At 38.1% G+C, this 72,089-nt stretch overlaps 1 protein-coding gene across 10 annotated transcripts; it reads left to right on the top strand.

The window, feature by feature from the left end:
- Positions 1-14,006: 14,006 nt before the first annotated feature.
- On the top strand, positions 14,007-33,170 carry LOC114267992 (uncharacterized). 10 transcript variants are annotated; one of them, XM_028209091.2, is made up of 7 exons: positions 14,033-14,227; positions 25,686-25,934; positions 28,508-28,586; positions 32,153-32,199; positions 32,316-32,353; positions 32,604-32,679; positions 32,824-33,170. In XM_028209091.2, exons 1-6 carry the CDS (start codon positions 14,204-14,206, stop codon positions 32,629-32,631), a joined length of 465 nt encoding a protein of 154 aa, XP_028064892.2. In that variant the 5' UTR covers positions 14,033-14,203; the 3' UTR covers positions 32,632-32,679; positions 32,824-33,170. The 10 variants fall into 10 exon arrangements, 7 of the variants coding, with proteins under 7 accessions (XP_028064897.1, XP_028064892.2, XP_082766329.1 ...); XR_014357314.1 differs by having other exon boundaries at positions 14,061-14,227; positions 32,300-32,353; XM_082910203.1 differs by having other exon boundaries at positions 14,061-14,227; positions 25,464-25,934.
- Positions 33,171-72,089: the final 38,919 nt, after the last annotated feature.

The raw sequence follows: 72,089 nt of genomic DNA on the forward strand, positions 1-72,089 counted from the left end.
ATTTGAAACCCGGTCTTGGTTTAGTTTCCCTTTCTTCGATGATCTTCTTCAAAAAGTCATCCGATTGTTGTTTCTCTTTAATTTCTTCAATCAGTGCTGGCTGAGCAGAAATAGTAGCTATTGTTCCACCTTGTTCTCGCAAAACAATTTCAATTTCAGATTTTTCAAGGTCACAAAGCAATTCTTTCTGTCCGGTGAGCAAACAGGCTAAATTTTCAATCGATTTCCGGCTCAGTGCATCGGCAACGGTGTTAGCTTTTCCCGGATGGTACAAAATCTGTAGGTCATAGTCTTTAATCAGTTCTAGCCATCTCTGCTGTCTCATGTTCAGTTCTTTCTGTATGAAGAAGTATTTCAAACTCTTGTGATTTGTATACACATCACATGTCGCCCCATACAGGTAGTGACGCCAGATTTTCAATGCAAATACCACTGTGGCAAGTTCCAAGTCATGGGTTGGGTAATTCTTTTCGTGCGGTCTCAGTTGTTGGGAAGCATAAGCAATAACTCTCCCATTCTGCATTAAAACACATCCCAAACCCTTATGAGAAGCATCACTAAATACAATAAAACCATCCATACCTAAAGGTAAGGTAAGAATCTGTACAGTTACAAGTCGAGTTTTCAACTCTTGGAATACTGATTCCCTTTGGTCAGTCCAGTCAAATGATATCCCCTTCTGAGTTAACTGAGTCAACGGTAAGGCAATTTTGGAGAAATCTTTGACAAATCTTCTGTAATATCCAGCCAAACCCAAAAAGCTTCGGACTTCTGTCACATTTGTTGGTCTAGGCCAGTTTACTACCGCTTCAACTTTCTGTGGATCAACTGAAATTCCATCTTTGCTAACAACATGCCCCAAAAACATAACATGATCAAGTCAAAATTCACATTTAGACAGTTTAGCATAAAGTTTCTGTTCTCTTAGGGTCTGTAGGGCAAGTCTCAAATGATGTTCATGTTCTTCTATACTTTTGGAGTAAATCAGTATGTCATCAATGAATACAACAATAAAGTCATCAAGGTATGGTTTAAAGATTCTGTTCATGAGGTCCATAAATGCAGCAGGTGCATTAGTAACTTCGAAAGGCATAACTAAAAATTCGTAATGCCCATACCTCGTTTGAAAAGCAGTTTTGTCAATGTCTTCTGGTTTAACTTTCAATTGATGGTATCCTGATCTGAGGTCGATCTTAGAGAACACTTGAGCACCCTGTAACTGATCAAATAAGTCATCAATATGTGGCAGTGGGTATTTATTTTTCACAGTTACCTTGTTCAGTTCACGATAGTCAATACACAGTCTCAGTGAGTCGTCTTTCTTTTTCACAAACAAAACAGGTGCGCCCCACGGTGAAGTACTGGGCCTGATGAACTTCTTATCTAACAGTTCCCGCAGTTGCACTTTCAATTCTTTCAATTCAGTCGGAGCCATTCGGTAAGGAGCTTTAGATACTGGCTGGGTACCCGGAATCACATCAACGGTGAATTCAATCTCCCTGTCAATCAAATCCCCTGGCAGATTATTTGGAAAAACATCTGGGAATTCTCTGACTATGGGAATACTGTTCACATTAGCATTATCATCAGTAGATGCATCAGTAGATATAGTCAATACAGAACATAGATACCCTTTACATCCCTTCTTAACCAATTTACAAGCTTTCATGGGTGAAATCAGATACGGGGGAGGTACTACTCCAACCCCATTAAACACAAATTCGGGTAAACCAGGTGGACGGAAAATCACTTGTTTAGTTACACAGTCAATAGTAGCATGATATTTTTGTAACCAGTCCATCCCCAATATTACATCAAAATGGTCAATGTTCAGTGGCAGTAAATCAATATACAGATGTGCATCTCCAACAATAATTTCACAAGCAGGGTACATATATGCACAAGTCATGGATCCCCCAACGGGTGATGATATAGCTAACAGATAATTCATGGGTTCTAATGGTCTATTCAGTTTTCGCGAAAAAGCATACGACACATATGAATGCGTAGACCCTGAATCAATCAGTACATGAGCATTTTGAGTACAAATAGAGAGAATACCTGACACAACGGTCTCGGTATTCTGCACATCTCCCGGTACTAGGGCGAACACTCGGCCCTGCCTCATGGGCACTTTCTCGGCAGCTTTGGGGTTCGGTTTTGGTGCAACAGTTGATGCTGCCACGCTTGGTGCAACTTTACTATTGGCTTGTGGAGCAGCGGGGCAGTCTTTAACCATGTGGCCCACCTTACCACACCTGTAACAGGCTCCAGATATTTTGTAATAGACCCCTTTGTGCTTCCTGCCACACTTAGAACAGGGTGGTATGAAACCACTCCCTTGGCTGGGGCTAGTTGTTGTCCTCGTATTCTGTTTCTTGTTCAATGGGTTATGCTTGCCTTTCTTGAATTTAAAACCCTGCCTTTTACCACGCCATTCAGACGCTGGTGTTTCAGTTTTCAGTGCCTCGATGTTCGATTCAGCCATCAAGGCTCAGTCAAGAACATTTACATAATTCGATAGCTTCAAAACATTAATTCTGTCCAGTATTGCAACATTAAGGCCGCCTTCAAACTTTCTGGCCTTCTTATAATCAATGTCCACCATGTGTGGTGCATATCTAGCAAGCTCGGTGAACTTTGTTTCACATTCAGCAACGGACATTGTGCCCTGTCTCAACTGTTCAAATTCAGTTACTTTTCTATCCCTAACACACTGAGGGAAGTACTTTTCAAAGAAGGCTCCTTTGAATTGAGCCCAAGTCATTACAGTGTTGTCATCGCGGATGAGCATCCACCACCTTCTGGCCTCTTCTTGCAAGGTAAAGGTAGCTAACAGTACTTTATGTGCTTCAAAGCACGGAAACACTTCAAATAACTTTTCTATCTCAAGGACCCATGCTTCAGCTTGTAACGGTTCCAGGCCTCCTTGAAAGGATGGCAGTTTCATCTTGCTGAACTTATGTGTCAGTGCAATTATGTCATCATTAACAGGTGGCTCTGGTTGTACTGGAGGAGGTGGGGGGCTGTGGGTTCTGTTGCTGCCCTAATATCTCAGTTATGAGTTCCATCATTCTCTCCAATCTTGCCATTCTTGCCTCAGAGGATGAGGATTCAGATTCATTTACAGTTCTTGTATTATCCATTTCACTATAAGCAGTTATAGCAATTATAAACATAAGCAGTTGCATACTTAAACAGTTTATCACATTAGCATATATGCAGTCATGTCATAGTCACACATACTTTAACAAGTTCATCCAATGCCATAATCACTTTTCTAGGACATCCTATAGCTCATTTGGACATGTATGTGTGGTACAACTCGTGGTAAGTATCGCTCTGATACCACTCTGTTACGACCCAAACCCGTCCCTATGGGTTTAGCACCGTAACCGGCCAGTAATCCGAGATTATCGAAGGCCTGCTTAACAGTAATACAGTAAAACAGAGTACAGGGGCCTGGCGGAAGCCAATACAGTAAATAAACAATGTCCAATGAGCTCTGACAGTCTGTATGCCAAAAAGACTTTTCATGCATACATATATATATACACACTGTGCAGAACAGTATGTACAACATTTATAATCATTCAGATTAGGGACCTAATCCCTATTAAACAGTACAGTAACAGTCTATACAGTTAATAAAACAGTTACAGAGACGGACGAGGGAAATTAAAACACCCCTAAGCCATAGCTTGACAGGCTCGGAACCTCGCAGTGAGGCACAGTGGTTGGCATGACAAAACTGGAGCTTACCCTGACGCTTCTAGCCGCGGTCTGGTGCCTGTACACCTACATATATATATGAGCAGTGAACTAAAGCCCAGTGAATAACATAATGCGTAAAGAGGTTTAGAATGAATGTCTTTACAGTAATGAAAACAGTTTATTAAATTAGTATTTCAGTCGTTCAGTCAATGCAGTCATATGTGGTATATCCATTAGCATAACAATACAGTAAACAGTAGGTCTTGAAAGACCGAACAGTCAATGATGGCCATCAATCAGTAAACAGTAGTGGTTCCAACAAGGGAACCGACAGAGATCTCTGTAACAGTAACAGTCAGTTACAGTAGTTGTTAAGGATGCCACAATACAGTTCAGAATAGAGGACATACATTCATTCTATTAACAGTATCAATTCAGAAACAGTACAGTTCAATTGTTCAGAAGATAATCATTTTTGAACATATCTTTACATAGTTGTTACTCACAGAGTTCTGGGCTACAGTTAAGCTAGAGCTCGTCCCCTGTCGCCAACCCTACATAGTTTACAGATTGAACACACACTAAGCTACACTGTTGGGAAAGATAATAATTTAATCCCTATCTTGACTCGGTGTGGTTCTACATCTATATCCTCATTAAGATGCCTTAAACTAGGCCTAAGAATGCCTAGGATGAAATGAGGATGCAAAGATGCACTTTAAAAGCATTTTCAGAATTTTCAGAAAACAGGGTTCCAGCTCGAGTGTCGATTACTCTGCTCCAGCGGACATGCAGACAAAGGTTTCCGCTCGAGGGCAGACTTTCTCGCTCGAGCGTTCTGCAAAACAGGGCAAAAGTACTAGATGTGTAAAAATCACGTTCGATGGGCGCTCGATGGCCGCTCGAGCGTGAGACACAAGGTTCCGCTCGAGCGGACATCAAAACAGTGCAAAGTGCTAGGAGCACGAATTTCACGCTCGAGCGCCAGTCACCCCGCTCGAGCGTGAGTCCAAAATCTGGAATTCCCAGATTTGAACCTCAAGCTCAAAATCAACTTCAAATGTATCAAATTCGATTCCTTCGGGCCCATTTCCTAGAAAACACTTCGAAACTCATAGTTTAACATGATTCAAAGCTCAATTTGTAAAATCAAGGCCCAAAGGTGAGGGAATTAAACCCAGTTTCAAACCAATTTTCATGAACAAGATGAACATGCAACATGCATGAATTTAAACAACTTACAAGCCTCAAATACATGCTCTATTAAGCTAATATCTTCAAAGGCAAGATGAATTCATGGGCTTAACATAAATATGAGCATGCATGTGACAATTTTCCATGGAATCAACTCAAAATTCAATAATATAGGCATGCATGCAACAATTGAGCTCAAATTCAACACTATTGAACCAATTCAAGCCTTAGATCACTAAAGACCCATTAATCATGCAAGAATCAACTTAAAGACACAATTAAGAGGTTGAATTCCTTACCTAGGTCTTCAATTACAAGTGTAGAAGTTCAATTAGGCAAATCTCCTACAATTTCTTCAAGTCTTTCAAGCCAATTCTCTAGATGAACAATCTTCTCTCAAGACTCTCTCTCTCTAGTCGGTTGCTCTCAAGAAAATAGGCTGATGAAATGTTTTGTTGTAATGTAATAAGGCTTCAATAGATGCTAGATAGTGGTCCACTAATAGGGCAAGTTGGTAAATACAGTAACTTATGTAATTTAGCTCATTTTAATCTAATTTAATCATACCAAATCAGTTTTCAGATAATTAGACCATAAAATCACATAAATTATGATGATCATGAAACACTAATCGATCTCCGGTTCGGCCGCCGATAAGGCCTTCAATTCGCAATTTAAACATAAAGCATGAACAGATAATCAAACAGTCAACAGATAGATAATGCATTTAAACAGATACAGTCAATCAATCAGTTTCAGATTTCAGTCAGTCAGTTCAGTATTTCAATTAGTTCAATTACTTTTCATAATCAGTCTCAGTTTAGCAGTAATCGGTAGTTTATCGGTAAACAGTGGTGAGGGTTGTTACACAAATAGACAAAATCTCTGTGTATTCGAGAATCAAAGTTGTGTTACCTCTCCATAGGTGATATTATGAGCTTTTATAGGTTCCGCGTGGCACAATCCTAGCAGGACTCTTACTCTTCCATGTAGAGTCCTCCTAGGAATCACATTCCTGAAAGATAATGCTTATCCTTCAACGCCCCCCCTCACTGCTTAAACCAAGTGAGATGGTTTTACCTAGGTCGGATGTCAATACGACCGGGATAACATGGCCGTGCTAAAGCTGCAGAATAGACCGAGCTCCACCTAGGTTGGTTCTTCCTTTCACTGCGTGTACCTTGGTTTCTTCTGTACAAACCATACTAATCCATAGTGTGCTTAGGCCGTGCTAACGAATGGCTAGGTTTGACCGAGCTAACTGTATTATGCCACGACCGGGCTAACTCTGAGTGTGGTGACCGGGCTATCCGCAAATCTCTCCTGGATCGGGATAATAATAAGGCTTTCTAGGACCGGGCTAACTCCAAGACTCTCTTGGACCGGGCTAACGCCAAGACCCTTTTACTCTGTCCTTCTTACTATGGCCCCCAGTGGCCCATTACCCAGCTCGGCCCAATTTATATATAAATTATCCTCCCAAATAATTGAAGTGGTCTAGATGTGGAAATAATATTTTTGGATTTGAAAGAGACTCGTGTTTGTTTTCCTTGTTGACAAGCATCACAAAGTCTATCCTTTTCAAAAACAATTTTTGGCAAGCCAATGACCAAATCAAATTTTGAAAGTTTTGAAAGCAAATCCATATGAGCATGTCCTAACCTCCTGTGCCATAACCATCCAGATTCATTTAAAGCAGAAAAGCATTTAACATTATGATTAGGAGATAAGCTAAGCAAATCAAATGCATATATGTTCTCATCCCTATGACCAACAAAAAGTACTGAGTTATCAGTAGAATTTTTAATAGTGCAGTCGGACTTATCGAAAGAAACATGATTGCCTTTATCACACATTTGACTAATACTAAGCAAGTTATGCTTCAAACCTTCAACAAGCAGTACGTTCTCAATGATGGGTGATGAAGTTTTACCAATACTCCCTTCACCTATGATCTTTCCCTTACCATTGTCTCCAAAGGTTACATGACCTCCGTCTTTGGATTTAATAGTTAAGAACATTGCTTTATCGCCAATCATGTGCCTTGAGCAAGCACTGTCAAGGTACTACCGGTTGTTGTTGAAGTTTGACCTAAAGCACACCTGCAAGAATCAGATTTTTGTTGGCTTTTTGGTACCCATTCTTTTTTGGGTCCATGAAAGTTAGAAGTTGAAGTGTTTTGGGGAACCCACTTCTTTTTCATTCTATTTAATGAGTTTCTCTTAGCAGGACATAAAGGAGAGATGTAGCCTTTTCTTCCACAGTAATGGCATATGATATGAGAATGGTTAGATGATGCATATACAAAGGATTTTTGGGAAGTTATGGCTTTCGAAAATGGTTTATAGCCAATCCCCATTCTTCCAAAGGTTTGAGTTTAACTTTTGTGAATTTTGTCTAAGGTATCTCTCCCTTGAGTAAATTTTGAAAGAACAATTTTTAAATCTTCTATGTTTTTATTTAAGACAATTTTCTCATTTTTCAAAATTTCATTTTCCTTTTGTAAACATTCTTTTTCCTTTGAGAATTCTTTCTCTTTTTTCATTGTCAAGACTTCATATTCTGACATATTGATTTTAGAAGTTAAGAATTCATTTTCTTGAGATAAATTTGAAATCAATTTCTTTTGACAATTACTTTTCAAACTTAATTTTTTAAATTCATCATGCAATTTATCAAAAGCAGTTTGTAATTCATCAAAAGTAAAGGAGTCATCATTTACCTCATCTTCAAGTGCCATTAAGCATAGATTTGCGACTTCATTTTTGCAAATGTCCGTCTCTAAGTCACTGTCGTCACTGTCTTCTTCCCATGCTGCAATCATGGCTTTCTTCTTGTCCTTTTTGAATTATTTTTTGAGCTCTGGACATTCTAATTTGTAATGACCCGGCTTGTTGCATTCATAGCAGATCACTTCGGATTTTTTGTGGCTTTCTTCTTTTTGAAGATCTTTGTTGAAATCTTTTCTGAAAAACTTCCTTACACCTTGCTTCTTCTTTACAAATCTTTTGAATCTTTTGGTAATGAAAGCCATCTCTTCGTCTTCTTCTGAAGCATCTTCTTCTTCTGAAGCATCTTCTTCTTCTTCTTGAGATTTTGTGGTGGACTTGAAAGCTATCCCTCTCTTCTTATTCTTGTCTTCTTCTTCTTTTCGTTCTTGCATAATGATCTCATGGGTTAGAAGAGATCCCATTAGCTCATCAAGACTTAATGTTGATAGATCTCTTGCTTCTATCACTGCAATAACTTTGTTTTCCCAACTTTTTGGCAATGATCGGAGGACTTTTCTGACAATTTCTGCATTTGTATAAGTCTTCCCAAGAGATTTAAGACTGTTTATAATATCAGTAAAACAAGTTATCATTCGGGATATGTTTTCATCTGGTTTCATCTTGAAGAGCTCATAGTTATGAACAAGTAAACTCACTCTAGATTATTTAACTTGAGTGGTTCTCTCATGAGTCATAACAAGTTTATCCCAAATTTCTTTAGCAGTGGTACAAGTGCATATTCTGTTAAACTCGGTAGCATCAAGTACACAATACAACATATTAACTGCTTTGGCATTTAATTGAATATCTTTATAGTCAGCACTCGTCCACTCACTCTCAAGTTTGGGTACTAGCAGGCTATCTACGGCTTTAGTGGGTACCTTAGGACCCTCACATATGATTTTCGAAACTTCGTAGTCAGTAGATTGAATATGCATGATCATGCGGGTTTTCCAATAGTTAAAATTTGTTCCACTGAAGAAGGGAGGTCTATCTGAGGCTTGACCTTCAGAGAGAGAAGAACTAGGGTTTTCCATAGATCACTCTAAGACGGTTAAGTCACGTTACTAGAAACCTGGATTTGATACCAATTGTTAAACAGGAAAGCAACCGAAGAGGGGGGGTGAATTGGATAATTAAAAAATTGATCCAAAAATATGTTTCAAAAGATCTTATGTAAGTAAATGCAGCAGATAATCAAAAGATTAACATAAAGAAAAGAGAATAGGAAAGAAGAACTTAACACAGAGATTTATAGTGGTTCGGCTCATCGGCCTATGTTCACTCCTCAAGAATCCTTCTTGAGAATTTCTTCATTATGAATCGATGCACCACCAAGCTCTTCCAACTTGTGGTTGTTTTTACAAAAGGTCATACTTCAATCTGTTGAGGATCTCTCTCAACAAGATACCTCACTTTACAAGTGTTTCTCTCAGAAAATAAGAAACTAGAAGAAGAGGTTCAACTGTTCTCTTTTACAAAAACTATCTCACAAAAGATGAGTTATGAAAGTGTAAGTTCACACAAAGTTTTGGACTTGTTTAAATCTGACATTAGGAGAACACAAGTCAAATCACAGATATGAAAATGATGTTAAGTATGTTTTGTGTAGTTGCGGTTGGATGTGATAATTTGCAGATCTGGAAAACATTCCCGATTTATAGCTTTCATCCGGCTCAACTTTTTGAAGAGGAAACATACCCACGTGGGTAAACTATCCGTTGGAGCTGGGCAAGGAAAAACGTTTCCAGCTGTTGTGAGTGGAGAATGTTTGGCACAGGCTGTTTTCTGACCATTGGAGATGGAGCGTCCTTAAAGGAAGTGATGCCCATGCTTGGAAGATAAGATAATAGTGGAGGGATATAATATTGTCTCCATGTTCTTTCCTTTTTCTGATCTTGGGAGAGGTGTGAGTGGAGAATGTTCTCTCCATTTTGTCAGAAAATATTATCCCAAAGTTCCTTTTGATTAGAATAATATATGTCTGAGCATGATGTCACAGATACCCTCTTTGAGTTGGAAGATGGTGGCTAGGTTTTGTTTAACCCAGACATAAGGGTGTCGACCCTTGCAAGTAGGGTGTCGACCTTTTGCTCTGATTTTTTTTTCTTGAGTGATGTTCTATGTGTTCCTAGTGTCGGCCCTTGCTGTTGATGGTGTCGACCCTTACAACTGGAGTGTATACTGCTTTTTGGTGTTGACCCTTGCTGCTGTTGATGTCGATCCTTACAACTGGAGTGTATATTGCTTTTTGGTGTCGACCCTTGCTGCTGTTGGTGTCGACCCTTGCATCTGGAACACTTAGTTATTTTTCCAGACTTTCCCTGGTGTCGACCCTCTGTTCTGGAACACTTAACATTTTTTAGGATTATTCTAGTGTCTATCCTTGGACCCGTAATAGACAAAGATAGATTTTTGCAACCAAAAGCTAATGCCTATATTTTTGATAACTTGAAAAGGTTTTTGAAACATAATATTCTAGAGTCTAAAAACAATTAGAATCATGAAGTACAAGTGTTAATTTTGAAAACTTCAAATAATAAAGTGTTCGTCATAAATCAAAATCAATAAAAATTCACGTTTGAGTAACCTTGGGGCTAACAATCCTCGTCGAAGATTTTAACTAGGGTTTATATCTGAGTAGAGAGAACATGGAGAGAGAGAGAGAGAGAGAGAGAGAGAGAGAGAGAGAGAGAGAGAGATGGTTCGGAATAAACAGAAGTGTGTGGTGGTACAATATATATACGTGGATATTTTGGTCATTTTATCTAAATTTATCCTTATGGATAAAGTATTTCAGCGCCTGAATCTTTGGCCAAATAAAATTCAAATTTGGATTTATAAACCAAATGCTTATGCTTAAATTATTTAAAAGAATATAAATGAAACTTTAAGGAAATTTTATTTTCAGATCCCTAATCATAAGTTTTTAGTAGTTTAAGGACAAAGAAAAAAGTTTTTCAGTTCAAGTCCTCTAAGACTTCCAACGTCATTTTCGGGAAAAGTACCCTAGCATCAATAGTTTGTTATGGTATCTAAAAAACTTTAAAATTTAATAACTTTTAATTTAGATGTCCATTTTCATAAAATTTATATTTTTAGAATCCTATCATCAGTATCTATCAAACAAGATCTATGATGAAATGAAATTTAAAAAAAAAAGAAAAAAGAATAAAATTTCACTGACCCAAGTTAGAGAAATTTCACTAAAATTAGTTAAATGTCACTATAATTGACTTTAAGTTTTGTTGATATAATTGCTTACAGAATTTTCAGAATTGCTCAGAGAAATTTCAAAATTACTTATTTTCTCTTAAAAAAATTTCAAAATTGTTCAGAGAAATTTTAAGGTTACTTATTTTCTCTTAGAAAAATTTTAGAATTGCTTAGAGAAATTTCTGAAATTGGACAATTGAGAAGTTAGTGAAATTTCTTTGACTTTTAGTCAGAAAACTCAATATTTTTTTTTCTTTTCAAAATTTCATACATGGATCTTGTTTGATAGATTTTGACGGAACAATTTCAAAAATATAAATTTTACAAAATATGGAGTTTCAGATCAAAAGGTATTAAATTTTAAAATTTTGAAACATACTCCAAAATACAACTTGGCTACGGTGAAGAGAGAAAGTGTTAGAATTTCATGATACCAATTGTTAAAAGGGCATTCTTGATATTTATGTTCAAATTTGTCCTTATTTTCCTTGAATTTCAAATTTTGACTTTAATTATCAAACAAATTGTAGTCGCCCTTAAACTGATACACAAATATATATTATTATTTTTATAATTTTAAAAATACCTTTAACAAATCATTCTAAATGTTATTTCTACATAATTTTTTAATTACTAATTATTTTCATTAAAGACATATGTAAAAAAGAAAAGAAAAGAAAAGAAGGAGAAATAACTAATCAATTTGTTTGGTATTTTTTAAAAATTAATGGAATGCTCTACAAATTTTAATTATTAAAATTATAATTTTTTTATAAATAATTAATTATTATTTTAAAAAATACAATTGATTTGTAATTTCTTATTGAAAAATAGTTTGGTTTTAATTTTTTAAATTTAATTGTCTTAAAATTGAGTTTTTTTTTCATTTTTTTTCTAATTAATTTTTTTAATATTTTAAACAAAATGTTTACTTTCTAGATGTACCTAACCTACATGTATCTAAAAAAAAAAAATATTTTAAAAAATCAATAAATGCACAACTATACCAAAATATACTGAATTTTTATTTTATTTTTATATTTTTAATATTTAGTGAATTTTTTTAAAAATATTATATTTTTTAATTATATTTATATTGATGTCTCGTTTGGAAACAGACTATTTTAGTAACTTTTTGATTTTCTAACTAAAATTTGAAGTAAAAAATTAGTATACTTAGGATGACTTTTTGACTTTTTACGAAAACATATTCAAAAAGTAGAGAGAAAAGATAATATTTGACTTTTAAGTATAATTTGTTGACTTTTTGATTTTTTAGTGTTTTTTTGACTTTTATGCTAAAATTGAATGTTGCCAAATGAGACATAAGTATATCTAAGAGCATTTCCAATGGTTATTACTATAATACCATTGTTATTGCTATAATTTGGCAATGAATATTGTTATTTTGCCAAATTATAGCAATGGTGCTCTAATGGTCACTTGCTATTTGACAAATCTCAACCAACTTTCCTTCAAAGTTTGTAAATATTGTTTGGATATAGGTTTTTCAGCATTTTTTTTGTTTATATTTCTTGTCTTTTGTGACCTTTTTTTAATTGTTTCTAAAAAAAATTTATATATTTATATTATTCTCAACTAGACAAATATAAAAAATGAAAAAATTTGAAAAATTGGAAAAAATTTTTTTTAATAGAATTCACCCTACCAAAAAACATATCACTTATTTTTGTTTTTGTTTTTGTTTTTTTTTTTTTGAGATTTGAGACGAACAGAGCACAACGACTCTTTTCACTTCCAAGAATGATCACCACCGTCCACGTACAAACCAACGATTGAGATGATTTCTCTAGACTCATCCAACCCATTATCTTCACATTCATTCACTGTCTTCACATTTCCTCTCACTCTCCTCTTTCCTTTTTCTTATCCATTATCGAAACACCTTTTTCTCTCTTTGTGTGTGTGTGTGTGTGTGTGTGTGTTTGTTTTCCCTCTCTCACTCTCCATTTCCCTTTTCCTTCTCCATCACGGAAACGTCTCTCTCTCTCTCTCTCTCTCTCTCTCTCTCTTTGTGGGTCTTTAAGCTCAAGAGGAGTATACTCTCAAATCTCTCTTTGATCTGTCATGGTACTGTCTCCGATCTGTCTACTCTCGGATGTAACTTTGATCTCTCTCTCTCTCTCTGTCGTCAAAATTCTCTGATTTGCCTCCTTCTCTCTGTCGTCAAACCTCTTCAATCTGTGTCTCTGTTTTTCTCTATCATCAAACCTCTCCGATCTCTCTCTCTTTGTCCTCAAACCAGTATACTCTCCGATTTATCTTTTTCTCTCTCTTTCTCTCTCTCTCTCTCTCTCTCCTTCTCTTTTTCCTCAAACCAATATACTCTTCGATCTATCTCTCTCTTCTCAAATTGATCATTGAGTTCCGATCTTCAAAACCAATCTTCTTTCTCTCTCTCCTCAAACTAGTCAGCTGAAGAAAAAGCCCTCGAGGTTGATCCAAGTATTTATTATCTAATTTCATTTATGAAATTTATATAAATTTATGATTTTGATTCAGAAATTTGACGTGTGATTTGTTTGTGTGTTTCTAAAATTGATTTTGAAATTGAAATTTTTGTGATTTGTTTGTGTGATTTTGAAATTTATTCTGAAATTTGTGTGATTATGAAATTCTCAAATTTATTATGAAATTTGTGAAACATATTCTAAATTCGTGAAATTTATTTTGAAATTTATAGATTTATTCTAAAATTGTGAAATTTATTGTGAAATTTGTGAATTTGACAACTACTTTGAAATTTGGGTTTGATTTAGAAATTTGGGAGGTTTTCTACTATTTGAATTCTGTTTTTTTAATTGAATTTGGAGCAAAAAATTTGTTGATATTTACTGATGTGACATGTTTGGCAACTGCTATTCAACCTGCTAAATTTGAGAATATAAATGACACCTGTTATATTTGACAAGTAAAATAGCAGGTCATTGAAGACTTTCTTTTTGTCACTCTTACCAAATTATAACTTTGGCAATTTGTTTGAAAGCTCTATTGGAGATGTTTTAAAAAGCAAAAAAATTATTAAAAATATTAAAAAAAATTCATTAAAAATTATAAAAAAAAAATTTCAATTTTCAAAAAATGAAATTTAAGAAATTGAAACCAAGTTGAATAAAATCCCAAATCCCTACCTTGGTCCAATTCGAATTCCCAATTCCCAAATTGCCAACTCAGTCCCCCTGACCCAAAACCCTACCTTTGTCAAACCAACCCCTTCTCCTTGTCATATCATTGCTTGCTGTTCGTGCGGTTCCAACACAAACAACAACTAAGCAGAGAGGCCTCTCATGGATAACTCGCCCCTGCCTGAGGTTTTTCCATCTCAACCCACCTGCAATTCCTCTACTCTCTCTCTAGGATTTGAATTATTTATTTATTTTTTACTTTTGACATAAAAAGATATTGATTTGGTTGCTTTAATTATTTTGGTTTGATTATAAAGAGGTTTGCTTTGATTTTGTTAGCCATGAATTGTGGGTAGCTGACGGGGTTGCCTGGTGGTGGATGTTGGCAATGTGGGTTTGGCTAGGGCGAGTCGGTTTGGTCCTAGGGTAGCGGGTGTTGGAATGTATGGCGTTGGGTGAGTTTGCATCAACTGAGTTAACTCAGAGTGAGTAAGTCACTGCATTTTGTTAGAAAAGCTCCATTTGTTTTGACGTAAAATGTCTTTCTCAACAATATTTTACTCAATTTTCCCTTGTTTAATTGAACAAAACGTAAATAAAATATTTTTGTATCATATTCCAAAAAATAAGTTACGTTTAAAAATTCTATAAGTCAATTTTTATAAGTTTATTCCACCACATTACCTTTCAACACATTTAGCATACTCAAATAAGTGTTAGCTCAATAAAAAATTATAAATGACACTTTATTGAATCAAAGCAATAAAATGTTTTTGTTTTAAGTATCAACCATATGCCAAAAAACAAAAATAAATTTTTATTCTTCTTTTGTGTGTAAAATATTTTACGTTGAAACAAACGGAGCCATAATGTATGTGAATTGTCTATATTGCTTTTTAACAATGATAATGTGCCAAAACTTTATCCTTTGCTATCAATTGTCTTTAATTGAAATTTTTTTATAAAATTGAGGGTCAAATTTTTCACAATCGAAATGACAGGAACTAAACTGACACAAACACTAAACTTGAGGGACCATTGGTTGCTGTAATTTGCCCAAAAACTTCTTAAGCCTACTGCTTGTCATGTTTGATACATCTTCCTTTATGGTTTGTTTTTGAGCCTTTCTCTCTATTATTCTCTTATCTTTACCCTTCACAGTATAGCATTTTAAGCTATGAAGCATGGGTACTCCGAAAATATTGCTGTACTCGTACCGGGTACTTACCGGGTACTGGTACTCATATCGATAGGGCTGCATACGTGCTGAGTAGTTAAAATACGTACTGAGTACTTTTTATACATTATTTGGCAGTTGGATACTCCATGGGCACTTCATGGGTACATTGGGAGTACACCAAGCTATGGGACATTAGTGGGGATAAGTTTAATTTATTAGAGAGTTCTTATTTACTTGAAATTGCAAATCTTTTACTTGATGTGCTAGAGATAAAAGATGTATTATTCAATGATGAAGTTGATGGAAAGCTTCAAGTTTTTAAATTTTGCTTAGCTTATTTTTGGAATGAAACTTTGTTTCGTAATTTTTCCTATTTAATGGCATTAAAATAGCTTATAGATTTTGCGTTGGTATTGGTATTGTTGAGCTATGTTTTCTCTTTTGGTTTTGTAGTTTCTCCTTTTAGTTTTGGTATTGAACTTTGATTTGTAGATTGAATCTCAAACTATAAATTATAGAAAATAAAAATTTATTGACGTACTCCAGTCGTACCCGTATCCTATGTTTTTTAGGTCTTTCTATATCAACGTACCTGTATCGTACCCGTACTAGTATTCGTATCCGCACCCGTGCTTCATAGATTTTAAGTTATTGCTTTTTGTTTTTTTGACAATCCATGATGGATTACAAAGTGAAGGGGTGCCCTTTTCTCTCACTTGGATGTAGGAGTGATTTGATCTAACATCTCTTGTGCAACCATATCTCCATCAAAATACTTTACTATTGAAGCTAGTTGGTACCTAATGTTTAGTTTAGTCATTGCTTTAGTGCTAAATTGAAGGATACTTTATGTCTCCATTATTTGGTGCTTGATATTAGTAGTGGTTATCCTACATCAAATTTTTATTTCTTACCTCTCCAGAAAAAAGTGGAGGTAATGCTATTTACCTACTACCTCTCCTAGATCTCGTTCTAAGCAGTGGGTATGACCTCTACTTTGTTTTCCCCTGCTTCAAATGATGCATGAATTTTAGGGTTAAATGTGGCTCTTCTTATGATATAGAATAGATTACCAGAATTTTGTTGGTACATTGTAAAAGAAGTTTCTTAGGGGCAGACTTAAAGGTTGTCTAGGGTAGTTATGATAAAAGAGAATAAACAGAAATCTTGTATATCACTTAATCAATCAACTGAGTACAATTATATATATGCTAATAGAATAAAACCCTAACAATCTAAAGGACTAAACTATCATTAATGAACAATATAAACTACAAAATTTACACCCCCCTCATACTGAGGATGCGAGTGCATAAAGTATTGAAAGTTTGCCAAGAAGAAAATGAAAACGAGCAACAGGGCGAGTCTTCGTAAAAAAATGGGCCAACTGAAGAGAGGAGGGAACAAAAGGGAGAGTAATAGTGCCAGCCTAAAGATGCTGTCTGACAAAGTGACAATCTATTTCAACATGCTTGGTCTGCTCATGGAAGACTGAATTATGGGCAATCTGGACAGCACTCTGATTATCACAATACAACGGAGTCGGATCAGAAAGAGATACACCCATATCAGCTAAGAGGCACGGGTGCGGGTGCGGGTGCGGGTACGAGTACGGTACGGGTACGGGTATGAGTGCGGATACGCCGATGCGGCAAAACCCCAAAAAAGTAGGATACGGGTATGGCTGCGGTACGCCGATATTTTTTTATTTTTTTTTATTTTTTATAATTATGGTTAAAAGATCCAACCTACGAATTGAAATTAAATATCAAAACTAAAAAGAGAACTATAAAACTAAAAGACAAATATTAATATATTTCAATTCAACATAACCAACACCAATTATGGTTAATATTTTTGATTATTAAAAATAATATTTGTGATTATTAACATTCTGTTGAGGAATAGCTTTGTTTTAAACTTCTAATTAATTTTTTTGATTAACATTCTTCTGCTGAGGGATAATTTTGTTCTAATTAATTTTTTTCATTATTAACATTATGTAAGTATGATTGATTATTAATTTTTGTGTTCTAATTTATTAATTTTTTTGGTCTAATTTTTTTTTTTTTGGTTCTAAATATGATTGAATAACTTGGTTCTATACCTCTCTAATTTTTTTTTGGTTCTATATCAACATCAGATTATACCTCTCTGAAAAAGAAAGAAGAAACAAGAAAAAAAAAAAAAAATAAAGATGAAGAGATTCTGACCAGTTGCTTGGTTGCTAGGTATGGCCGATATGCATGGGACGAAAATAGATGCTTGCTGATCTCTACAAAAAAAAAAAAAAAAAAAATGAGATGAAGAAGAAGAAACGAAGAAGATGAGAGAAGACGAGGGTGGAAGATGAAACAGTGAAGAAGAAGAAGAAGAAGAAGACGAAGATGAAGACGAAGATGAGGAAGAAGACTCACTGGAACTCCTTGCGTCGCCGTCGTCGGAAACGAATAGTTGGGTCGCCGTTGCCTCTTTGCTTCGATGTCGCCTCTTGGTGTTGTGTTGCTCAACCGATGAGATTAGGGCAAAAGTGATGAGATTAGGGCAAAACAAACTTCATTCCTGTATACATTTTTTCTTTTCTTTTTAAAATTTTTCTTAATATTGCTCCGGTACCCCTCAATTCTCCAGAAAATTTGATTTCTGCCCCCGACGTACCTAAAATGCACCAAAGTCGTACCCATACCGTACCCGACTGAGGCAGACGTACCCGACTACTTTTTGCCGTACCCGGTACGCGTGCAGCCGTACCGGTATGCGTACTCGTACCCGGTGCGTGTGCGGCACTATTTTTGGAGTACCCGTGTTTCATAGCATATCAGAAAGAAGCCACCGAAACCAAACGATCTCAGAAGTAGCATGAGCCATGGCACAATACTCAGCCTCAGCAGTGGAACGAGCAACAACAGATTGTTTTTTACTCTTCCAGGATATGAGAGAATCGCCGAGGAAAACACACAGACCAGAAGTGGATTTACGATTAGAGATGTCACCTGCCCAATCAGCGTCAGCATAGGCACGAAGAGTCAAGTTCGAAGAGGCAGATAACAACAAACATTGCAACAAAGTGCCACAAAGTAGCGCAGAGTATGGAGTAAGGCAGCCCAGTGTGTGGAGTGAGGAGCAGAAACAAACTGACTGAGAATGTGTACAGCATAGGAGATATCTGGACGAGTAACGGTGAGATAAACAAGGCACCCAACCAACTCGCAATACACAGTGGAATCCTCAAGAAGAACGCCATCAGAAGCTAAAAACTTAGCATGCAACTCAAGAGGAATGTCAACAATTTTGTCATCAGTGAGATTGGCACGAGAAAGAATATCACAGGCATATTTAGTCTGAGAGAGAAGATACCCAGTAGGAGAAGTAGCAACCTCAATACCAAGAAAATACCGAAGAGATCCCAAATCTTTCATCTTGAACCTCTGAAACAACTGATGCTTAACCTCCTTAATAGTACTATAATCAGAGCCAGTAATGATAATATCATCCACATATAAGAGAAGGAGAACAAGGCGCAATAGAAGTGCGCCGAACAAAGAGAGTACAATCATGATGACTAGGGCGAAAACCAAGCTGAAGTGCAACAGAGTGAAAGCGCTCATACCAAGCACGAAGAGACTGCTTGAGACTATGTAGAGCATGACGAAGATGACAAACAACACCAGGAGGGTGAGAGAGACCCGGTGGAGGGCGCATATACACTTCTTTAGCAAGATGCCCATTCAGAAAAGCATTTTTGATATCGAGTTGAAACAAAGGCCAGTGAAGGGCAGTAGCAACAGAGATAAGAGTGCGAACAATAGTCATCTTGGCAACGGGGACAAAAGTCTCATCATAATCAATCCCATACTCCTGAGAAAAGCCCTGGGCAACCAAACGAGCTTTGTACCGTTCCAAAGAACCATCAGAAAGGGTTTTGACCTTATAGACTCATTTATAACCTACAATATTCTTATCAGCAGGTAATGGAACCAAATCCCAAGTCTGAGTGTTAGCCAAAGCAGTTAACTCGTCATTCATGGCAGTAATCCAATTAGGATCATGACAAGCTTCTTTGTAGGACCTGGGCTCAAAATAAGTATGAAGACAAGAAAGAAAAGTCTGATAGGAAAGGGAAAAACATGTATTACCAAAACCATATCAGTTTGGAGGAGACGGTCACGCTTTGGAAAGCGATGTGCAGGAGGAGTGAGATCCAAAGAAACAGCTGGAGGGACAGTAGAGCTAGAGACAAGCGAGCTCAGAAGGGATTTGTGGCGCTGATAAGCAAGAAGAGGAGCAGGGGAAGCGAGAGCGGGAGAGGAAGTGCCTGGCGAGATAGCAAAAGTGCTAGTAAGAGGCAAAGTAGAGACCTCAAGATCAAAAACAAACTCATCGGGAGAAACATCAGGAGCAAATGGGTCAATGTGAACCAATTCATCCTTGGTAATAGGGGCAGGGGTGGAAGGTATAGTGTAGTAGGGTAGTTTTTCTAAAAAGGTGATATGCTAAGACACATATAGCTTTTTGGTGGTAGGATCATAGCACCGATAACCTTTCTGAGTAATGCCATACCCTAAAAAGACACATAGAACACAATGAGAACTAAGCTTAGAGCGCTCCCGTTTAGGGAGAAGCAAAGCATGCAAAACCGAAAATACGAAGAAAAGAATAATTGGGAGGAACACCAAAAAGACGCTCATACGGAAATGAGCCTGAGAGAAGAGGAGTAGGCATCCGATTGAGAAGATATGCAGCAGTGAGCACAGCTTCTCCCCAGAAAACAGAAGGGACAAAAGACGAGAGCAACAAAGAGCGAGCGGTATCAAGGAGATGGCGATGTTTGCGCTCAGCTCGATCATTTTGGGCAGGAGTGTCAGAACACGAAGACTGATGAATAGTGCCATGAGTAGCTAAAAACTCCTCAAACTCAGACAAGTAATACTCACCCCCCAAATCAGAACGGAGAACTTTAATTGTGCTGGAAAACTGAGTGCAAATCATAGAGTGAAAATTAGAATATATTTTGTAAAAATCAGATTTTCGGATCATCAAATAAACCCAGGTAAACCGACTATAATCATCCACAAAAGACCCATTATATTGCGAACCACCCTTGGCAACTATAGGGGAATGACCCTAAACATCAGTATGAACCAAATGAGGAGGAGAAGAAATAGAATTACTTTTATTAAAAGGAAGAGCAGACATTTTAGTTAGTTTACAACCTCGACACTCAGAAATATTGTCAATGGGAAAACTACCTAAATGTCCAGACCGAACTAACATCCTCAAACGGTCACACGACATATGACCTAACCTAGAATGCCAAATATAAAATAAAGAAGACTTTTTGTTTAAACAAAAAGAAGACGATGCAGTAGAAGACACTTTTGGAGGAATATGCAAGTTGTCCAATATATACAGTTCTCAAACTCTACGCCCCATCCCAATCTGCCTCTTGGATACCCGATCCTGCACAACAGAATGAGAAGAAGAGAAAACAACATCAAAATTGGAATCAGATAATTGACTAATAGAAATAAGGCTGAGTGAAAGGTGAGGCGAAGAGAAAACAACATCAAAACCGGAATCAGATAATTGACTAATAGAAATAAGACTGAGTGAAAGGTGAGGCACATAAAATACAGGAGAAAAAGACAAATGGGAAGAGGAAATAGAACCAATAGAGTGTACAGGCATAGAAGAATCATTAGCAGTAGTAATAGTGATAGAAGAAGAAGGGGAGACACAATTACTAAGGAGAGATGCAACACGGGTCATATGATGTGAACAACCGGAATCTAAAATCCATGAAGTGTGGATATTGCCTGAAGAGGATGAACTAGACAAACCTAACTGAGTGGTAGTTATAGCGGAGGCCTGGGACGAAAGATTTGGATTAGCCACCATGAAAGACTTGAATTGCTCAAACATAGACTGCATATTGGAAGACGGCTCATTCTTAGAGCTGGTGCAAAAAAGGCGGCAGATGAGTGAGATCTCGAAGATGGCGGCTTAGAGGATGGTGGAACAAACGAATGACCCTTCGGCTGCAAAAGTTTAGGACAAGCATGTTTCCAATGACCTCGCCGACGACATAAGCTGCACTCATCCATGGAAACCCGAGACTTGAAATAAATGAGATGGTGGGGTAGGCAAGAGCAGAGAAGTGACAAAAACTGATTGGGAGGCAGGAGCACCATGAGCCACCTTAAACCGAGTTTCTTCCGCAATAAGCTCACGGATAGCACCATCAACAAAAGGCAAGGGAGACCGATGAAGAATATCTCCCCGAAGTGGCTCAAATTGATCACGAAGGGCTATAAGAAACTGAACAAGACGTTGCTTCTCCCGATACTTGGTATAACTGTCAAGTAACTGCAAATCTAATGGTTCCATCAAAGCAAGCTGATCCCAATAAGTTGTCATCTCATTGTAGAATTCCTGAATGGACTTATCTTTTTGACTAGTACTGCGAATAGACATCTCAAGTTCATACTGTTTTGTAAAGTTAGACTCAAGGTACATAGTTTTCAAATAGTCCCAAACTTATTTAGCAGTAGAATACTTGGAAAAATTCATACCAATGGTAGTTTGAACTGAATTATGAAACCATCTAAGAATTTGTGCATTTTCCTTGTCCTATTTAGAAACATCAGCCTTAGTTTCTTTGGATTCCATATGTCTAATAGTTACACCAATAACATCGTTCCACATGCCTTTACCCATTATAAAATTCTTCATTACATGAGACAAATAAGAATAATTGGTACCATCTAACTTAGTAGTGATAGCTTGCAATTTATCATCAGTCATATTTCTAAAATTCAATTCACTATTCCGACACGTATCAACAGAAAACCCTCAAATTTTCCTCTAAATGCAATCTCTATATCTCATCGAATGCTCATAAATAACGACTCAAATAAATAGAGGAAGTGAACAGTACCAGTAGAAGAAAATCTTGAGATGCTACCTCCCTCCATTCGGAGAAAAAATCCTGATCGTTTATCAACACAACCTCAAGCGTATAGTCACCCGTAGGGTTTCGAACTCAAAATTCCAAGTAAAGCCTAGTACACGATCAAACCACTTTGAAGGTTGATTAGGGAGAGGAGTTTTGAGCCACTTGCGAGAAGAGAGAGAGTGATGTCGATGGTCGATGATGCAAGAGAGAGCCAACAACAGACCTGCGATGCACTGAGATGGGCAGAAACGATGGTTGATGATGCAAGAGAGAACCAGCGATAGGTTGCGATGTCGATGCCTGCGATGCGAGAAAGAGCTAGCGACAGACCTGCGATGTGCACTGGTGCCAAGAATAACCTAGGTTCGATCGTAACTTTGCTCTGATACCATGATAAAAGAGAATGAATAGAAATCTTGTACATCACTTAATCAATCAACTGAGTACAATTATATATATGCTAATAGAATAAAACCCTAGCAATCTAAAGGACTAAACTATCCTTAATGAACAATATAAACTACAAAATTCACAAGTCAATATGTAAAAAAAGATCAAACGTCCGATTCCTTCTTTCTTGTTTCCCTTTAGGCTTTGTTTGTCAACTATACATTTTAGCCAAAAAGTCAAAAAACCACTATAAGTTGTCACATCACTCTCTTTACTTTTCTGCACTTCTTTTCGTAAAAAGCTAGAAAGTTACTAATATAGCCTATTCCCAAACAAGGCCTAAGCTAATTCAACAAGACGAGGAGTTTTTGTTGCTACCAGTTTCTCCTTTATCATATATTTTTCTTTAATATGTAAAATAAGATTTCATTATAATAGGCATTAAGGCTTCGTTTGGTTGAAGGGAATAGATAAGTAATACCTAGGGATTATTGACAAGATTAGTAATACCTAGAATAATGGATGAGATTATGTATACCATGAGATAAGAGGGAGATACTTATTTCTGGCCATTGGATGGGGAGGGAGACACACACGCGCGCACACACAAAAAAAAAAAATTAAATAAAAATGTGAAGTCCAAAGCTCTTTTGTTGCATGGGAATGGATAAGTAGATGGCCCATTGACTTCCCATCCTATTTACTCAAATAACACTAGTTGATGATCACATGCTTTCTTTGTATCAAATTATATGTTATTAAAGGTGATAGGTGCACTAAAGCGCCAAGATATCCTAGCGCCTAGCCTCAAGGTGAGGCGCGAGCTCATCGAAGTGAGGCTCATGTGCGATGATAAAAAATATTCCCTCCGTCCCAATTGTTGGTCCCTTTTGGGGATTTCAACTTTTTAAGGGGGCATGCAATCATTACACTTGAATTTAAATTTTAAAATATTTTTCTACTAATGCTCCTAACTTTTCAAATTTTTAATATATTTATAATTACTCAAAAGGGATAGTTTTGGAAAATCAAATATTTTTTACTTTGACTTTTCAAATGGGACTATCATTTTGGGACATCCCAAAATGGAATAGTGGACCAACAAAATGGAACGGAGGGAGTAGTTAATTTAATATAAGCAAATAATTCAAGGTTTAACATAAGTAAAATGAAAGGTTTATATAAAGACAAATAGCTAACTTATAAATCATAAACAATTGAAAATAGTACGAAGTCGAAGTGTCAAACAAGATAAGAACAGAGAAGGATATGGAGGAAATGAAGAAGAAGAAGAATGGCAACTCTGAGTCTAGTCAAAGAGAAACTCTATCTAGACAATGCCTTTATATAATTAGGGCTTAAAAAATGTTAGGTTGCAATGTATGTTTAGGGTTTTAAAAAAAAAAAGATTAAGAGAAATCAAGGGTTATAATTGTAATAAACAAACATTTTAAAAGAAGCGCACAAGTTGTGCGCTTTGAGCCTTGAGCCTAGGCTTGAGCCTAAAGCGCACACTTGTTGTGCCTTTATGGGGCTTGTCTTACATCACCTGGCCTAAGCTGAAATGTTTTGAAGCGCACTGACTACGCCTTGATGAGCCTTGGGCCTAGGAGCACACCTAGGCGCACCTTTAATAACACTATACAATAAGCATTTTGCCTTGGGTTGAGCACCACCGAAGATGGATACCTTAGGGTGGAGCCTTTGTCTTCCAAATAGCTTCCACGGGATAAAGGACTTATAGTGACTAGTGAATGTTTCATAATATGACTCACTTGGAAGCACCCCGATGTAATCAACTTCCATCTTTGAGAATCTTCACCAGACCTGGACTTCCCGTACAGCCTTTTAATCAGCCCATTAACTCATCTGTCTCCCAATCCTGCAATTGATGACATATGTTGGTTATAATTCTCCATAGATCAGGCTTTAATTTTCTCTGTAAAATGTAAAGAAACCAAATTTATATTGTTCCTAGCATTGTATGAATTGTTTAACTGTTAAGTTAGATGTTAGACAATTGCGTTGAAGGCACTGTTTCTTTGAAGGAGAGAAAAAAAATTCACATTGCAATAAAAAAGAAAGCAAAAAAGATTCAGCTGCATCATCTAGTACCTTAGTTTCAGCATCTTGGAGTCAGAATTATGGTGTCATGATCTATGTAAATGCCTATTCTGGAATCTTGACCATATCAACTAATGATATGAGTTAAACACAAAATGACAAAAAAATTAAATTATAATTTTTGAAATCTTTGTGTAGAAAATGTGAAAATAATGTTATTTTGTTTTTGCTATATTTGCCGAAATTATAAAAATTAGTGAATTTTTAAAAATGATAGAGTATTTCTTTGTGAAAATGTGCAACTAGCCATATTATTTACATCAATGTTTTGTCAATTATTTTGAGAAGAAATCAAAATTTGGTATTTTTAGCAGTCTAAGGCCTCGTTTGGGAACGGGCTAATTTAGTAACTTTTTGGCTATTTGGCTAAAAAGGTAGGTAAAAAAAACTTATATGTTTGGGATGACTTTTTAGCTAATTACGAAAAGATGTGCAAAAAGTAGAGAGAAAAGAGAATCTTTGACTTTTTGGTATGAGTTGTTGGCTTTTTGGCTAAAAAGGCAAGTCCCCAAACGGGGCCTAAGACAGTATTGTCTTGTCTGACAAATTTTCCATACCCTGTAAACAGTATTTTTTTTTTTTTGGGGTTTTTATTAAACATTGAGATCTGTGCATGATTTTAAGAGTTCAATTTTTATTACTGCACAAATATTGGGATGTAACTTTTGAATGTGCTATTTCTATGACTTAAATATTATATGAAGTCTGAAGAAAGTGGAATTATTATTTGGATTGATAATGAATAACCTAGCCTTGTTATTCATGTGAAACAGTGCAGATTAAGGTATCAAAGGAGGCTTAGGTCTTGAACATGCTGTATCAATGACTTTCATATGATTGAAGGAAATGCAAACTTTGCAATGTCTACCAACTTGTTTTACCTCTTTGCTTTCTATTGTTTTCCGTGTTTATTTTTGGTTTGGGGTAACATTTTTGGATTTTATTTCCCACAAAAATATTGTAATAATTGTAAAGGGTCCTGCTTACTCTGGCAGGATAAAGATGCTACTCTGGTTGATCCTCATCATGCTCGATTTCAACGCACTGACCAATGGATGCCAGTTTATTCCTGGTTAGAGTCATTAGATACAGATGAGGTGGTCAAGTCAAAAGATATTTTAGATTGGCTATCGGAGAATCCCGAGATCAAAGAGCAGCTGTACTCGAGGCATTCCCGTTATCATTTGATGCACTACATCAAGAAATGCCATGTTAAAATATTGAAGAGAAAAGAGAAGAAAAAGGTACGAGCCAATTCTCATTTCAGCGGCTTACTGTTCTAGGATGTGTTATTGTATGTTTATTCTCTCATGATTGTATGCATGGAAAGACAATTGTTTGACTTTGCATGTTTTTGTCAAGTTTTATGGGTGAATGGGCATGCTAATTCTAATCTTAAGGATTGCTGATGAAGGACCTTCTTTGGATCTGTTGGTCATACATGAGTAAAATCTGGTAGTGTTAACTACTATTGTGTCACATACACATATGCAATGGCGTGTTGATGCAAATTGTAAGAAGCTTAAGGAAGAGTAAATTCAAAGAAGCTCATGATTTGAAAGAAAAACCAATAGGAGTCATACAAAATCATATTTCTAGTATTATTAGAGTTTTATTTTAGGATTATTTTTATGCTTTCTAATATTTTTAGGTCAAAGATATTCTGATAATTTTCATATTTATTGACATGGGTTGTAGGGGTCGCCCATGGGTTATCTTGTGAGTCAAGTTATTTAACTAGGTTATATTTATGTTTCTTATTTAGTCTTAAATTGGTTTTGGAGGTTAAAGTTTCAATAGTTTTTTTTTTTTGTATTTTTTTTGGTTCTAGTCTATTCAGGAAGTCTTTTAGTTCTATATAAAGTTATGTACTTTTATTAATTCAATAAAGTTGATAATTTAGAGAATTTCAGAGCTTTTGAAGCCTCTTATAGATTATGTGATGCAATCAAACCATAGGTGTGATGGCTAAGGGATTCTAGTAGTGATTCCTATACTTATCTTCTTCTTTTTCTTCTTCTTTGCACACATACCCTAGTCACTATGCTCGGGTTACTATTCACAGCCTTCTAAAAGTGCACTTTTCAACCTCAAAACCCTATGCAATTACCTCCAAATCAACCTTAATCCATTCCCCTACCTATTTGTCTTCAATTTCATCATTAAAACCCTAAATTACTTACTGTTTAGGCTATCAAATAGCCTCTATTTTCAAAATCCAACGCCGTCCTACATCAATTCCTATTGATTTTCAGCTTTAGGCCACTATAAAACCCACAGATGACGAAGAAACAATGCCTAGATGCCTAGACTTTTGCTTCTTTCTTCTTTCTCTTCTTCAAAAATTCAGCAAGTTACTGTTCCAAAATCACTGTTCACAGCCTTATAACAGCCCCTGTTTTGATCTCTTTCACCCCAATTTATCAATACTACACCTAGTTCATTCGATTCATTAATTGAAATCCTAAAAACCTATTGATTTGCAACTTTAAGTCAACATAAAACCCACAGAAATTCAGCTTTAAAGTCTTTACAGCGCTGTCCCTAGCCATCCTTCATCACGCGTGCCTTACATGTCAGTATATAGACATACACGTGTTAGCCTTAAAGGGATACATGTATGGTTCACATGTTCTGTCACAACAAATGGACTTAAAGGACTGATAGCGCTGTCTGCCCAAGTCCTAAACTGCATCACTATGAAACTCGCTAACTTGACATACCATGAGGCAAGAGTCTGGCTCATCTCACTACCAGGGTGGTTATATCGAACGTCTCCTTACCATAATGGTCAAACTATACATCTGCTTACTGCAGTTGTTATACTACACGTCCCTTTACTGTAGCGGTTGTAAATGCGCTCTCATTATCATGACAAGTTGTTCCGCTTGCCTCATTACCATGGTGGTCATAACCATATATTTGCACCATTAGGCTTAGTGTATCACATTATGTACAATTTGCCTTGATTGGTATCAATTTCTTCTTTTTTATTATTTTTTTTATAGTTTTTGTGTGTTTTCAAAAACAAAGCAATGACAAGTTCTAAAACACTGATCATTTTCATTTTTGTGCAAAAAAGGTTTTCAAAAATGCAAAAAACTTCAAAATGTTTCCTAAAAATGTGTGCTTTTTAGATGACTTTTCTGAAAATAGTTTTTTTTCCTTCTTCCTTATATACATATATATATATATATATATATATTAAATAATTTACCAAAAAAAAAATTCAGTGGCAGTTTCCGTTTTTTCTATTTTGAAAACAGAAAACAAATTTTGGAAATGATACAAAAAAGGCGCCCTTAATTTTCTAATGTGTCTTGTGTGCTGATACAAATCTTCTTAAAACTATGAACCAGAGACACCTCTCCAGAGGTCACACATATCGGACATGGACACAAGCCATACTCTTGAGGGAATCAGACACGCTAGGACGCATTGGGACACGCTACGGACACGTTGGGACACTAAATTTTAATTTGTTTTTACTGAAATGGCATACTCAAAGGTTGATGAATTTTATGAAATTAAATATCTGACATAAAATAAATATATAATAACAAGAAGAGTTTCAAAGATTTGGAGGGAGCTTTGTTCTGAAAGTAAGATTTCCACTCATAGAGCCGCTCCCCTATCATTGTGTGCGGTTCTCTAGGAAGCTCCCCCGCTTAAAAAATATGATATATTGCTCTTGGTTCAGCCTTTGGGATTCCTGTTTGCAGTTCATTACTGGTGTTATAATTAAAATTGCACTTGATGTTGTGTATGTGTAATTACTTTTATACTAATTATCTAGCTGCTATGCTTTCTTTGACAGGGCTTGCAGCCTAGCAACAAAGCAAATTATGCACAGGTTCACAAAACTGGGGCCACAAAACTACCAGTACCAGTTCCATGTATGGCTCAATTACAGTGTTATTGCATTTGCCTTACAGCATATATTATGTCTTGTAGAAAAGTGACAATTTTGTTTTGTTTTTAAGCATGATTGTTGGGCCAGTCAGCTGGGATTTATTTTTAGTCACTATCATCTTTATTATATTGTTGTTCGTCCTAGCATATATATTTTCTTTTGTTATCATTTATTTTCTGAAGTTGTTGCCTTAGGTGGGTTGGTGTCTGCATAATCATCATAGGTTTGAGGCAATGTAAATTTAAGGTTGATCTTTAGGAGTATTGGAAGTTTTGCCCTCTCTTTTGAAATATCATGCTTGGAGTTGTACTGTATATATTATGCGTAGAGGTATTCTCTTGTCTTGAGCTTGAGAGTTTATATGCCTTCCCCTACGGAAACCTAATTTTAATTGCTATAAGAGGGTGTTTTTCACATACATTACAATAAAAGACAACGCGAGTGTTCTCTAGCATCTTCTTTTGCAGCCTATATGCTGTCAACTGATCAAGAGTATAGGAGGAACACAAGGCACCCCTCTCGGTTAATTTTATTACTTCCACAATTGTTTCTTTGCTTTACCCCCCTTCGATCAATTTTCCCCCCATTTGTTCTTTCTTTTTTTCTTTCTTTCTGTCACATGTTTTATGCCACTCTAAATACCTTGTTCCCTCTTACTTGGATCATTCACTATTCTTCATCCTTAAGTATAGCCCCTTATAATGGAATTCGTAATTTTAACTAGCTTGAATACTGCTTGGAGTTTTGGTGTTTTCTTCTTTTTCTCTCTAGTTACTAGTTTTGGATATGAATACCTCATAAAGGCATTGGGTAGAGAGTGGAGGGACAGGTCGAGATAGAACCCGTTGCATAAGCTGTGGAGTACGAGTCACAGTAGAGATGTCACGCCCTTAAACCCGCCCCTAAAAGTTTGGGCATGATCATTTCAGAAACGAACTGCCAATCTGATATATACAACATATGGGGCCTGAATGGAAGTATTTAATAACATAATATAATGTAAATTAACATCCACCGAGCTCACACCTATATGCCAGGATCTCCATGTCATTAAACAGTTCCTCATGTGATAGACAGATATACTAGAAGCAGATATTTGCATACACACAATTACATTTATGGGCATATATACAGAACTAGCCCCGCACGTGGGCATACAACAAAAATATTGGTGAAGAAGATTATACACGACTAATCACATTAGACAAAAGATTAAGGACCAAACTAGGGGTCATTAAGGGAACCCCACAAAATGCATAAGCTTCTCTACATTGCTTGACCAAAAAGGAGTGACCAAAGCTGAACTAAGACCGACCTCTAGGTTGATTGCCTACAGAAACAGACATAACACAAAATGAGTAAGGCTCAGTGAATAATAGTACTCAAACAATTTAATGATTAAACTTGAATCACAATGTATATAAGTGCAGAGATCATATGAGTAAGCTTATTCTGTATACATTTTTAGAACGGCCTTGGGCCCAATCTTTATTCAGAGCGGCTTCAAGCGCAGTAACATACAGAACGGCCTTAGGCCTAACAGATTTTACAGATTGGCCTTAGGCCCAACAGATTTTATAGATTGGCCTTAGGCCTAACAGATTTTACAGATTGGCCTTTGGCCCAGATACTAATGAAGCAGTATACTTCCAGCGTTGTACAGATGTACATAGATTTTCCATTCGTTCAAGTAGGTTGGCATAATTAACTTGCGGATAACAGAGCGTTAATAATGATTATTAACGATAAGCAAATGTACTACTAGTACTACAGTACTATTACTCACAGTGTTGTGGAGGAGCGGTAGTTCCTTCCGGTATGCGCCCTACATGCACACGCAGTTCAGAAGTTAGTCCATTTCTCTCTTTAAACAATATCTGATTCGTTTCGCTTCGAATGAATTTACAAACATTTTAAAGGCATTAAATACAGATTTTAATAATACCAGATGGTCAAACACGTAAAACGGAGCAGACAGGGTTTTTCAGCATGGGCCGCACGTGCGGCTGTGAGCCCCGCACGTGTGGCAGTGTTTCCCGCACGTGCGGCGGTGAGCCCCGCACGTGCTTTAATTTCAGTATCTTCAGTCCCAAAGTCTCCTGTTTTCCGCATGTGCAGCTGTGCTTCCCGCACGTGCGGTCGGAACCCTGTTTTGTGCCATTCGATTTCAAGCAACTCTTCAACTTGGTAAATTCAATATAAAGCACAAAATAAGGAAAATTAACGCAATACAATGGTTCAACATCACAGTAACATGGGTTACAAGTGTATAATGCCACAAGAATCATGAGTCACAAGCTCAATTAAGTTAACCCTTTTCAATTTCACCAACACAACTCAAATGTTTTAAGCATACCCAACAATACACATGTACAACCATGTAATTTCAACATGAGAATCCAAGGGATGAGTTACAATTCCTCCAAAACAACTAAATGCTAAGAATACTTTCCTATAGAACAATTGCCACACATTTGATCTCAAAAGCAAACCCTAGCTTGCATGATAGGGAATTCTTATTCAACTCCAAGAAAAAGGTTGGACAAGGTGAATTAAACTTACCTTGAGCTTAAATCTCTCAAATTCTTCTCAAATTCCCATTCTCTTCCTTGGTGAAGTTCTATCCCCTTTGTTCTTCTTCTCTAACTCTCTCTCAGGAGATATTTACGAAATGGCTTTCCAAGTCAAATGTTTAAAGAGACATATACATATATGTAAAAGTGGATTAAAATAAAATTCAATCAGTTTATTCATTCCGAATCAGATTTTTACAGAAAATCATATTATGATCTAAAAATTATGCTGAACCCAAATATAAAATCAATTTCAGATTATCAAGCTTCTAAGGCTTCTAATTTCTGATCTGAACATCATAATTGTAGCAGATATTTCTCTTATTAAACATATATGAATCTCTAATCATAAGATCCACTCACTTAAACTTAATTTCACATGGAATTTCACAGCAAGCACACAAATACACAGAATAAGGGATTGAAAGCATATCAGAAAACATATACGAGAGTCGGGTTATTACAAGAGACAAGTGCATTTGATTGAGTGAAGGCATCAGATCAGTAGGAGATTCAGTTGTAGTGGTTTAACCACCACCAGTGCTTGGGGAAAACTAAGGTAGTATAGGATCGGTATGGGTTGTGTGCAGGCTGCCCCAGATCCCAACTCATCTGGAGAGTGAATTGGACCCCTATGTTGATATACTAGTTGATCCAAGATCTGGCTAATTTACCCCATTTAAATTACGTTATTCTGAAAGGGATTTATGAAATGTAAAACCATGTTAATTAGGTTTGTTGCATTTCTTAACAATTTTCAGCACTTTTTTATTGACTATTCTTGATTGTCAATTCTTTGTAGATGATTGGTTACAGAACTAATTGCTGAGAATCAGATATACACCTACTTTGGTTCTCCAGTAGGAGTCAAACTCTAGATAGACCCTAGGTGGCATCACTTCAGTCGTGGAACCTAGTAACAACCCGTTGAAGTTGCAATTTATAAGCAACTTACAAAGGTCTTATTATTTCGCAGGGTTCTTGGAATTCCTTTCTGTAGTGTGCAATCAACTCCCGGAATTGGTAGGTTGCTCAAACCATTCCTTACTGTCTAGAGTGCCACTTCTCATTTTTGTTGCTTGTCTGATATGTTTAAAATTTGATACAATGATCCATGATGGAGTCGACTTGAGATGCAGGAAATGTCTTTGTCCAGAAATATATTACTATACTATATGTAAGCTTCTCTTTAATTATATTTGGTTCCCTTTTTATTTTGGCTGTGAAGTTGTGTAAACTAAGAAGGTATTGCATCCATACTGGTGCACTGTCCTTGACATTTGCTGTTATAAAATGGATTAGATGCCTTACGCTGTATAGTAAGTCAATGGCATTTTCAAATTGTTTTCTGGCTTATTACTAATTTTATGCTTAATAATTGTCAATCGACTAAATAATTAACCCATTCTCTGAAATCACTTTTGCAGGCACTATGAACAATCTGCCTATAGATAGTGACATATATGTAGCAAAACGCAGTGAAGCTTTTCGTAAATATGAGATGTAAGTCAAAATTAAAATCTGTTTGTTTACTTGATCTAAGATCACATTATTTTGCTTATTTGCAGTTTCCTGACTAGTGTTTTAGATGTAATACTTCCATCTTTTTTCTTTGTTTGGTTATTGCTTTGTTCTTTTATTTTATAGTCTGATAGAGTTGGAGAAGCAGCTTTCCACCGTCTTCCCAAAGCCGGAAAATGTAAACAATTTGAAGGAATCATGATTCAGTGAAAGTTTGTGTGACAGATACGCCAATTAGCATTCCTCATGCGATTTTGGTGATTGCAGTGTAACCTTGTAATTAGTAATTAGTAAGTAGTATAACCTATTTTTCATTAGTTACTTGTTAAAATGCCTTAAGGTCATCTGAGTAAATGTAATGACCATGTATTTTGTTGGTCTACTTCTTGCGTGCCTTCTTTCGCAGGAAAAAGTAAGTGAAATGCTAAAAATTATTTATGATTTAATATTTTATTTTTATTTCGTTGGATGAATTTTTCGCAGGAAAGAGCGTAGATCATTCATACGCAGCTAATACTCAGTAATTAGGAATTTTTCATCCTGGTTGAATTTGTTACCCGAAAAATGATTTTAACTTAAAATTAAGGTTTTTTGTTCAATTTGTTTGGTGATGTCTCCCAATTCGTACTGGTCCCTTATTGAGATAGTTGATTAGCTTATCTTGGATTTGGGATTATATATATATACTAGTAAAGATGACAGTGCTTTACAGGGGATTTTGTTTATTATTATTAGTGAGTTTTGTTAGAGTTGCTGTTGTGTTTATTGCTGCTAAATTTTATCAATTTCAGCTAAAAAATAAATTCCAATGATATATTAAAAGAATTGTTGAAATATCACAAATACTAGAGATTTTTTAAAAAAATTGTTAAATTTTTTACATAAAATTCATATGGGAGTGAGTGTTGTACGTCTCAGTCCTACACACTCATATGAGAATTGTGTAGAATTTTGATGACTTTTTATTTATTTATTTATTTATTTATATTTATTTTGGAGATTCCTAATATTGCTCCCAAAATATAGTATTGATATGCTGTATGTCAAATTTGGCAAATATCAAATTTTAGTTCAAGTTATATTATCTTTCTTTTAGGAAAGGCTACCACGTGTACGTCTAAAAAAAAGGGCGTATATGGCATGTGTTTTATACAAAATGTATATTTTTTGGGGGTGATTTACACTAATAGTCTTTATAATTTGGGACTTGTGTCATTTTAGTCCCTGACTTTTCAATTATGACACATTTGATTTTGAATTTTGAATCTTGTTCTAAAAAAGAACAATTGAAAATATCATTAGATTTTTCAAGGGTAAAATCGTCGATTTGATAAAATATAAAGTAATTTGACAAAAATAAATGTCAAAAAAATATTTTTAAATTTTTAAAATTTTTTTCTAGCCACTAAAGATAAAATTATGTAAAATTGATATATCTTTTAGACATTTATTTATTTATTTTTATCAAATTAATTTTATTTTGTGTTTGGATGATGATAATATAAAATTAATTTTAAAAAATTAATTATGTAATTTTTATTAATTTTGATCAATTTTACATAATTTTATCTTTAGTGGATAGAAATAATTTTTAAAAAATTAAAAGTATTTTTTTAATATTTATTTTTGTGAAATTAGTTTATATTTTATTAAATTGACGATTTTGCCATTGAAATTAAAGAATGGTATCTTCAATTGTCCTTATTTGAAACAAGATTTAAAATTCAGGGTCAAAAGTATCACAATTGAAAAGTTAGGGACTAAAGTGACACAAGTCTCAGGGACTGTTAGTGTAATTTGCCCTATTTTTTATTACAAAAAACATAATTTATATAATAAAAAGGGAATGACTTCCCTCTAGGGTACTATTAGGCTCGTGGGGGTTCATTATGGGTTCCGTTTTGATAATTCAAATCGTCAATGTGTAGAGCTTGTTGAGTACTATATGTCTGTAAAAAATTTCGTTGATCAGATATCGATAGTTATGTGATCAAATCAGATTTTTGTAAGCCGTTTATTTTTCACCGTTCATTTTTTTCCATACAAAACTGATTTGATCACATAGTTATCGATATACGATCAACGTGATTTTTTACAGTCATATAGTACTTGATAAGTTTTATATATTAAACGGTTCGTATTATCGAAATAAGACTCGTGGTTGGCCCCCACGTGCTCCAATCCATGATTGGACTGGAGGGAAGCCGGTCCCTGATAAAAAATATAATTTTATCACAAAAATTATCAATCATGACCCACTAATACTATGTGAGTTGTGTCAAAATTTTTTATTTTTAATTCTAAGTTTATAAAATTAAAAAGAGTAGATTACAAAAAAAAAAAAAAAAAAAAAGTAGTGTTTTTTATTTTAAATTTTAATATTTTAATTCTGACGAATTAAATTGTGAAGTTTTATCTGGGTTTCAATGTGCCCCTCCCTCTTGGTCTATATTCATCTGTATAAGGTAACGGAGAATCGTTTTGGAATTTAAAGTGAAAAATGTTTGAAACTTTACTTTTTTTTTTTTTGTAATTACCCCCTATTAAAATCACTAAAAACAAAAAAGTCAACCAAAAAAAATTATTAAAAAAACAATGGGTTAATCTATTATTATTATAAAAGTGTGAAGAGTCTGTCATAATTTTAACTTTTTTAAATTCCAATTTTACCCTCTTAAATTTATTATATTTTCTAAAAGTCATGAAGAGTCCTATATAAATCAATTATCTCTTTATTTTTAGATTTGAACACTCAAAAACGATATATTTGCTTACAAAAGTCATATATAAATATATATAAACCGTCTTCCTTTTTATCAAAAAAAAAAAAAAAAAGTCATATCCCTATTTTTAGCATTGATGATGATTGAAGAACAAAAAATAATTACTCTTTTTTATTTCGTCTGCCTACTTCTATACTGATATACATAGTTTTTACAATTGTCTATCGTGGATCAAATCACTATGAATAATTTTGGTTAAATTTTAAAGTTGTATGCAGTCATTCGAATCTTGACAAGTGCATGCGTTTTTAAAACAAGGATTTGTGCTACATCTAAAAAATTCGCGGGTTATTTTCATACATTTTCTTTTTATTTAAAATATATTTTATGAACTATAGTATTTTATATGGTACTTTAATGACCAAGATATGATGTCAAAATTCTAAATAAGAACCACTTTCGTTGGTTTTTTTTTTTTTAAATCCGTGATTTGTTTTTTGATTTTTCATATTTTCTCAGTTTTGGTGATTAAAGATACTGGAATTTTTTGATATTTTATATTTAAATTATCTGTTTACATGAAAATCTAATATCTAATAATCTAAATAGAATTAAAAAGTAAAATACTGATAATTTTTTTTATAAATTCAAACATGTATTGATTTTTTATTATATATATTTTGTTGTTATTATTTTTATTTTTTTTCAAAAAGAATACACAACAAATTATTTTCTAACTGTATTTAAATTAAGTGAATCTAACTCTAAAAGTAAAATAAAAAAATATTAACTTAAGTGATTTATATTAAAAAAAAACTGTCACGACCCGAACACGCCCATAGAGGTTTGGATCATAACCGGTTAGTAATCATGAGATTACTTACGGCCACAGACAAAATTAAATCATAATTAAGTATATGGGGCCAGAAGCAGAAGCAGATATATATTATTTGTCCAATGAGCTTGTGCATGAATGACATAAACAAAAACTCTTTATATATTAATAACTCATACTCATACATACATAATAAGATTCCATATATTCAAGATGTTTCATACATCATTGTCATATAGAACCATAACTTATATATATATATATACAAGGTCAAACATGACCGATAAAAGAAGACAGCAATTCAAAAGACAGAAGAAACAAAAACTTGGTATTCTTCACAGGTTCACTAAGGCTGGGGCTGGACATCTCGCCTCTCACCTACATACATATATATAACGGAGTAAGATAACGTCCAGTGAATAACGTCAAAGTAAAAGGGTTATGTAAATAAGTTCTATTAAGTGACATAAGCTTTTCCATATCATAAACAATTCGTAGCGGAACGACCTTGGGTCCAACAGATGGCGGAACGACCACGGGTCTAACAGATAACAAATGTACAGAACATAATTGATCATATATTAATGGAACGACCTTGGGTCCAATTATTTATAGCTATAGAATGACAATTCGATCAACTCATAACAGATATTTAGATTGATCAGATATTCGGAACGACCTTGGGTCTATCTTGTAAGATATTCGGAACGACCTTAGGTCCAATTCAATTATACAAAACGACCTTAGGTTCATCATACACATTCTTGTCATATCAATCGCATTTACAAATATCACGTTGATCAGACAGATATGAACTCATTCACACTTACAAAATCATAAGTCCGAAAAGCATACCACAGTAGGATATATAGAAAATAGAGTAATTAAGCAAATATCTTTACTAAGATATTACTTATAGTGATTCAGTTATTGATTCGTCCTCGAGGATGATCCTACACAATTCATAAATATACACACATTAGGTCACATTACTTATTCGAATCGTTCTCTAATTTATTCAATTCTCTTAGGCTTCTTTCTAACTCTTTAATTCATTTAGGACGTTCAATTCATGCCTAAGAATGCCCATGAAGGAATAAGGATCCCAGAATGAGTAAAACATGCCTTCCAAAATATGCAGAAACAAGATAGTTTGCTCGAGCGCAACATCGGTCACTCGAGTGGATCACTAGGTTTGTAAAAGTACTAGATGGTCCAAATCCAAGCTCAATCTTTGTTCGAGCCAAGGTGCAAAATAAAAGCTAGTTGCTCAAGTGGTGATTTTGTTGCTCGAGCCAACTGCAATTGTCTGCAAAAATACTGGATGTATGAAATGTGCGCTCGAGTAGTGAGACAAAATTCTGGAAATTCCATAATAGAATTGAACTTCAAAGCTTGTATTTTCAAATCATTTTTTTGCATGGCTTGACAAAATCTTGAAAACACTTGGAAAATCTTCCAAGAACATGAATACAAAACCAATTTGCAAAAATTAAATCTCAATACTTCAAGAATTCTTCAAAATGAAACCTAAATCTTCATGCATGTTGATTTTGATTTCAAATTCTATTCCAAAGTTTCAAAAACATACAATTCACTTTCGAAACCTTGTAATTCATGCACGTATGTATAATTCATCTTCCAAATTCAACATGGATGAGATAATCATGCTCAAAAATGGTGAAACTCAACAAAATTATGCATGCATGTATGAATTGCCTCTAAATTCAACAATAGCTCAATTCTTGTACTCATTTCACATAATCCTCTTGAATTCACATTTGAAATAACTTAAACTCATGAATTAAGGTATAAACACTCACCTAGAATTCACAAATCTTGGCAAGATCTTGAGTTGTTCTATCCAATTCTCCAATTTCGTTGTCAAATTCCAAGTTCTCTAGCTTCTTCTCTCTCTAGAACTTGAAGTCTCTCTCCCTCTGGAGCTCTCTCCTTAGATTTTTGAGTTCAAATATAATCAAGGGAATCCAAACTCCTAATTATACCACATATATACATGTGGATTAGATTAGGAGATTAATTAAGGTTTAAGTTTAACTAATCACACTTAATTCTAATTGATTTAATCTAATTAATTTAGATTGAATCAAATTTTAATCAAACTTTCTAATAGGCTCTAAAAATTATGTCGATCACATTAAACTAATCAATTTCGATTTTCTGAAGCCATTAAGGCATTCAATTTTCAGATCATAATAGAAATCATAACAGATTTTCCTACGATCAACGATATGTAGTCAAAACCACATTAATGATATCATTCAAATTCACACTTAGCAAATAAGCTCATGCACAATCAAGGAATTAAAAGCATAATACGTGATGGGGTTGTCACAGTCTTGCCCCCTTTAAGAAGTTTGGTCCTCCAAACTTGTATTACCTGGATTTGGAAATAACTTGGGGTACCTCTGCCTCATTTCATATTCTTTTTCCCAACTCGCTTTCGTGCCATAGTGTTTCTTTCATTCTACTTTTACCATAGGAATTGATTTGTTCATCAACTGCTTGACTTATCAGTCAATAATCTGAATTGGTTTATCTTCATACTTCATATTCTCATCAAGGGTTATTCGGTGATGATTAATAACATGGAATAGATCTCAGAGATAGACCCTGTAGACACCTCATTTTTGACCAACTTTAAGACTCAGACGTCATCGATTGAGCGCTCGGTGATAGTGCATGTTGTGCTCGTTTCGAGGTTTCGGAGTTTTGGCTGAGAGCCTTGCCTCCGGGCCTCTGAACTCTTTGTGCATTGGCTCGGTTTGCGGACCAAGTCTTGTTTTCCTTGCTTGAGGAAGGGAGAGGTCTTTTAGACCACTCTTTTGCAGTCGTAGACCACTTTTCGTGGTCGTAGGCCACTTTTTCCTTTTGGAGACTAGTTTCCGATTTTCGGAGCCTTCGGCCGCGTGCCTTGTCTCGGGACCGCTTAACGTTCTCCGTTTGGCGTGGTTTTTGAACCACACCTTGTTTCCTTGGCCTAGAGGGTCACTGTGGTTTGGGAGACCACTTTGGTGGTCGTAAACCACTTTTGGTGCTTGTCAGTTAGTTTTCAAGGCTTCCAGCTGCGCGCTTTGCCTCCCGAACTTTCGTCTTGCATCCGTTTTGGTTTGTTTTTGGTACAAACCTTCTTGTCCTTGTTTGGAAGGTGGTCTAAGGGTGGGAGACTAGTTTCTCTCCTCGCAAACCACTTTTCTTCCTTCTAGCTAGTTTTCTAGTCTGACAACTGGTCTCTTTAGTCTTTGGGCCATCTTTTTTGGTCGGCCACCACACAATTTTCTTGTTTTCATGCTGCTCACCATCTCCCACCATGGCCGACTAGTTGTTTTTTTGGGAGACCACTTAAAGTGGTCGGCCGACCACTAAAAGTAGCTGGCGGACCGCTTCAAGTGGTCGGCCACTTTTTGTCACCTTTTTGCAGATATTTTCCTCCAGCTGGCACAGCTGGAGGGCACCAGAACCATCCTCCATACACTTGTATGGATATGGAGGGATGGCCTTGAACCTTAGCTTATTCAAGAAGCTTTGCTTTTGGTTCTCTATAAGAGAGAACCACCTCCTCCCTCTGGGTTCATAAAATTGGAGCTTGAGTGATACATATAATCTATATCTATACTTCTTCATTTTGATCTTGTTTTGTGTTCAAAAGTGTAATCTTGTCATACTTTAACACACAAACACACACTCAAACACCATACTCTTGGAGCTGAGGTCCCTTGAGGTTGTTTTTGAAGTTCTTGGACTGGTTTTGGTTCAAAAAGTGTGCTGGAGTTGCAGCCTTGAAGTGGTTCTACAAGGGTGAGTTTCTAACCCTTAAAACCCCCATTTTTGCTTAAGCGTTTGAGCCTGCTTGCATGCTGTTTTAAGCTTAACTTTCTACTAGAAAAAGTTCTGTTTTTGCATGCTTAAGATCTTTGCTTAAGGTCACTTTTGTGTTTGGGGTTGTTTACCCCCTCTTAGGCCTTGTTTGGCCTTGTTTTTGTGCCTTCTTTTTAAGCTTTGGGATCACCTTGTTTTGGCCTTCTCACCATTGAAATCCAGAGGGATTTTAGTGGTGGGGATGATGTTTTAAGGTCCCAAAAAGGAGAGTGTCATCCCCTCTCCTTGTGTCTTCAATACTTGTCTTGAATGCCTCATATGTGAGCATGTTTATTAAGCTTGTGTTAGCTTGTATCTTAGCATGTATTTGTGGTTATTTTGCTGAGGCTTACCACTGTTTTTGCTTGGTTTGGTCACTCCATGCATGGCTTATACACTTGTAGTGTAAATCTTGTAGAGTAGCTTTGTATGCTTCATGAAGCAGCATGTCATTCCAGCTTATGTTGAGTCCATTTCAGCATGTTCTTGGGCTTGTTTTACCATGTCATACCTTTGTTAGGGTTTGGTTTGGTCACCCTTTGCATGCTCCTTGCACTTGTAGTGCAATTCATAAAATAGCCTAACATGAATCATGCTTTGACATGTCATTCTAGCATGATTTTGGCTTAACTTCAAGAAGCTTTTGTCCATGTTTTAACATGCTCTAGTTCTGATTTATGTTGTTTTGGTCATGCATGCCAAGCTTTGTATAGCTATAGTGCATTCTACCTTGTTAGCTTTGTACATCAAGTCCACTAGCATGCATTACTTGGACTATTTGAATGATTTGGCATCATTTGTAATGTAATTTTAGTCCATGTTTCATGCTCATGCACTTGCATTTATCACTCATTCAATGCGTTGGAGGGTTTGCCCCTTTATGCCTTAACATGAATCATTGCGTTTGCCTTCATGCCCTAGCTTGCGAGCCATCATTTCAATGTGTTTTTGGGGTTATCTTGCCATGACATAACTCTGATTTTTGTTGGTTAAGTCATCCCATGTTTGGTCTTAATAGGTGTAGTGTAATCCACCTTATTTGCCTTGTATGTACCATGCCTTATGCCCTTCATGCTAGCTTGTTTTAGCTTCATTCAATGCATGTTTTAGACTCATTTTAACATAGTCTAGGACTGTTTTGGGTTGCCTTGATCACATGCTTCATGTTTTGCATAGTTGTAGTACAAGTGCTCTTGCTAGCCTCAAGCTTTGAGCACCATAGCATGCTTGATTTGCATCATGTATATGATTTGGCATCATCTAACATGACATTTTAGAGCTTTTAGCATTGTCATGTTCCCACTTCATTTACTCTTTAAGTGTCTTTGAGTGATATGTATTGTTGTCTAGCTTATGGCTTAATGTGTATGCTTGCATGCCTAGATCCTTGAGCCCTCATCTCGGCATGTTTTTGTCCATGTTTTGACCTACTTGAGCTCTGTTTGTGGTTCGTTCATGCATTTGTGCCATATATTGCATGCCTCATTTGTAGTCCTCTTTATTAGCTTTCACGCTTAAGGATCTTTACATGCCATGCTTGCTTTATTTGAGTGATCTGGCATCATTTCATACCTTGTTTCAGAGCTTATAGTGTTGTTACACTTCTGCATCTGTCACTCCTTGAGCACTCTTGAGAGTTGTGCTCTTAGGCCTAGTTGATTGGCTAATGCATTGTGCATGCATGCCTTGTCTTTTGGTGCCTTTGTTTTGGTCTTATGGCCACTAATTTGGGCATGGCCGAGGTCTACCCATTTTGGTTTAAGTCCATTGAGCATTGTGTATGCTATGTAGTTCATCGCATTGAGTATGCCATGTTGTTTGCATGTTTAGGTCACATTGCATTGAGTGTGCCATGTTCATTGCGTTGCATATGCTAGTTGACATTTAGCATTGTGTATGCTAGTTGTCCTTTGCATTGAGTATGCATGTCCCTAGCATTGATAAGTTGCCCTTGTTGCATTGCATTGTGCATGCATGCATCACATTGTATTTAGAATCTAAAGTTGCTTTGCATTGAGCATGCATGCCATCGAGCATTGAGTGTGCTACGTTATGTTGCCTTGCATGTTTGCATGCTTGTCCCTTGCATATTGTTCATATGCTTGTTTCATTGCATTGCATGCTTGCATGCTCTAGTTGCATTGCATGTTTGCATGTTTGAGTCACATTGTGTATGCCATGCTTGTGTTGCATTTTGTTTGGAATAGGTGCTAGTCCAAACACGAGAAATGAGGGACGTTTCATATTTAAAGTGATGAAACGTGCCTCAATTCCCGGTCACCGACGCTCTTGATCCTATATGATAGAGTTTTAGGCTTTATGTATTTACTTGTGCATTCATTTTCATATTGAATTGTCCAACTTCGCCTCTCGACCATCATGCATAGAAATGCGCGATTGGTGGCCCGAGGGTCAAGAACCACACTCCCTTGAGCTTATGAAATGATAGGGAGGGTGGTTGTGCACACATACCTTGCAAATACATTGCCATGCCCTTTCTTGCTCTCTGTTGCAGAAAACTATAGTTTGGCAGCAACAACTGGTCGGCCAACCAAAAAAACTAGCTGGTCAACCACTTTTTCTGGTTTGCAGTAGCAAAAAATGGTCGGCCAGTGGCTGGAGAGAGCAACAACTCGTCGGCCACCCTCCCACAGGTCCCCAAGATGTGTTAGAAGCTATCTGGAGCTTGGTGCAAGTTTCTGAGAACAGTTGCAAACAGAGGCAAGTTGGGGCATTGCGATGGATTTCCAAACGAGGCGACCGGGCATGCATGCATTCTTCCCTCTGAGGGCACCTCTGTTTACTGCTTTACTTAGCTAAATTACTTAGTTAGTTTACACTTTGGTCATGTAACTTAAGTAGTTAATGCGTTTAGCTGCTTAATTATTTGGTAAATAGTTAGTTAACTAGGATTAGTTAATTAGCTTATTCCTTGTGTAATAATTAGTTTAATTAGCTTAGAATAGCTAGTTAGCTTCTTATTCGGTCCCTCCCTCGAGAGGGCACACTGTTGTAATAAGCGTGCGTATGTGTGATGCATGTCTTCCAACCCCCATTTCTTTCTCCCTTTTACTTAACCGTTTACGATGGTTAGTTTTAGGGCATATTTCAATTAGCATACCTTATGCTTGCATGTGTGCATCCATTCATCTGTCTTGCACGCACCGGGCTCGGCGCATCATACTAACTGTATTGTATTTCAATTCCTATTTGAATACATGTACCAAGTTGCATTTCATATGCCATCTTAGAATAGCCGAGCCTATTTTAATTGCATTCTCGCATGTGTTGCATTAGCCATCTTAACACAAACTAGGATCATGCATGATTTCAAGCTAGTTCTCTGTTTTGGCTCGGAGTACACTATGAGTGTTTACGCTTTAGCATACTGCATGTTTGTTATCGACTGCCATGAAAGCATGCTTGCCATGAGGCTAACTGCTTAGTTGATTAATTGTCTGAATGCCTGTGGGTTAAGGTTGGATTACTTGAATTGGAAAAATTCATTAAAATCCCTAATTTAGCCACTTGCGAGTAGCAAACTTCAAACCATTTTCAAATAAACAAATATGCAATGTTTTGTTCCAAATTAGGTGATCTAGTCTATACTTGTATGCTGTGCGCATCACGTAGTAAGATTAGCTAATTAATCAGAATAAGAGCACATGTGTTTTCAAAAATGAAATATTATGCTTAGTACAGGCCGATCTTTGATCGGGCGAGCAGGGGTGCTCATTGCATGACCTTCCCCTCTCGTACCCAAGTTCCCGAGCTCAGAAAACTTTTGTGATGACGGACACATGGCCTTAGGCACGAGTCAGGGTTTCCTAAATTCTTCCAAAATAAAATATTTAGGTGGCGACTCTGTATCTGGCAAAGCAGTCCATGTTTGGCACTTCTTTCTAAAAATCAGTTTTCCAAAATGATTTGCCGGATTTGGACTCTTTGGTGAATTATCGGTCTTACATCGCACATTGTAAGATTAGATTTAGAACCGTGACATTGAGTCTGAACTGTAGTAGCTCAGAACAAAACGAGATCCCCGCCTCCTCGCAGGTGTGCGGATGTCGGAGAGTTCCCTGGAGCGCGTCTACAGTTTTTGGCGACTCTGCTGGGGATTTAGAGAACTTGACTCGAACTCATGATATCTTGTTTTGACTACACTTATGTGTTTCTTTGCATTGCATTTGCATTGGTGCGCCTAAGTCACCGTGTTCGCCGTCTGCTATTCCTGAACCGTTAGCCTGAGGCTATGTGCCAGAAGGTTGACCGGTTATGGGCTTTGCCACGATGGGAACACAAACCTCTGTTGTTACCGGGGCCCCATTTTTAACCATTCAGCCTAGTGCATATCAGAATCCATAGTGACTATTCCAAACTAGGACAAGTTGCTTACCCAATTATAGGTTGTTTAAAACCGCTGTGTGAGTAGTGAAACCCTAGCTCCTGACAAAATAGGACAGGGAAACCCTACCCTAGCATAGGGGTGTTTTGGCTCTCACTTGTTTGTTATGTGCTTTTAGAGTGTGTCTCTACAGGAATGTGTGTAACAGTTTGCAAGTCTGGGTATCAGGCCTGAGGGCATCAGTATTTGGGAATCAGTTTTACCTAAGGGTATCAGGTTATAGGCAGAATTGTGAGCAGAACTCAGTAGAGAGTGCAGTCATTCAGCTTTTGCTTGTATCTGTTCTGGTGAAATCAGGCTGAGATGCTGTCTGTTTTCTTCTTTTGCAAGGTAGTCGTGGAACTATAGCTTCAGAAGGCTCCAATATCCCCCGGGTACATTGGACTTTTACTGATAGACTTTGTCGGGTCAGAGATTCAGTTCAGAGTAGCCAGTGTTTCCCTTCGCTGAGGCAAGGCAGAGAAAGGCCAGTCAAGGATTCCTAGTTCAGCTGATCCGTTAGTCACCAGTCATATCACCTCTGTTCAGTTCAGCAGACTTATGATGACGCAGAGTTTAGAAGAAATTGTAGTCATGACAGCAGCATTAAACCAGGGAATCACCATGCAGGGTGAGACCAATGCCGAAATGCAATGCCCATCTGGGGCACCTACCGTATAGCCAGTCTTGGAACCCCAATCATTTCAAACTTGTGAGCCCACTACTTTCGAGCTGATGGGAATCATCGGCGATCTTCAGAGATCTGTCGCTAATCTAGCCTTCGGAATGTCGGCTCCGCCATCGACCATATCACATGTCAGAAATTTCATGCCAGAAGAGCCCCCACTCTTGGGGCGAATTGTAATTGAACTCAGCCAACCTGAAGTCATCCTAAGTTCGGGCAGTGACGCTTCGGCAATAACCGGACTTCGCACTAATGTAGCAACCCAAACCTTCGACCAAGCTGAGGTGAGTGGTAAGAACAAGGTAGAGGCAGATATTGATCCCTATGAACAACTCCTGTGGGCTGTTGAGGCTTTGAAAGCCGGGGGACTAAACAAATAGCAAGTGCTCGCAGTTGCTGCGAAGATTGTGGATGACACTTTCGTCACTCAGAATGAGGGTAGTTCGAATCAAGGGGACAACCGAGAGAAGGGCCGTCGTACCAGAAATGATCCTGTTAGCTCTAATCCTGCATGCAGAAGAGATTAGAAAACTAAGCCAGCACCTGCCGACCCCTTTGCTAGTACACCCAGGAAAAATCCACAAACCTCGAAGTATCAACCCCGAGGTCACAGGGTCTTCCATGCCCTCTATATGCCTTTGTCCAAGGCTCTTCAAATCCTTGCTGAAAAAGGCCATCTCAAACCCCTCGAGCCTCGGCCTCTCCCTAGTCGTCTTCCATCTGGTCATGATACTACCCAGTACTGTGCGTACTATCAACAAATCGGTCATAGCACTGACAATTGCTTCCGTCTTCGCCACGAAGTACAGGATTTGTTTGACAATGGGGTCGTCCTCCCACCAGGCTCAGCAAAGTCTATCGTCACTGGGTCAGTGAACTTGGGGGATAGTGTGAGTATGTGATCGGGGAATGAACCACCTGCGGGCGGCGTTCAGTTTACTCTAGATGTGGCATATGGCACGCACTGTTTTGAGAATTTGCGAATGCTAGTTTTGTACTTTCTGACTTGGGTATTTGGGTCAGTCTTGTTGTTTTGTATAGAGTCATCCTTTTTGTACTAAGTCAGTTGGGTCTGTCTTGTTGTATCGAGTCAGTCCTGTTGTATAGGAGTCGAGTGATTCCAGGGGTGTTGCCTCGGCCATCACTATCTCGTTTTGTGTTTGTCTTTTCTCTCTCTTTTGAGTCTGTTTCTACCGTAGAGCCAGTTATACCAAAAGATCTGAATGAAACAATAGTGGTTTTTCATGCTTTTGTGCTTGTGCCTGTTGTGCCAGCAAATTTGAATGAAACGGCAGTGCTTTTCACCTACCTTTCTGTGCCTTGAAATTATTGCATTGACTTAAGTTTTTCAAAACTTTTTGAACATTGTGATGAACACAAAGAGGAAGGAATTCCTCGGGATTTGCAAAACTTTGATCAACTGAGAGAAAGAGAGGCATGCTAAGCCCTTAATGATTAAGATCATGTTTGTTAATGTGAGTATTCAGAAGGATCCTGGCTTGATCCAGATTAGTTCTACTTTGTCTTCCGCGCGAGCGACTGGTCGCTTTCTTAAAAGATTTAAAAAAAAAAATATTTTGCGTGGTTTTGCGAAGACCTGTGTGGAATCGCTCTTGAGATTGTATAGCTTAGGATCGCTCTCAGCCTTGAGACTCAACCCCTTTGTTGCCAAACCTGGAACCTTAATTCAGAATGTTCAAAGGTCAATCATGATGTGAGGCCTGTGTGGCCAGATTTGAAGCAGCCCTCGAACAAGAGGCAAGAAAGTCAGATCAAGGAGATCAGATTGATCAAAAGAAGCTTGCGAAGCTAGATCAGTAGTAGCCCTTGAACTAGGGGCAAAAAATGTCAGATGTGATAGAAGAGCCAAAGATGGGTCATTCTGCACACTAATGAAGATCGGCAAGAATGCCAAATCCCAGAAGGGAGGAAAGAAGAAAGTATCGCTGAAGGACAACCGAGTTCCTATCCACAACGCCAGGGGCAATTCAGCCCCCCATTAGATGGACTCCTACATCATCAACGAATAATAGCCATTATTCTGGATTCAGATGGCTCCGAGATCCTAAAAATCATTTGACATGGACTTGCTACACTTTTACCCTTGAGAGGCTCGCTGGGTTGAAAACTCGGAAGGGCGACCCAGGCAAAAGTTAGAGCAAGAAAAAGAAGAAAAATGAAGAAAATGAAAAGAAAAGATGAAAAAAGAAGAAAAGAAAAAGAAAAACATAGCTCGCAAGGTTGAAAACTCGGAAGGGCGGCCTTGGCAAAAGTTAGAGCGTAAAAGGAGAGGTTAATACTCGAGTGTACCTTACCGGAACTACGTAAGGCTTGATTCCCATGTTTGGGATACGTAGGTAACTTCATTATGAAGTCCAGTCATAAAACACTTTCAAATTGACTACGTTTATGTAATGGTTCTGGTCATCTTTGTCTTCTCTGTGTCCGAGAGTTCAGTGGTAATTGTCACTGTGAGGACTGGTTGCCATGTGCTGCAGTACTATTCAAACAAGTGGCGACTTTTCATTGCCATGCAGTGCTGCGGTACTATTCAAACAAGGGGCGACTTCCCGTTGCCATTCAGTGTGCTGTGATGCGATTCAAACAAGGGGCAACTTTCTGTTGCCATGTAGTGTCCTTCAGAACAAGGGGCAATTTTCCATTGTTTTGGATCTGAGGTTGTGCATCTCAAGAGTAGGTTCCGTGCTCGTTGAGCAGTGGCCATTTGCAAAAATAGTTTTTGAGATTTTTTTTAATGAAGTTGACTAATTTTCTCGAAAATTATTCCATTTTTCCAAAACTGGAGCATTTATTGGACCCGAAAAAGGGAAAATTTTCAGTGCTCACAATCTGACTTGCATGATTTTGAATCAAAAAATCGAACAAGCATGTTAATCTAACTCTCATATTGATTAAAATTGTTTTTGTGGAAAACCAAAACAAAAAATAGTCAAAATGATGAACTAGGGGCGCATTTGAGCCAGGTGTTCTTTCTTTTCCCCATTGTTAACATACTTGCCAAGAAGGGCACTCTACCTGCCAGAAAAAAGACACAACTGAAGTTAACAGCAAAGGGCTGAAAGCTCTCATATCCTTCGAACAGCGAGGTATCAAGCTAAGTGCGAAGCACGAAAAGGAATGAATCAGGATATTCCACTCCCTCATCTAGACAAGTCTGATCACTTCCATACTGGCCAAGGGCGTTGTCAACTGCCGTCAGATGTGGATCTACTGCACATCCTGTCGCAACTCCTCTGTGGGAAAATTCACTAGCTGTGCGCAGAAGAATGAGACTCTAGCAGAATGCTAGGGGCAAGAGCCTGCAACTTCTTGTTTATCCATCAACCATCGAGGGGAGGGATAAAAACATGAGAGATTGAAGAATAGAGAGATGTGCGCTGAGAGAAAAAGTGAGAAAAGGGCTTTTTCAGCAAAATAGAGATTAAGTGCCAGAGTGATGTGAGAATCACAAATGAGAAAGGGTGGGAAATAATACTCGAAAAAATTGGCTCCTCGCGAACTGAGAGGTCTCTCGCCTTTTTAATACGTCTGAGTGTCGTATCTTTTGTTTTGTTTGTCTCGATTCTTGCTTTGAGTCGTTTTGAGTATTTCTCCATGTGTTTAGGATGTTTACCTTTTGTTTTCCGTTATTGAGTCGTAGTGCGCTGTGTTCAATCATAGGCTCAATACCTAGTTAAGAACTCTTTTCTTAATTTCAAAATGAATCGTTTTGTGCTCAGGAGTGCTGTGCCGTTCTCCACATTTGTGCAAAACAGGATTTGTTCTTTCATAAAAACCGCAGGGTTCAACCCAGGTCATGTGAGAATAGTGAAACTAGGACCTATCAGAAGCTATATGGGTTCCGGATGGCGAAGCAAAAGAAAATAGGAAAATTTGGAGCATCTGAGCGTGTTTCAACTTCTGCAAGTCCCGTCATTGCGTCCCGTGTGTTTGGAATGAGGGTGTGCTGTTATGGGCTGCATGTTTAGAGTAAATAGAGTACAGTGTTTTGAGCTGTGTGCCAAATAGACCGAATACTGTGTTATGAGCTGTGTGTTCTGAATAAGCAGTATGCTGTATGAGGTGCTTTCGAGAGCGCCGCTATGTTTGTTTGTTGCATTCCTTAAACAGCATGCATTGTATTGCATTGTACCTATCGAGTTTCTTTCTCATTTATGCACGGTATTGTATGTACTGTTCATTTGGACAAGTTCCGGTTCAGTTTGACTGATACCTTCCTCCTATCGCGTTTGGCGCGTGTTTGGATATCTTTCTCCTCTTGCGTTTGACACGCGTTTGGATGACTGCACCTTTTTGCATAGTCCTTTCCTCTCTCGCGTGTGCTACGCTGAGAGGTTTTCCCTTTCCTCTCTCGCGTGTGCTACGCTGAGAGGTTTACCCTTTCCTCTCTAGCGTGTGATACGCTGAGAGGTTTACCTTTCCTCTCGCGTGTGATACGCTGAGAGGTTTTCCCTTTCCTCTCTCGCGTGTGATACGCTGAGAGGTTTCTCCTTATTTTCGAAACACCGGGATATGTCCCTATGTTTCTCCCTCTCTCCTTTTCCTTACTCGATTTCAGCGTGTTTGGAATTTATCTCAAGTTGCGTTGCGTACGCACCTGGGCGGTTGTTTTTGGACCTCCTCTCACGATTTCAGTGTGGTTTGAGTGTCCCTTTTCCTCACACGTTTTCAGCATGTTTGGAATTTATCTCAGGTTACGTTGTGTACACACTTGGGCGGTTGTTTTTGGACCTCCTCTCACGATTTCAGCGTGGTTTGAGTGTCCCTTTTCCTCACACGATTTCAGCGTGTTTGGAATTTATCTTAGGTTATGTCATGTACGCGCTTGGGCGGGTTGTTTTGGACCTCCTCTCACGATTTCAGCGTGGTTTGAGTGTCCCTTTTCCTCAGACATTTTCAGTGTGTTTGGAATTTATCTCAGGTTGCGTTTTGCACGCGCTTGGGCGGGTTGTTTTGGACCTCCTCTCACGATTTCAGTGTGGTTTGAATGTTCCTTTTCCATACACGATTTCAGCGTGTTTGGAATTTATCTCAGGTTGCGTTGTGTACGCACCTGGGCAGTTGTTTTTGGACCTCCTCTCACGATTTTAGCGTGGTTTGAATGTCCCTTTTCCTTACACGATTTCAGCGTGTTTGGAATTTATCTCAGGTTGTGTCATGTACGCGCTTGGGCGGGTTGTTTTGGACCTCCTCTCACGATTTCAGCGTGGTTTGAGTGTCCCTTTTCTCACACGTTTTCAGCGTGTTTGGAATTTATCTCAGGTTGCGTTGTGTACACGCCTGATTGTTTGTTTTTCCTCATCTCATGATTCCAGCATGGTTGGAGTATGTCCCCCGTTGCATGTACTGTACTATCTGTTTCATCGCATTATTTTGTGCACTCGCGCTGTTTAGCGCATCGCGCTTTCTTGCGCGTCGCACTGTTTTGTGCACTCGCGCTATTTAGCGCATCGCACTTTCTTGTGCACTTGCGCTATTTTGCGCATCACATTGTTTTGTGCACCTTACTTGCATTGAGCATGCATTTTATCACTCTATCTTGCGCACCTCACCTGCACTTGTTAGTGCATTGCATTACATTCGCGCTATCTTGCGCATCTTATCTGCACTTGTTAGTGCATCGCATTGTTATGCACACTTTCCCCCCCTCCCGCATTGTTACGCGTCACACTTAGGTTGCATTGTCATGCATCCCTTTCCGCATTGTTATGCGTGACACTTAGGTTGCATTGTTATGCACCCCTTCCACCCGCATTATTATGCGTCACACTTAGGTTGCATCGTTATGCACCCTTTCCGCCCCCATTGTTATGCGTCACACTTAGGTTGCGTTGTCATGCACCCCTTTACCGCATTGTTATGCATCACACTTAGGTTGCATTGTCATGCACCCCTTTCCGCATTGTTGTGCGTCACACTTAGGTTGCATTGTCATGCACCCCCTTTCGCATTTTTATGTGTCACACTTAGGTTGCATTGTCATGCACCCCCTTCCGCATTGTTATGCGTCACACTTATGTTGCATTGTCATGTGTAGACACCCCATTTTTGATCGTCCTCAAGACTTGGACGTCACCATTGGAACACTTGGTGATTACCCTTGTTTGTGTTCGTTTGGAGTTCCTGGAGGTCTCGGCTACGCGCCTTGACTCAGGATCTCCGAACTTGACTGTTTAGTGTCTGGTTTTGCACCAAACACTTGTGTTTTGCCTTGGAGGGGCAGGGAATGCCTTGTGAGGCATCCCCACACACCACCGGCCATGGCCAGAGGCCACCGGCTGGTTTTTGCTGCCATCGGCAATATATATTGCCGGTCGGCACCAATTGTTGCCGGTCGGCACTCCCTTTTGCCAAAATGACATTTTTGGGCAGCCGACTACTGTTCATCTGCTTTTGCAGATATTTTATTACAGCTGTCTTGCATTTGGCTCCCCTCCATACACGTGTATGGAGGGATCTCCCTCTTTAGAAGCTTGTCTTGTAAGCTTTACAAGACAAGAAGCTCTATAAGAGGAGCCCTTCTCTCTTGGCCTTAGGGGTTAGACATTTTTTAGAGAGTTTAGACAGCCATATTAGGGTTTTGAGTTCTAGGGTTAGAATCCATATACATTCTATCTCTATACCTCTCTCTTTTTACCTTTGTGTGTGTTTAAGTGTATTTGTGTCTTACTATTGCACACAAACACCTAGTGTTTCACCTTCTCTTAGCTACTGAGGTTCTAAGAGGTTGGTTTTGGTGTTTTGGAGCTGGATTCAAGCCAAGGAGGGCTATTGGAGCATCATTTGTGAAGGTGATCTACAAGGGTGAGAAACTTCCCTTTTATTCCCCATTTTTGCATTGCTTTTCTACCTATCTTAGAGCTGTTTTTGTGCTTATTGTATAACACAAAAAAAGTTCTGTTTTTTAACCCTTTTGATTGTTTACTAAGAGTTTTTTGTGGTTTGGAGGTGTTTGACCCCTCTTAGGCCTTGAAAGGCCCCATTTTGTGCTATTTTGTGCAAGTTTCGAGACTTTGGTGTTTGGGCCTCTTCACCACTGAAATCTTGAGGGATTTCAGTGGCGGAGATGGTGCCTTGAAGTCTCCAAAAGGGGAGGGCCACCCCCTCTCCTTGTTGTCCTTGAAAGGGACCCTTTTTGGCCTCTTGAGGGAGCATCATGTTAGAGTGTATTGATCATGTCTTGGCTGTTTTCCATGCTTATTATGCCATGATATAACCTTGTTGTGTGTTGGTTTTGGTACACCATGCATGCTTAGCATATCTACCTTGTAATGCCACTTTATTGCCTTAATATGCCTTAGGTTGTTAGCCTTTGCTCTAGCATGTTTTAGGTTTAGCCTTGTGAAGGTTTTGTGCTTATTTTCCCATGTTTTAGGTCTGTCCATAGTTGTTTGGGTTGATCTTGGCATGCGTAGTATAGCTCCTTTGTATTTGAGCTTGTATGCTTCAAGTATGTGAATGTGTAGTATGTGTTTCTTGCATCATTTCGGTGGTTTGGAACCACCCTACGTGTTATTTCAGTCCCTTTGACATGCTCATATGTTTGCCTCGGATGCCTCTTTGAAGCCTTGGAAGCTTGCCTTGCATGTTCCATGTTTTAGCATTTATGCATGCCTTTAAATTCAAACCATCTAGATGCTATCTAGTTGGTCTTTTGGGCTTAGTTTCATGTGTTAAAACTCTGTTTTCGGTTGCCTAAGTCTTGCCATGTGTGGTTGTACTAAGTGTAGTCCATTGCCTCTTTGATGAGCCTTGAATGCTTGGACCATTGTTACATGTTTAGCTTGCCTTGTTGCTTGGTTTGGCACCATGTTTTAACATGATTTTCAGAGCTTAGGTTGCATGCTAATTGTCCATGATATCCCTTTTCAAGTGTGCCTTAGAGTTGCTTATTTAATGCCTAAGTGTTGGTGCAACTTACTTGCATGTGTGTATGTACGTTTGATCCCAATTCCTTGGTTTTTGGCCACTGTTTTAGGCCTATTTAGAGTTGCCTAAATCATGTCTAAGTCCACCTTTTCATCAGTTTGCATTGCCTCGTGTTTGCTTGTATGCTTGCATAAGTGTCTTGCCATGCCAGGTTGCATCCCTAGCTTGCATGCCTAGGTTGCATTGCATCTTGCATGCATGCCTTGTTCCTTGACTTAGTGATAGGAATTGGGCCTTGGTTCGTTTTTTTGGTTTGCATTTTATTTGACATGAAAGTTGCACACTTGACTCTTTGGGCCGTCATGCATGGAAATGCGTGATTGGCGGTCCGAGAATCGAGACACATGCCCTTTTGAGTCACAAACATGATAGGGGACATGATTGGTGCATACATTGCTTGAATTGTATTGCCATGCAAGTTCTGTTCTCTGCTGCTGCGAGTTGCAGGTTCTGCAGGCATTCTTTGCCGACCGGCAGTATTCATTGCCGACCGGCAGTAAATCACCAGCCGATGGATTCATTTTGTGCCGGTGACCACAATTCACTGCCGGTGGTGATTCTACTCAGCCGGTGGTGATTCCCAATATCCAGAGAGGCATCCTTGAGACTTTGGCAGTCTTCAGAGAGGCAGAGCAGGGAAAACAGAGGAAGACTATGCATGGCCGTGCACTTCCGAGCAGGACCCGAGCATGCGCTGCATCTGGCTCTCCTCCCGAGGCGGTTTACTGCTTTTCCTAGTTTAGTTAGTTTGTTAGCTGATTAGGCAATTTGTAATATTTAATTAGCTTGCGTAGTTAATTAATTTGTATTATTTATTTGGTCCCTCCGGGCGAGGGCAAATCTGTAATAAGTGTGTGTGAGTGGTGTGTATGTCTTCCAATCCCCACTTCTTTCTTCCCTTTTATTTACCTGCTTTGATGGTTAGTATTAGGGCACGTTTAAATTAGCATACCTCATGCAATGCATGCGTGCATTCATTCATTTGTCTTACATGCACCGGGCTCGGCGCATCATTCTAACTGCATCTGTATTTCAATTTCCAAATTGAATACGTGTTAGTTGTAGCATTTCACATGTCATCATAGATTAGCCGAGCCTATCCTAAACACATTTTGCTTGTGTTGCATTAGTCATTTTAACATGAATTAGGACATGCATGTTTGCTAACTAGTTTATTGTTTTGGCACGGAGTACGATGTAAGTATTTTCGCTTTAGCATATTGCATGCGTGTGAATGTGGCCATGATAGTATGCTTACCATGTGGCTAAGTGCTTATATGAGATAAACTGTTTGAATGCCTGTGGGTGAAGGTTGGATTGTTTGAGTTGGAAAAACTCGTTGAAATCCGTGTTTTAGCCTACTTGCGAGTAGCAAATTCCAAAGCGCTTTTCAAAACAAACGGATATGCAATGCTTGTTTCCAAATTAGGCAATCTAGTTTATACTTGTTTGCTGTGCGCATAACATAGTAATTCTAGGCTAATAACCGGAATAAGAACACATAACGTTTTCAAAATCGGATATCACGGTTAGTAGAGGCCGATCTTCGGATCGGGCGTGAGGGGGTGCTCATAGCTGACCTTCCCCAATCATACCCTAGCTCCCGAGCCGAGGCAACTCTGGTGATGACGGACATGTGGCCTTTGGCACCGAGTCAGGGTTTCCTAAATTCCCCCATAAAAAATATTTAGGTGGCGACTCTGTATCTGGCAAAGCAATCCATGTTTGGCACTTCTTTTCAAAAAATCTGTTTCTCAAAACGATTTGCCAGATTTGGACTCTTTGGTTCAGATCAAGAACCGTGACACAAAATCGAGTCCGAACTGTAGCAGCAAGGCCCCCCACGCGGGCGTGTCTACATCATGCACCCCTTCCGTATTGTTATATGTCACACTTAGGTTGTATTGTCATGCACCCCTTTTCGCATTGTTATGCGTCACCCGTAGGTTGCATTTTCATGCACCCCTTTCCGCATTGTTATGCGTCACACTTAGGTTGCATTGTTATGCACCCCTCGCATTGTTATGCGCACACTTAGGTTGTATTGTCATGCACCCCTCTACTTGCGTTGTCACACACTTTTCACTTACATTGCTATGCATGTTTCTAACGATATTGTACCTGTTGAGTTTCTTTCTTTTGCAGGCATAATATTTTATGTACGGTTCATTTGAAGCTGGCGCGACCAGACGAACTAGACGATATTGTATTCACCGTGTGAGACGTAGCGAGAATTGTATAATTCTCTTACATCGTTTTTGCATGTAATGTAGTTTGATTTGTATTTGCTTGCTTAAACTGTTGCATTTATTGTGTATAATTGCTTCGTTACAGTTTTCTTTGCATGATCATAAGTTATGTTCGGCGTCTTGCATGTCATTTGCATTTTGCCCTTGCCTGTGGGCACATGTCTTTGTTATCTTGCCTGTTTGTCTAAGTCTTCGGCCTTGTAAAAAATGGGTTGTCTCTGGGCTTTGACACTCACTCCCGTCACTTATGACTTCTAAGTTCTGTCAAAGAGGGGCAACTGTAGACACCCTATTTTTGACCGACCTTAAGGCTCAGACGTCATTGATTGAGCGCTCAGTGATAGTGCATGTTGTGCTCGTTTTGAGGTTTCGGAGTTTTGGCTGAGAGCCTTGCCTCCGGACCTTTGAACTCTTTGTGCTTTGGCTCGGTTTGTGGACCAAGTCTTGTTTTCCTTTCCTGAGGGAAGGAGAGGTCTTGTAGACCACTCTTTTGCAGTCGTAGACCACTTTTCGTGGTCGTAGGCCACTTTTCGTGGTCGTAGGCCACTTTTCCCGTTTGGAGATTAGTTTTCGATTTTCGGAGCCTTCGGCCGCACCCCTTGTCTCGGGACCGCTTAACGTTCTCCGTTTGGCGTGATTTTTGAACCACACCTTGTTTCCTTGGCCTAGAGGGCCACTGTGGTTTGGGAGACCACTTTGGTGGTTGTAAACCACTTTTGGTGCTTGTTAGTTAGTTTTCGAGGCTCCCGGTTGCGCGCTTTGCCTCCTGAACTTTCGTCTTGCATCCGTTTTGGTTTGTTTTTGGTACAAACCTTGTTTTCCTTGCTTGGAAGGTGGTCCAAGGGTGGGAGACCAATTTCTCTCCCCGCAAACCACTTTTCTTCCTGCCAGCCAGTTTTATGGTTTGACAACTGGTCTCCTTGGTCTTTGGGCCATCTTTTCTGGTCGGCCACCACACCATTTGCTTGTTTTCATGCTGCTGACCATCTCCCACCATGGCCAACCAGTTGTCTTTTTGGGAGACCACTTAAAGTAGTTGGCCGTCAGCCACTTTTTGTCACTTTTTTGGAGATATTTTTCTCCAACTCAGCTGGAGGGCACCAGAACCATCCTATATACACTGTATGGAGGGATGGCCTTGAACCTTAGCTTCTTCAGGAAGCTTTGCTTTTGGTTCTCTATAAGAGAGAACCACCTCCTCCCTCTGGGTTCATAAAATTGGAGCTTGAGTGATACATATAATCTATATCTATACTTCTTCATTTTGCTCTTGTTTTGTGTTCAAAAGTGTAATCTTGTCATACTTTAACACACAAACACACACTCAAACACCATACTCTTGGAGCTGAGGTCCCTTGAGGTTGTTTTTGAAGTTCTTGGACTGGTTTTGGTTCAAAAAGTGTGCTGGAGTTGAAGCCTTGAAGTGGTTCTACAAGGGTGAGTTTCTAACCCTTAAAACCCCCATTTTTGCTTAAGCGTTTGAGCCTACTTGCATGCTGTTTTAAGATTCACTTTCTACTAGAAAAAGTTCTGTTTTTGCATGCTTAAGATCTTTGTTTAAGGTCACTTTTGTGTTTGGGGTTGTTTACCCCCTCTTAGGCCTTGTTTGGCCTTGTTTTTGTGCCTTCTTTTTAAGCTTTGGGATCACCTTGTTTTGGCCTTCTCACCATTGAAATCCAGAGGGATTTTAGTGGTGGGGATGATGTTTTAAGGTCCCAAAAAGGAGAGTGTCATCCCCTCTCCTTGTGTCTTCAATACTTGTCTTGAATGCCTCATATGTGAGCATGTTTATTAAGCTTGTGTTAGCTTGTATCTTAGCATGTATTTGTGGTTATTTTGCTGAGGCTTACCACTGTTTTTGCTTGGTTTGGTCACTCCATGCATGGCTTATACACTTGTAGTGTAAATCTTGTAGAGTAGCTTTGTATGCTTCATGAAGCAGCATGTCATTCCAGCTTATGTTGAGTCCATTTCAGCATGTTCTTGGGCTTGTTTTACCATGTCATACCTTTGTTAGGGTTTGGTTTGGTCACCCTTTGCATGCTCCTTGCACTTGTAGTGCAATTTCATAAAATAGCCTAACATGAATCATGCTTTGACATGTCATTCTAGCATGCTTTTGGCTTAACTTCAAGAAGCTTTTGTCCATGTTTTAACATGCTCTAGTTCTGATTTATGTTGTTTTGGTCATGCATGCCAAGCTTTGTATAGCTATAGTGCATTCTACCTTGTTAGCTTTGTACATCAAGTCCACTAGCATGCATTACTTGGACTATTTGAATGATTTGGCATCATTTGTAATGTGATTACAGTCTATGTTTCATGCTAATGCATTTGCATTTATCACTCATTCAATGCGTTGGAGGGTTTGCCCCTTTATGCCTTAACATGAATCATTGCGTATGCCTTAGCTTGCGAGCCATCATTTCAATGTGTTTTTGGGGTTATCTTGCCATGACATAACTCTGATTTTTGTTGGTTAAGTCATCCCATGCTTGGTCTTAATAGGTGTAGTGTAGTCCACCTTATTTGCCTTGTATGTATCATGCCTTATGCCCTTCATGCTAGCTTGTTTTGGCTTCCTTCCATGCATGTTTTAGACTCATTTTAACATGTTCTAGGACTGTTTTGGGTTGCCTTGATCACATGCTTCATGTTTTGCATAGTTGTAGTACAAGTGCTCTTGCCAGCCTCAAGCTTTGAGCACCATAGCATGCTTTATTTGCATCATGTATATGATTTGGCATCATCTAACATGACATTTCAAAGCTTTTAGCATTTCCATGTTCCCACTTCATTCACTCTTTAAGTTTCTTTGAGTGTTATGCATTGTTGCCTAGCTTATGGCTTAATGTGTATGCTTGCATGCCTAGGTCCTTGAGCCCTCATCTCAGCATGTTTTGGTCCATGTTTTGACCTACTTGAGCTCAGTTTATGGTTGGTTCATGCATTTGTGCCACGTATTGCATGCCTCCTTTGTAGTCCTCCTTATTAGCTTTCATGCTTAAGGATCTTTGCATGCCATGCTTACTTTATTTGAATGATCTGGCATCATTTCATACCTTGTTTCAGAGCTTATAGTGTTGTTACACTTCTGCATTTGTCACTTTTTGAGCACTCTTGAGAGTTGTGCTCTTAGGCCTAGTTGATTGGCCAATGCATTGTGCATGCATGCCTTGTCTTTTGGTGCCTTTGTTTTGGTCTTATGGCCACTAATTTGGGCATGGCCGAGGTCTGCCCATTTTGGTTTAAGTCCATTGAGCATTGTGTATGCTATGTAGTTCATCGCATTGAGTATGCCATGTTGTTTGCATGTTTAGGTCACATTGCATTGAGTGTGCCATGTTCATTGCGTTGCATATGCTAGTTGACATTTAGCATTATGTATGCTAGTTGTCCTTTGCATTGAGTATGCATGTCTCTAGCATTGTTAAGTTGCCCTTATTGCATTGCATTGTGCATGCATGCATCACATTGTATTTAGAATCTAAAGTTGCTTTGCATTGAGCATGCATGCCATCGAGCATTGAGTGTGCTACGTTATGTTGCCTTGCATGTTTGCATGCTTGTCCCTTGGATATTGTTCATATGCTTGTTTCATTGCATTGCATGCTCTAGTTGCATTGCATGTTTGCATGTTTGGGTCGCATTGTGTATGCCATGCTTGTGTTGCATTTTGTTTGGAATAGGTGTTAGTCCAAACACTGGAAATGAGGGACGTTTCATACTTAAAGTGATGAAACGTGCCTCAATTCCCAGTCGGCGACGCTCTTGATCCTACATGATAGAGTTTTAGGCTTTATGTGTTTACTTATGCATTCATTTTCATATTGAATTGTGCAACTTCGCCTCTCGGCCATCATGCATCGAAATGCGCGATTGGTGGCCCGAGAACCACACTCCCTTGAGCTTATGAAATGATAGGGAGGGTGGTTGTGCACACATACCTTGCAAATACATTGCCATGCCATTTCTTGCTCTCTGCTGTAGAAAACTGGAGTTTGGTAGCAACAACTGGTCGGCTAGCTAGAAAAACTAGCTGGTCAACCACTTTTTTTGGTTTGTAGTAGCAAAAAGTGGTCGGCCAGTGGCTAGAGAGAGCAACAACTGGTCGGCCACCCTCCCACAGGTCCCCAAGATGTGTTAGAAGCTATCTGGAGCTTGGTGCAAGTTTCTGAGAACAGTTGCAAACAGAGGCAAGTTGGGGCATTGCGACGGATTTCTGAACGAGGCGACCGGGCATGCATGCATTCTTCCCTCTGAGGGCACCTCTGTTTACTGCTTTACTTAGCTAAATTACTTAGTTAGTTTACGCTTTGGTCATGTAACTTAAGTAGTTAATGCGTTTAGCTGCTTAACTGTTTTGTAAATAGTTAGTTAACTTGGATTAGTTAATTAGCTTATTCGTTGTGTAATAATTAGTTTAATTAGCTTAGAATAGCTAGTTAGCTTCTTATTCAGACCCTCCCTTGAGAGGGCACACTGTTGTAAAAAGCGTGCGTATGTGTGATGCTTGTCTTCCAACCCTATTTCTTTCTCCCTTTTACTTAACCGTTTACGATGGTTAGTTTTAGGGCATATTTCAATTAGCATACCTTATGCTTGCATGTGTGCATTCATTCATCTGTCTTGCATGCACTGGGCTCGGTGCATTATACTGATTGCATTGTATTTCAATTCCTATTTGAATACATGTACCAAGTTGCATTTCATATGCCATCTTAGAATAGCCAAGCCTATTTTAATTGCATTCTCGCATGTGTTGCATTAGCCATCTTAACACGAACTAGGATCATGCATGATTTCTAACTAGTTCTCTGTTTTGGCTCGGAGTACACTGTGAGTGTTTACGCTTTAGCATACTGCATGTGTGTTATTGACTGCCATGAAAGCATGCTTGCCATGAGGCTAACTGCTTAGTTGATTAACTGCCTGAATGCCTGTGGGTAAAGGTTGGATTATTTGAATTGGAACAATTCATTAAAATCCCTGATTTAGCCTACTTGCGAGTAGCAAACTTCAAACCATTTTCAAACAAACAAATATGGCATGTTTTGTTCCAAATTAGGCGATCTAGTCTATACTTGTATGCTGTGCGCATCACATAGTAAGATTAGCTAATTAATCGGAATAAGAGCACACGTGTTTTCAAAAACGAAATATCATGCTTAGTACAGGCCGATCTTTGATCGGGCGAGCAGAGGTGCTCATTGCATGACCTTCCCCTCTCGTACCCAAGTTCTTGAGCCGAGGCAACATTGGTGATGATGGACACGTGGCCTTAGGCACGAGTCAGGGTTTCCTAAATTCCCCCAAAATAAAATATTTAGGTGGCAACTCTATATCTGGCAAAGCAGTCCATATTTGACACTTCTTTCTAAAAATCAGTTTTCCAAAATGATTTGCCGGATTTGGACTCTTTGGTGATTTATCGGTCTTACATCGCACATTGTAAGATTAGATTCAGAACTGTGACATTGAGTCCGAACTATAGTAGCTCAGAACAAAACGAGATCCCCACCCCCTCGCAGGCGCGTGGATGTCGGAGAGTTCCCGGGAGCGCGTCTACTGTCCCTCGACATCAATAGATAAAACACATTATGCATTTGTTCCATTCTCGGTGGTAAAGCAAGCGATATGCAACCAAACCAAGTCTTTCCAGAATTTGAAATGGCCTAATTTATCGAGGTGATAATTTGCCTTTCTTGCCAAACCTCGATTGACCCTTCATCGGAATTACCCTTATGAACACATGGTCACTTGTTTCATACTCAAGAGCCCTTCTTCTATGATTTGCATAGCTCTTTTGTCAACTTTATGCTGTTTTGAGCCTTTACTAAATGACTTTAATCACTTCAGTGGCTGCTTGCACAATCTTGGGTCCAAGCAAGACCCTATTCCCAACTTTAGTCTAGCATATCATAAATCTATATTTCCTTATCTACAAGGCTTCATATGGTGCCATGCCAATGCTAGAGTGTAAACTATTATTGCATGCAAATTTTGCTAGTGTCAAATAAGTTTCCCAATTTCCCTAAAAGTCTAAAGCACACATTCAGAGTATATCCTCTAAAGTTTGAATAGTTCTTTCTGATGGCTCGTCAATTTGCGGATGGAATGCAGTACTAAACCTTAATTTTGTTCCCATTGTTCTTTGAAGACTTTTCTAGAATCTAGACACAAATTTTGGATCTCTATCCAAAACAATAGATATTGGTAGTCCATGTAAATGAACAACTTTATCAATGTAAATTGTGGCCAATCTATAAGCTTCATAGCTTGTCCTTACAGGTAGAAATATGTAGATTTAGTCAGCCTATTCACAATAATCCAGATAGAGTTCATACCTCTTGGTGTCCAAAGTAGACCAACAACGAAGTCCATGGTAATGTGTTCCCACTTCCATTCCGGAATAGGAAAAGGTTGATGCAATCTTTTGATGTTCAGCTTCGACTTGCTGACATTGAAGGCACTTAGACACATATTCTGCAATTTCCTTCTTTATGCTAGGCCACCAATAACTTTGCTTTAGATCCCGATTGTCCGGATGCATTGAAGTTTGGATTTGTGAGCTTCTTCTAAAATTCTCTTCTTCAAATCAGGAATGTCCGGGACAAACAATCTTCTTTGAAATCTCAACATTTCATTTTCAATACTGAACCGCGGTTTCGGATTCAATTCGAACTCAACAAATATTCTTTTAAGGAATTCATCCTCCATTTGCCTTTGTTTTATCTCGTCAATGATTGTCAGTTGAGCTAAAATAGCGGCTATCAACCTACCCTGATCATGTAACACCACTTTAATCTCGGCTCTTTCTAAGTTTTTCAATATCTCTTTCTGTTCAGTCAGCAAACATGCCAAGTTTTCTGTTGACTTTCTACTCAAAGCGTCAGTTGTGGTGTTGGCTTTACCTAGATGATATTGAATCTGGAGATCATAGTCTTTAATCTACTCGAGCCATCTTCTCTGTCATATATTTAGTTCTTTCTAAGTGAAAAAGTACTTCAGACTCTTGTGATCAATATAGACTTCACATTTTGCTCCATACATATAGTGGCGCCAAATCTTCAATACAAACAACTACGGCCAATTCTAAGTCATGAGTCGGATAGTTCTTTTCATAAGGTTTTAGTTGTTGAGACGCATAAGCTATCACTTTACCATTCTGTATCAAAACACAACCCAGACCCTTGTGAGAAGCATCATTATAAATTACAAAATTTTCTGTACCTGAGGTCAATGTTAAAATCAGTGTTGTAGTAAGTCTTGTTTTTTAGTTCTTGAATATGGATTCCCTTTCATCAGTCCATTCAAACGGTTGTTCCTTTTGAGTAAGTTGTGTAAGTGGTACAACTATCTTCAAAAAATCTTTCACAAACCTCTTGTAATACCCAGCTAATCCCATGAAGCTTTGGACTTCCGTTACATTAGTTGGTGTAGGCTAATTCACAATCGCCTTAATCTTTGTGGGTCTATTGAAATCCCATCTCTATTAGTCACATGCCCTAGAAACACAACTTCATTCAACCAAAATTCACATTTCTTCAGTTTAGCATATAATTTCTTCTCTCTAAGTGTTTGCAAAACTGCTCTCAAATGTTGTTCATGTTCTTCTCTACTTCTCAAATAAATTAAGATATCATCAATAAATACTACTACAAATTCATCAAGGTAGGATTTAAAAATTCGGTTTATAAGGTCCATAAATGCTGTAGGTGCATTTGTAATCCCAAATGGCATAACTAGAAATTCGTAATGTCCAGAGCTTATTTGAAATGCAGTTTTCTCAACATCTTTAGCTTTCACTTTTAGTTAATGGTACCCGGATCTCAAATCAATATTTGAAAACACTTGTGAACCCTGCAATTGATCAAACAAGTCATCAATATGAGCTAGAGGGTATTTGTTTTTGATCATCACCTTATTCAACTCACAGTAATCGATACACAAACGTAAGGTTTCATCATTCTGTAGACATCCCATTTTGACCAGCCTTAAGACTTAGGTGCTTTCTTCCAAACACCCGATGATGAAAATTGAAATGTGTTATTTTATGAATTTCTCAACAGAAACATCAGGTTTAAGCTTTAATTCCAACCTTACACCCATTTTGGCCAAATTATTTTAGATCTATTCAAAAATATTTTTCTGAGTTTTTCTTTTTTGGAAAATTTAGCAGTTTTAGAAAATCAGCTCTCACACCACATGGCAAGTCACATGGTTTTGAGATATCACATGGCAAGCCATGTGTTTTTGAAAATACCACATGGCTAGCCATGTGTTTTGAGTGTTTGAGAATTCTATAAATACCCTCTCATTTTGTTGTTTTGAAAGAGGAAAAAAGAGAGAAAAACTTGAGAAAGAAAATTTTGTTGTTTGAAAAAGAGGGGAAAAATGAGAGAAAATTTTCGAAAAATTTTGTTTCACAAAGTCTTGAGAAGAGAAAATTTTGAAAAAATAGTTTTTGTTTCAACAAATCTTAAATCTTTATATCCACTGATATATACCACCCAAAAATTCCATTAAAGCTTAAACTTGCAATTTCTTACTGAGATCTCAAAGAATACTCCATAACTGTGAGGGTGTTAGGAAGAAAGTTTTGTAATCAAAAAATTCGTCTTTTCCTCCAAAGGTGAGGTTTCTCACTTTTCTCATTTATTTATTTATTAATTTCTCTTGTCATTAAATATGTAATACAATATGGTAGAAATGATGGGTTGATTCTACCCGATTCTTTACTTGCTTTCCATATCTGTACATATGTAGTATATTTTGTTTATCATCATATCCATGATTTACATCTATGTTTCATGCATCGTGATTTGGATAAATTTGTATTTGTGAATTTAATCGATTATTACGTGATTTTGTGTGCAACTTCATATTCTTGATATGTAATAACCCGACCCTCTCATATGCTTTAATTTCCTCATTATATGTGTGATTATATGTGTGCTTATGTGTTTGATGTGAAATTTCATGTTTTAATGCGTGAATTACATGTTTATCAATTTGTATTTGTTGGTTATAAGAAAATCTGTTGAAATTGTGACCTTTGGACTGATTGAAAGTCTTAGAGGTGCAATAAACAAAAATTAACGTTACCGTTATGTTGAGCATGATTTTTAGGACATAATATGAAGTTTTGTAAAAATTTGATTCGTAATGAATTATGTAGCTTTATTTGGCTAAAACTCTTAATTAAGACCACTTAGGCTCAATAAGCTTGACCTTGGTAGTATAGATATATACATGAGCCAGTACTCAGACTCAAAAACATAAAAATATCTCCTAGGAAGAGTTCAAGAGAAAAAAGGAGAGAAAGAGAGAAAAGGAAGGAGAACTCAACCTAGGGCTTGGAGATTGAGGAATTGAAGGAGAGAAATCAAGAATCTAGCTCAAGGTAAGTCTAACTCAACTAGAATACTATAAATCTTTCTTCAATTGACTATAATCAAGCCTTGAGATGAAACTTTTAAGCTCATATAAGTTAGGGTTTGTGGATTATGATTAAGATTGCTTACTTCTCATGAAATTAACATAGATTCTTCACATTTGTTTGATTTAAGAGTTGATTTCTTCAATAATAGTTTGGTTTGAGTTGGATTGTGAGAGCTTGATTTGTAATCTTGAGCCCTTGAACTCATGTATGTATATATAACTATATATATTATGAAAAGATAAAGAAACGGAAAGAATCATGGAAATTAGAGTTCTTTATGTCAAATTAAAAGGAGTTTGATCCCATTGAGCTTGCATTTCACGTTTAATATGTTCCTATATCATGTTTTTGAAGTAAAAGTGCTTGAATGGAGCCTTAGAAATGAGCTTGGAAAGCTTGCCTTTGAAGGATTTTCGGACTGCACAAACAGGGGCCAAGACCGCACGTATGGGGCTCATGGCCACACGTGCGGGATACACAGCCGCACGTGTGAAAAACAGGGGAAGCAACTTAGACATTCTAAAATAAAAGCAAGTGTCCGCACGTGCAGGATACACAGCCGCACGTACGGAAAACAGGGGAAGCAACTTCGACATTCTAAAATAAAAGCATGTGCGGGCCGCACGTGCAGCACACTTTTCCCCACGTGTAGTGGGGGTCTTCCACACGTGCAGGAAACTGGGAGAAAATCTACATCTTTTGTACATCTTTTTGACCTTCTGAATCTATGAATGTGTATGTTTAAGCCCTTCGAAGTGTTTGAAAAATGAATGGAAAGTGAACAAAACGAAAGAAAGATGAAAGACAAGAAGCTAAGAAAAGAATGCATTGCTTATCAATTTATGTGTGTGATGTGTAGGCCACTCACCGGAAGGGACCATTGCGCAACCGGATCACTATGAGGAATAGTAGTGTAATGCTATGTTGAATGTTGTGATTTATATATATTTTCGATCATGAATCATCTTTTTTATACAACTTGTGCTTTGATTAAAATGGTTGAGCATTTGACATCAATGACATGTGAAATGGGCCTGAGGCTGTTCCGTTACTATATTGGGCAGGAGGTCGTTCTGTTATGATATTGGGCTTGAGGTCGTTCTATTATGATATTGGGCCTGAGGCCGTTCTGTTATGATATTGGGCCTGAGGCCATTCCGTATGCTATTGGGCACAAGGTTGTTCTGTACTATGTTAGGCCTAAGGCTGTTCCGTCTTATGTGGGCCTGAGGCTGTTCTAAAATGTGCTTGTGAATATGACGTACATGCGTTATGGCATGCTCATTTATATGCCTTCATGCATGCCTCCATGCATTATTATTACTCACTGAGCCTTGCTCACTCCGTATTTATGTATGTTTTGTAGGTGGTCAGCTTGGAGGCTAGCCTTAGGTCAACATCAAGAAACTTTTAATGAACGCGTCTTGTTAAGCCTTTAACGTTGTAGTCGTTTTGTCTTTTTGAGAGGTTCCATTAATGCCACCTTTTTGTTTAACCCTTGGTGGCCACACTTTGTTGATAGATAGTTTTGAATTGTTAACTCTTTGTATATGAAGACATGACTTGGACTAAGGTATGTGGCCTATGTATATGGATTTCCTATATTTGACATGATGTTTTAGAATCCTGGCATATAAGCACTGCTCAATGGACGTTATGTTATGTGATTTTGCTTCCGCTTTAGGCCCCATTATAAGTTGATTATTTTGAAACTTTATTTTGAGGCCCAAGTACAAGCCGGTCATGGCCTAAACTTTTAGGGGCAAGTTCAGGTTGTGACATGATATGAATCACATGTCATGTATTAGAAGCTGAATCACTAGTTGCATATTGTGAATGACTTGCATTAGAATCTTGTATATAGGATCATGTATATTTTACTAACTTTATTTTGTAATTGCTTGCTGGACCCCGGTAAATATGTAAGCTTTTATACTTTTGCATCTCATTTGTGCATTTTTTTCTAATTATGTTTAGCATCCTACCATGCGACTATGTGCTTATTTGATATATCTCTATAAATGCCTGTGGGTGGAGGTCGTGTTGTTCAATTCGGAACAAAATTGATTTTCATGTCGCAAACTCAAGTTTCCATCGAGTTGTTTAAATTGCTTTAAAAAAATACATGAAATCGAATTGTTCCAAAATAAATGACACAATCTATACTTGTTCACTTCACATAGTAATTTTAGTATTTATTAAATAACTGGAATATGAACATATAAAGAAAATAAAATTCATATCATGGTTTAGTAGAGGCCGATCTTTGTTCGGGTGAGCAGGGGTGCTCAATTAATGACTTTTCCCTCTCATACCTAAGGTTCCGAGCCAAGCAACTTTGGTTATGACAAACAGTAGCCTTAACACGAGTCACATTTCCTAATTTTCCAAAAATATTAGGTGGTGAATCTAAGATCTGGTGATGTAGCCTATTTCTGGCAAAGATTTTTACAATAAAATAAATTTCTATAAAATTTGCCAAATCTGGACTCTCATCTACGTTTCATATTTCACTTGTGAGACTAGATTGAAGATACTGAGGGTCCGAACTGTTAACGCGAACGGGTACTCCCCCGGCATGTTACAAAAGGGTATAGACGTCCTTTGCTAGTTGGAGCAGGGGGTCTTTGGAAACAACCTCACCAGAATTTCTTAAGCAAAAGCTAGATTAGCCAACATTCAAGGCTAGGCCGATTCGGATGAGAATCTCAATTTGTAGCATGATATTCAAGAAGAGATTGAGGTGCTTTTGAATAGGGAGGAAATGTATCAGCATTAATGATCTAGGCTTCATTGGCTTTCCTGTGGGGATTGAAACACATCCTTTTTCCATGCATCAGTGACCCAAAGGAGGCAGCATAACCAACTTGTTAAATTAAAATTGGATAATGGAACTTGGATTTTAGAGAAAGATGATATAAATGGCCACATTCTTAACAATTTATGCTCGATCTTTTCCAGTGTAGGTCCTAGAGATTGGTCATCTACTCTTGAGATAGTTAAAGTTGTCACAACTGATGAGATGAATGATAGACTCACTAGGCTAGTTTCAAATCAGAAGATCAAAGAAGCAATTTTTATGTTGGGGTCCTTGAAAGCTCCAGGTCCCGACGGTTACCCAGAATTTTCTCTCAAAATTACTGGAATATAGTGGGGAATGATGTGTGTCTTACGGTCCAAAGTTTCTTCAAAGAGGGCTTCTTGCTCAAGGAATTGAACCACACAAATTTATTTCTTATCCTAAAAATTCCTAACCCTGACACACTGTCCCACTTGCGGCCTATTAGCATGTGCAATTTTAGCCTTAAAATAATTACTAAAATCATGGCTAAAAGGCTGAAAGCCATTCTCCCTTCGATCATTTCCCTAATCAGGCTGCTTTTGTCCCTGGTCGTTTAATTCAGCATAGCATCATTGTGGCACGCTAGGCTTTTCATCATTTTAAGTATTAGAAATCTGGCGCCATGGGGAGTCCCGCCCTGAAAATTGATTTTAGCAAAGCATACAATCGCATTCAATGGGATTTTTTGGAGGCAGTGTTAGTAAAAATGGAATTTCATTAACATTTTATTGGTTAGGTCAAGCAAATGGTTTCCTTTGTATCGTTTTCTATTTTTTCTAATGGAGGGAAGTGAGTAGCTTTTAGATCATCTAGAGGGCTTCGACATGGGAATCCTCTTTTCCAGTACCTCTTTGTGCTTGTGACGAATGTGCTATCGACTTTTATTGCAAATAGCATATACTCGGACCAACTGTTTGGGGAGCACTTGAAGAAGTCTTGCCCTATCCTCTCAGACTCGTTCTTTGCTGATAATGCCTTATTGTTTACCAAAGCAGATGTTGGAGAGTGTAGTAAGCTCAAAAATATTCTTGATCAGTATAGCAGTGCTTCAGGTTAGGTGATTAATTTTGATAAATTCAGGTTATTTTTTTAGCTAATACTTTCCCTACCACCCGTGCTAAAATTTGCTCTCTACTCTTAGTTTCTCTAGTTAAGGAAAATTCGAAAGTTGAAGCCTATGATTTTCTTAAAGAACATGCATTGGGCAAACTTGAAGGGTGAAAACAAAAGCTATTATCTCAGGCTAGAAAAGAGGTGTTGATTAAATCAGTGGTCTAGGCTATTCCTTCATTTGCGATGGCATGTTTCAAGCTTCCCATCTCCCTCTACAACAAACTTAATTCATATATTTGGAATTTATGGTGGAAGGGGGACCCTAAGGAATGTGGGATTTATTAGGAAAGCTGGGACAATCTGTCACTTTCCAAGAATAACGGAGGTTTGGGCTTTAGGGATTTCAATGCTTTTAACAAGACTCTTCTGGCTAAACAAGGGTGGAGATTGCATCGTTCTCCTGATTCATTTTGGGCAAAAATGATTAAGGGTTTGTACTTCCCTAACTTAGATTTTCTACAAGCTATGAAAGGAAATCATGCATCTTGGGCTTAGGTTAGTCTCCTTCAGGGCTGTGAAGTTCTCCTTAAAGACCTTCGCCTGCAAGTGGCTAATGGGGAGTAGATTAAATTTTGGATGATAAATGGATTCCATTAACTAGTGAGTTTAGAGTATCCTCTAGTTGTTCTGTTATGTGTGATGTGGTGAAGGTCAAGGATGTGATCAACAGTAATTCTTGTACATGGTCAAGCTTGTTGTTTTGGTTAACACCAAGGATCTCTCCCTCATTTCAACTATTCCTTTAGCTAATTCACAACAAGAGGACTCACTAGTTTAGCACTACTCCGGCAAGGGGCTCTATACAGTCAAGTCAAGGTATCATGTACTTTAGCAGCTTTCAAAGGACCCGATTAGATCCAAGCCCTCTAGCTCGTTTCTTTTACCTCCTAAATTTTGGACTTTTTTTTTGGAATCTGAAGATCCTTCCAAAAATCAAGCATTTTTGGTGGAGGGCCTGCCAGAATACTCTGGCCATAAAGGAGAACCTAGACTAATGGTTGAAATTTCCTTCTTCCAAATGCCTAGTCTATCACACCTATATGGAGAATGTCCAACATCTCCTTTTCGGATGCGAATGGACTAGGGCTGTCTGGTTTGGAAGCTCGTTAGGTTATAAATTGCTTAGCATAGAGATTAACTCAGTATTAGTGTCGATAGTCTCGTTTATTGAGGACTGCTTAAAAGGCCCCACCCATTGCTTCGCCTTGCCCTTGAGTAAACTCTCCTTACTTCATGGGCAATCTGGAAGGTAAGGAATGACTGGGTCTTTAATCACAACATGTTTGCTCCATCATCTACTATTTTGATATCTAATCAAGCTTGGTTTGAATTTCATAATGCTTAACTATTTGACTTCGATGACAACCCTTCGCCTACCTATGAGGCCTTGGATCCATCTTCTGTGATTAACTGGATTGTCCCTTCCAGAGGTTGTTTTAATATGTGTCCATCAAGGAAGATTCTACACAAGGAATTATGGTTGTGGTGATTTGAAATGATAAAGGTCATCTTGTGGATAGGAACACTCGGAGGATTTCTATTCCGTCCTCTCTTCAAGGAGAGCTTTTGGCTATTCAAATGGCAGGCCATATAGCGACAATCCATTAGCTGTCTCAGGTTGTGATTGAGAATGATAACAAGACTGCTATCCTTCTTAGTGCCTTTGAAAATGTTCCCCCATAGGAAGTGGATGTGATTTGCAAGGATATTATCCACATGGCCTTTGTTAGGAATCTATCTTTTTGGTGGTGTCCAAGGTCAACAAACTCAGTAGCACATTGTGTGGCAGGAGCTACCTCGCATGGGTCTTTAGAACGCAATTGGGTTTCGAATCCCTCAACTTCATTGCTTGTTCTTTTGACCTTTGATTGTTGGATTGGTCGTTTCAAAACCCTAGGGCATTTTTTTCTATAACGGTTTCGGATTAGACCAGACCCATTCCTTGCTTTTGAATTCAGGAATCAATGTCCTTAATTGTTGTTCATGCCATTTTCATCTTGTTGCTTGTTGAGTTTGGTTGTTTGGGAGTTATTATTGTGTTTGGAACAGAATAGGGGTTAGTTTTTCAAAAGAGTTGCTGTCCAATTTTCTTCTTATACGCTTGAGCGGTGTTTTGGTTGCTCGAGTGGTCTTTGAAATCTCTTAGTATTTTTACAGGGCTACAAAACTTCTGGAAGTAGGGCATTGTAGACACCCCATTTTTGACCGTCCTCAAGACTTGGATGTCACCATTGGAACACTTGGTGATTACCCCTGTTTGTGTTCGTTTGGAGTTCCCGGAGGTCTCGGCTACGCGCCTTGCCTTAGGATCTCCGAACTTGACTGTTTAGTGTCTGGTTTTGCACCAAACACTTGTGTTTTGCCTTGGAGGGGCAGGGAATGCCTTGTGAGGCATCCCCACACACCACTGGCCATGGCCAGAGGCCACCAGCTGGTTTTTGCTTCCATCGGCAATCTTTATTGCCGGTCGGCATTCTTTGTTGCCGGTCGGCACTCCTTTTTGCCAAAATGGCATCTTTGGCCAGCCGACTACTGTGCATCTGCTTTTGCAGATATTTTATCACAGCTGTCTTGCATTTGGCTCCCCTCCATACACGTGTATGGAGGGATCTCTCTCTTTAGAAGCTTGTCTTGTAAGCTTTACAAGACAAAAGGCTCTATAAGAGAGAGCCTTCTCTCTTGGCCTTAAGGGTTAGACATATTAGAGATTTTAGACAGCCATATTAGGGTTTTGAGTTCTAGGGTTAGAATCCATACACATTCTATCTCTATATCTCCCTCTTGTGTGTGTTCTAGGTGTTTTAGTCCATACTATTGCACACAAACACCTATTGCTTCACCTTCCTTTGGCTACTGAGGTTCTAAGGGGCTGGTTTTGGTGCTTTGGAGCTGGATTCAAACCAAGGAGGGCTGTTGGAGCATCATTTGTGAAGGTGGTCTACAAGGGTGAGAAACTTCCCTTTTATTCCCCATTTTTGCATTGCTTTTCTACCTATCTTAGAGCTGTTTTTGTGCTTAGTGTATAACATAAAAAATTTCTGTTTTTAGGCCCTCTTGATTGTTTATTAAGAGTGTTTTGTGGTTTGGGTTTGTTTGACCCCTCCTAAGCCTTGTAAGGCTCCCTTTTTGTGCTATTTTGTGCAAGTTTCGAGACTTTGGTGTTTGGGCCTCTTCACCACTGAAATCTTGAGGGATTTCAGTGGCAGAGATGGTGCCTTGAAGTCTCCAAAAGGGGAGGGCCACCCCCTCTCCTTGTTGTCCTTGAAAGGGACCCTTTTTGGCCTCTT

Source organism: Camellia sinensis, chromosome 15 (assembly GCF_055761805.1).
Source record: "Camellia sinensis isolate YWXY chromosome 15, ASM5576180v1, whole genome shotgun sequence".
In the NCBI taxonomy this organism is placed as follows: domain Eukaryota; kingdom Viridiplantae; phylum Streptophyta; class Magnoliopsida; order Ericales; family Theaceae; genus Camellia; species Camellia sinensis.

Excerpts from the sequence above, each read along its gene's own strand:
- LOC114267992 (XM_082910201.1), top strand. The coding sequence starts at position 25,524 with ATGATTGAAGGAAATGCAAACTTTGCAATGTCTACCAACTTGTTTTAC. Across the intron at positions 28,587-32,152 it reads ACTACCAGTACCAGTTCCAT|GGTTCTTGGAATTCCTTTCT; the intron begins GTATGGCTCAAT and ends ATTATTTCGCAG. Across the intron at positions 32,200-32,404 it reads GCAATCAACTCCCGGAATTG|TTGTGTAAACTAAGAAGGTA; the intron begins GTAGGTTGCTCA and ends TTGGCTGTGAAG.